This window comes from Lactuca saligna, chromosome 5 (genome assembly GCF_052625555.1).
Source record: "Lactuca saligna cultivar CGN05327 chromosome 5, ASM5262555v1, whole genome shotgun sequence".
NCBI lineage: Eukaryota > Viridiplantae > Streptophyta > Magnoliopsida > Asterales > Asteraceae > Lactuca > Lactuca saligna.
This window is the reverse complement of record NC_136421.1, coordinates 265,114,259-265,186,347: the sequence shown is the minus strand read 5'-3', so window position 1 is coordinate 265,186,347 and position 72,089 is coordinate 265,114,259. Positions and strand designations below refer to the sequence as shown.

At 33.1% G+C, this 72,089-nt stretch overlaps 5 protein-coding genes across 6 annotated transcripts; 2 read left to right on the top strand and 3 right to left on the bottom strand.

The window, feature by feature from the left end:
- Positions 1 to 19,629: 19,629 nt before the first annotated feature.
- Positions 19,630 to 20,414, bottom strand: LOC145046626 (uncharacterized). Its single transcript, XM_078994909.1, has 3 exons — positions 20,298 to 20,414; positions 20,165 to 20,252; positions 19,630 to 20,096 (listed from the first exon to the last, which is right to left on the bottom strand). The coding sequence occupies exons 1-3, from the start codon at positions 20,412 to 20,414 to the stop codon at positions 19,630 to 19,632; spliced, it is 672 nt and encodes a 223-aa protein (XP_078851035.1).
- Positions 20,415 to 20,491: 77 nt separating this feature from the next.
- Positions 20,492 to 22,740, bottom strand: LOC145046625 (L10-interacting MYB domain-containing protein-like). The gene is made up of 3 exons (XM_078994908.1): positions 22,731 to 22,740; positions 21,759 to 22,078; positions 20,492 to 20,584 (listed from the first exon to the last, which is right to left on the bottom strand). Exons 1-3 carry the CDS (start codon positions 22,738 to 22,740, stop codon positions 20,492 to 20,494), a joined length of 423 nt encoding a protein of 140 aa, XP_078851034.1.
- A 1,831-nt stretch (positions 22,741 to 24,571) lies between these two features.
- Positions 24,572 to 25,340, top strand: LOC145046624 (uncharacterized). Its single transcript, XM_078994907.1, has 4 exons — positions 24,572 to 24,642; positions 24,742 to 24,853; positions 24,899 to 24,986; positions 25,057 to 25,340. The coding sequence occupies exons 1-4, from the start codon at positions 24,572 to 24,574 to the stop codon at positions 25,338 to 25,340; spliced, it is 555 nt and encodes a 184-aa protein (XP_078851033.1).
- A 2,929-nt stretch (positions 25,341 to 28,269) lies between these two features.
- On the bottom strand, positions 28,270 to 31,691 carry LOC145047686 (Metallopeptidase M24 family protein). 2 transcript variants are annotated; one of them, XM_078996022.1, is made up of 14 exons: positions 31,405 to 31,689; positions 30,933 to 31,007; positions 30,547 to 30,810; positions 30,355 to 30,447; positions 30,069 to 30,275; positions 29,884 to 29,987; positions 29,712 to 29,778; positions 29,509 to 29,616; positions 29,329 to 29,421; positions 29,154 to 29,244; positions 29,002 to 29,072; positions 28,821 to 28,876; positions 28,653 to 28,713; positions 28,270 to 28,555 (listed from the first exon to the last, which is right to left on the bottom strand). In XM_078996022.1, exons 1-14 carry the CDS (start codon positions 31,462 to 31,464, stop codon positions 28,454 to 28,456), a joined length of 1,452 nt encoding a protein of 483 aa, XP_078852148.1. In that variant the 5' UTR covers positions 31,465 to 31,689; the 3' UTR covers positions 28,270 to 28,453. The 2 variants fall into 2 exon arrangements, 1 of the variants encoding a protein (XP_078852148.1); XR_013682332.1 differs by having other exon boundaries at positions 28,478 to 28,555; positions 29,007 to 29,072; positions 31,405 to 31,691.
- Positions 31,692 to 49,063: 17,372 nt separating this feature from the next.
- Positions 49,064 to 53,360, top strand: LOC145046623 (uncharacterized). The gene is made up of 3 exons (XM_078994906.1): positions 49,064 to 49,946; positions 50,064 to 50,297; positions 52,936 to 53,360. Exons 1-3 carry the CDS (start codon positions 49,064 to 49,066, stop codon positions 53,358 to 53,360), a joined length of 1,542 nt encoding a protein of 513 aa, XP_078851032.1.
- Positions 53,361 to 72,089: the final 18,729 nt, after the last annotated feature.

Below are 72,089 nucleotides of genomic sequence, written 5' to 3'. Positions count from 1 at the left end.
CTTTACAAAAACCATCCTGGAAATTACACTTTAACCCCGAATTCCAAAATTATGACGTTTAATTCCCCGAAGCCAACACCTTACTAAATTATTATTGATTTTAGCTACAATAATATAAAATAATATATAATTTACATCTCGGGGTTTTATAATTTATTATTTGTTTACTTATTTTATTTATTTTCAAACAGAATGTTACACGGAGAGGCAACAATTAGGTTTTGGATTCCTTTTTTACTTATTTGAGATTTAATTAATTTACTCTAATTAATATAATAACAAATAACTTAACCAATTAAAATTTTCTATAAGGGCAAAAACATCATTCTAAGTCAGCTAAGGACCAAAACGAAACAAAAACAAACTATAGAGATGGTTCGAGTGCAAAAATATAAGTTAAGGACGAAACACGTAATTTTGACCAAACAATAGTGACGATTTTAGTAATTTACTCTTTATATAGATATGCACATCTTTCATTACAGGCAAAACTTATGATTTCCATGTATTTATTTGTTGATACTTATATAAGAACATACAATTTACCATGAAAAAAATTCTATTATCATGTGCATATGGTCACCTGTGTAAGAAAGTGGCATGTGCATATGCCCATTTTCTCTTATACACTACTAAATATATATGTAACATTATTGTAATATTTTAATAATCAGATTTATTAATGCATCATGTGATGTATCATTATCATGAAAAAACCTATATAAAAGTTCAAATAAAAGTTCTAAATATTTTCACTCTTTGTTTTCTTTATGCTCTTGTCTTAGTGGGCAGTTTCTACGATCATGCTTTATATTCAACGGTATCTTCTTGTTGCAATAAGTACAATGCCTGTGACATTTGTTGATGACAATCATCTCTCTTATACTTTTAAGTATTTTATTCGATCCCGATCCTTTTGTCCTTGTTTTTTCAGGGTTATGTATCAACAGATTAATCCAACTTTGGAACACCAATTAAAGCATCAAATTGTTCACATCTTGTACGTTCATCATCCTTTGGTGGGTTTTCCTTTATTATTTTTGTCCTTTTCTCTTTTAGAAACTCCAAGAGCTTATCCAATGCATCATCATCATGTGCAACACTATGAATACAATAAGAAACAACTGAATGTATATCTTGCACCTTCGTCTCACAACCACGTGTCACCTATCAAGCAATTCTTTTTTTACGTCCTTATACAACATTCAATCCATCAATCCTAGTAGAGCTCAGAATTAATTATCAAGGCTAGAGAGGTCCGGAACCACGTGACTGTTAGAGCCTCGACCTTGCTTTCCTCCACTGTTGTTTCCATAGTTGTGATTGTTTCTTGAGTTGATGTTGCTATTACTGCGACCTCGGCTATGAAGAGCCTCGACCATGACTGTTATGAAAACAGGAGTTTTGCAAAAGCCATATGAAACCGTCGAGCCAGAAGTGTCGACTTTGTCCCGTTGTATTCATCATGAAGACCAGATATTACAAGTATGGCCAAGTCTTTTTCCCTAACAAGTTCACCTATATTTGAAAGAGCATCAACATACTCTTGTGCCCTTGTGAGATAGGCATAAGATGTTTCATCAGCAAACATTTGTAATTTTAGTAACCGGATCTTTAGGGCGTACTTCTTAGAAGACGTGTGAGAGACATAAGCTCATTCCAAAGACAACCACATGGCACGAGAGGCGAACATGTTTGAAGGAGGCTTCTGAAATAATGGAGAGCATTAATAACATGCGGATATAGGCATTGTGAGCCATATTGAGAAATTAGGATTTGGCTATGATCCAGATGGAGCATCCTTGTTAGAGGGGGTCGTTGATGATGGGTAAGGAGTAGACTCATCAGTGTAACCAAACAGGTTGTTAGTAATGAGAAAGGGTTGTATCATTATCTTCTTCTAGTACCCATAATTAGTTGGAAACAGGGTAAAACCAAACTTGTTTGAGTTATGGTTTGTCTTCTCAATTGTGGAGAAGGCAACGATCAAAGCCATTAAAGAAATGCTTGAAAGGAGAAGAGAGAAGAAGCAAAGGAAGAGCAGCAATCCCAAATTGGCGGTGCTAGGTTGTAACCTAGGTGATGGCGGCAGTATAATAAGTTGAACGTGATGATTGCACTTGGTAATCCCTGTCCCTGTATACTAATAAAACAATAGTAGTTTTAATTTTTTTTTTTTTTTTTTTTTTTTTTTTTTTTTTTTTTTTGTCACGAATCACTTTAATATAACTTTACATTAATATTATATTATGTGTCAGTAATTCTAATACGATTTTATATTAATATTATGTCATGTGTAAATGAAATATATTAGGCAAATCAATATCACAATTAATGAGGTTAAAGTTTTAAATAATAAGTTTTAAACTTTTTATAGAAGCATTTAATTTTTAATTATATGTTAAATTTTAAGTTATAACTAATTTTAAAATTTTAGTATACATTTTAATTAATAATTTATTTAAAACAATTAATTAATAATTATAATTTTTTGCTATAAAAATTAAATTAATTTTATAACCGTAATATAAGTTAGTTGCAGCATATAAATAACCGATAAATACATTGGATATAAATATGGTACATATTTACACATTAGTCTATCTAGAACACTTCTATTCATTATTTATTCTATCATCTAATCTATGATGGTTTTTCGATTCCAACCAATGATAACTCTATACCTTCAATCCGATTAATTTTTAACAAATTAATTAGTATTTGCAATCTGTGAAGGTACAAGAAATCTATGATTAATAATAAGATAAATAACTTATTTCATTTCGAAACCTTCATAGATTTATCGAATCCGTTAAACGAATACAACCTTAAAAATTGTTTTTTTTTCAAAAAATAAAAATCATTCATAAAATCTCACTTTAGTCAAAGCAATCTTATTATAAAGAGTTCTAATCGTAAGAACAAATAAGTCATTCCTAAAAAATATATAAAATAACAAAAAAATTCAAATACTTTTAATAATTTTAATGAATAGTTTTAAAATATGATATTTTTATTTCTACAAATCATTCTAGCCAATTAAATGATAATATGCTTCATTTTAGTATACTAAAATATCTTTAAATGAACATTAATTCGACACATATTATCATTTAATTGGTATGAAAATTTATAAAACAATATATATATATATATATATATATATATATATATATATATATATATTTAATTTCTCTTAAAATATATACCCTGTTTGTTAATGTAAACAAGGAAATTATAAAAGCTTAAAAACCATGAAAAAGTCGATAGACGGAATAAGGAAATAAAAAATGTTACCGTTAGCCACATAAACCGCCTCAGAAACATACACATACCACCGATCATCACATCAGTCTGCTTCCTTCTTCTCCAAACACCAAGCATTGAAACGTATCTTCAACCTATGTATGTCTGTGTTTTGAATATTTTGTTTATGGTTGTCTTGTTCTTGATTTTTCTTTGATAGATTTTTCCGAAGGGTTTTCATTTTTGAAAGGCAACGGTTCCTTATACCAAATTTTCCTACTTGAAAATTAGGGTTTTCGAGTTTCTTGGTTACGGTTTCTTGTTTTTCATACTATTGTTTCATTTAGAACAGAGATAATCTTAGAATCTCTTGGTTTTATCAAATTGCAATTATTTTGGCTAGTCGATTGATCACGTTCTGGGAAAAGTGTAAGAAAGCTGAAGATGGAGACTTCATCTTAGGGTTTGTTTAATTGGTATTTTATTGAATCAACCGTTTTTTCTGGTATCCGTAGAAAGGTCTCTTGATTTTTTTTTTTTTGACCTTTTAATCTTAGGGTTTATCTCCTCATCTGTATGTGCAATTTAACTTCTATATCCTGATTAATTGGACCTATTTTCTTTATACTCAATTCAAAATTAAGTTTAAATACTGGAACGCTATTGTCACCCATCATCACTCCCTCGCAATGAACCCTAAACCCAAGTTCGATGAAGAAATATATAAGGTTTGTGTTTGCTTTTTCTTTTCCTCTCTTGCGATGTATAAAAAAACCCAGTTGGTGTTGTTTTTGGGAAGAACTTGGTGAATTATGATGTGAAAGTTGATTATGAGATGTGAATGGATTTGTGTGTGTTTTATAACTTACGTACATATTCTGTATCCAAATCAGATGTTTGTTTTGGTTTTGTTTATAATGTCAGTAGTTCCTGATGAAACAATTTGGATTATCTGTTATTTTTGTTACATCATTGTAGCTTTACTTTTGATTATTTTTTTTTCTTATCAAGGTATTTTACTTTAAAAAATATACCTAATATTGCAGTGTACTTTCAATTGTCTCCCATTCAAAAATCAACCTCTTTATAGCATTACACTTTTAAGGTTTATTTATGTAACAATATCTACTTTGAAAATTTTTCTTATTAAGGCATTTTACTTTGAAAAGTCTATCAATTTTTTTCTTGTTAGAGCATTTTACTTTGAACAGTTTTTCAATTATAGCATTGTATATACTTTTAGATTTCTTATTATATACATTACCTTTTTTAAGATCAACCAAATTATAGCATTGCATTTTAAGTTTTCTTTTTGTTACATTATTGTAAGTTTCAAATTTCTGTATTATTAAGGCATGTTATGTTGATTAGTGAGCTAAATGTGTTAAGGGGTTCTTTTTTTCATTTGTTTAAAAACCTTTTGGATTTATTCATTAGGAAGCAAGCTTAAAAAATGTCTATGTTTGGTATTTTCATATTTTATTTTTTCATCTGTCAATTGTCTTGCTCTTGATTCTTCTTTGGTGGATTTTTTTCCAAGGGTTTTGATTTTTAAATGACATAGGTAGGTAGGTTCTTTATATAATGCTTTCCTATTTGAAAATTGAAAATTAGGGTCTTAATTTGAGTTTCTTGTTTTTCATTATATATTATGGTCTTCATTTTGTACACACGGAAGAACTAAGTTGCTTTGTTTATAAGTAAATGATGGTTCTTGATTTAGGTTCATGTTCATCATATTTTGTTTTTTTTTTTTTCTTTTTGCTCCCCTCAAGTTAAAAATTGATAAATACTGATACAATGTTTGTTGAATATGTATTATTTTATTTGGAAATTATGGGTAAAATGGTCATTTTAGTCTCAGTCTCATTTAGACGGTTATTCAGTCCAAAAAAACATCCATAAAAGATTTTATCCATAAAATAATGTTGTACCCATTCAGCCGCTTTAGAAATTCCATGAGTCGGATGTTTCTTTGTTTCTATACAGTCTTTGAACAATGCATAAAATAGTCTTTGAACAATGCGATCTTTCTTTTGATGGAATTCACTAACATGTGACTTCACTTCCATAATTAACCTTTCTATTATGAATCTTCGTTTCTATTAATAAATTTTGGATTATTCACTATTTCATTAGGAAAATTTGAGAACACAAACATGCGACTCCTCTTCCATTTTCATGAGATGTTTGCTCTCATTATTTATTGTTCCCTCTTTTTGGGTTTCTCATTGTGTCAATTCTCTCTTTTGCACTTAATGGTGGGAATTCTTCATGTTTGCTCATAAATGTTTGTTGACTATCTCTATTCTTTGATTATATGAGCTTTTGAAGCTAATGTTGTCTAAAATGACTCGATTATTGGTCTGATTTCTCTCATAGACTAGACTAATTCATTAAGAAATTGCTATGCTGCAACATTTAGATATTACTTTTCTTTTTATTTTGGTTTCATGTATTTTCTTCTAGGGTAACAAATAAACAATATTGTTGTCACTTATATAAGCTTCGGGTTGTCTCTTTTTGACTTAATGAGCTTAATGGGTTAAACACTTAATCTAGACATCTATATATGATCTTTTTGTTTTTAACTTAATCTGGATATCTATATATTACTTCCTTTTTCAATTTCAAAGTGATCATCTTTATAGAATAAACATGACTCTTATATAGAGAGATCTTATAGAAGAAAATAAATCAACAGTAATCCCAACTCACTCCTAAAGATAAGCCAAAGATTTGGTCAATCAAGGATCGATTTATTCTAGCCATTTATTCAACTGGTCAAGACTATTTAAGTAGGATTTGCCACTTTTTTAAATGAGATATATCCAAAAAATATGAAAGAGTATAAAATATATGAAAGAGTATAAACAGAGATCATATAAACATTTTGTATGTAAATGAAAAAGAAAAGAAAAAAGGAGTGAGAACATTTGATATACTAGAAGGGTTTGTCTTTTTTGTTTTTGTTCTTTTTTTGTTTTTTTAATAACAGAGATATCTTAAATTTTAAAAACTTTATATTTGTGGATTATTCAATAATTTAAGAAAATGCTTAAGTACAAAAACACAAATAATAATGTGTAGTTTTTTATGAGTTATCTAGTTTTATTATATCATTTCAATGATCAAATAACATGAATGTACTATACATTCATGTTTTTAGTAAAATTTAAACAAAGAGAAAAATGTTTGATTGTTTTGCCAAATCATTTGGGTGGTGTAGTTACATAATAATATTGATATGTATTTTAAGACGCAAAACTATATATATATATATATATATATATATATATATATATATATATATATATATATATATATATATATATATATATATATATATATATATATATATATATATATATATAGGGAAAGGATCAAATGAGAACATGCGAGAACACTTTTAGACCAATCATTTTACAAGGGTATATTAGTAATTGCGTATTTAATTCAAAATATAACAAATCTTAATCTCCTAAATTTTAGCAATATTAATTACAGTTACTTAAAATTAGAGATTAACCGATTTTCATTTTGTTTTTTATTAATATATGATAAAAATAATTTTAATTGATTTTTGTTAAAAAAATTCATTTTTTTATAATTTATCTTTCATCAAATATTATTATTTATAAATGAGTAAAACACATTTGTAATTATAACTATAAAGTAGTAATCGTAAATGAATAAAACACAATTTAAACGATGTTATATTCAAAAATAAAATTTTCAAAGATTGGGTTTATATATTTATATACTTATATTCATAAATGAATATGTCAATACTAGTTTCATACATTTATACATGATTATATTCAACAATGATTACACCACTCCAAATGGAAAAAAAATTTGAAAAATTCATCCATATGTCGGTCATTTTCTTGAATCGGTTGCAACCTCATTCTTCTATTTGGATCAATTGATTGCTTGTGTAACGAGAACCAGTGATATCTAAAAAGTGATAGCATTCCTTTCTCTTTGATAATTACCTACAAAATGCCAAAAACATGTAAATACACTAAAAATATCAACAAAGTATTAAAATGAATGATTAGTAGCAAAATCATGTAGTGTTATAATCATAAATGACATGAGTATAATTGATTTTCTAATCATTTATATTGTTGATAGTTATAATTAAAAATGATTGCTACCAGTATCTTCTAATCAGATGTACAACCATGTTTATAATCATAAAAGATTATAACTTTATAATTGTAATGAAATCATTCAAACATTCTTTTTAACAAAGAAATGGGTCACAAATTACAAATACCTTGATTATGTATGATATCCTTGCTTGCTTCTGCTTTCAGACTTCGAACCCACACAAAACCACAAGAAGTTTCCACTTTAACTCTCCTTCTCCCTCTGCTTGAACTTGGTTGCACATACAGATGATCAAAAGAAACCAAAACAAATTTATTTTTGATCTTTGTTTTGATGATAATCAAAAAAATATCAGAAAATCAAAACACAGACAAACAGAAAAAGAACAGTACATATTAGTATAATAATCACAACTTTCAGCAACTAGGGTCACCCAATACCATGCGACATCAACATGATACTAACAATAGTGTAAACATAAGAACCATGATACTAACAATATATAGTTTAAACATACAATTGATATGTGATGAAACATTATACATTCATAGATGATTACCATGATTATGTGTCATATGTCCCTTTTCTAATAGATCACATATATACTCTACCCCAATAATCATTCGTTGTTTATTCAATCGAAGCTGCAGTAACTCTAACCCATTAAAACAATGACCTAAATCTTGCGGAACAAATGAATATCTTTGGTCCTATTACAACATAAAATCCAATAATCAGCTAGTCGCTTTGCTGGTTTCCCAACCCAAAAGACAAATAAAAACCTTCTTCAAACACATGGCATTTAATGAAGTTATGAGGTTCAAAAAAAAATGAATAAAGAAATAACTACTATACCTGTAGGTTGATGGTGGATCCGAAATCGATTGAAGATCAGAAGGCGGCAATTGGCGGTGGTGACAGAAGATCGGTTGGCGGTGTTTTAGTGTCGTTTGAAGATCCGTCGGCAGCGAGTGGCGGTGACTATTGTAGACTAGGTAGATTGAAGATGTCGATTGAAATGGATGCCGACTGAAGTTGATGAGAAGAAGGGCTAAGAAACAAATCGACTGAAGAGGATGTCAACTTAAGTTAATGAGAAAGAAGGGCAAAGACACGAACGAGGATTGAAGATAATGATGGTGGCTGCAACATGAGATGCGATGATGAATAGAATCGGGTGGTGTATGGACGATGGAGGCGGAACTATTGTTGAAGCCCTAGGCATCCAAGGGAGAAAGAAAGAGATGAGAATATGAAAGGAAATAGACGAGAGTTGAGGAATTTTAGGAGTTATCTAAAGTGCTAATTACTGTTATACCCTTATCTCAATTTTAAAGTTACACTTTAATTCTTTTAATTTTAAAAATTTACATAAATGGCCCATTCAATAATAGCCTTAGATTTAGTTTTTTAAATGGTCTAGAAGTGTTCTCGCGTTCTCAACCTTTTAGGTGTTCTCATTTGATCTTACTCCTATATATATATATATATATATATATATATATATATATATATATATATATATATATATATATATATATATATATACACTAGCCGTTTACCCGCGCCAAGCGACGGGTGAAAATAATTTTTTGAGATAATAATTTCTAGAAAAATTTGGGTTTTCTGCGCAAATCGTTAGGTGCTTTACATTGTTGATAGTAGGGCCACAAATATGTAATAAAAATAGGTGAACTTAGTATCACTATCTGTTAGTGGGATTAGAAAAAACCAAACAACCTCACATTAATTAGTGTCAATTAAAAATAAATGTACATTGTCGTTTTTATATAAATGTACATTTTATATTGAAACCCGATTAAATATTCATTTTCCAATATAATTATGATTTATGTTATTTTGTCACAACAAACGCGTAACTAAAAAATCGACGTCAAGATGATGTTCATTCAGCAGAAACCTTTTGCTGGATTGGTTCCGGTCCGGTTCCAATGCCCATCTTTTAAAAAAAATAGTTTCACTTATAGTTTAGTATTTTAGGTTTAGAGTTTATGTCTAAACGGTTTGGTGTCTAGAGTTTCACTTGCAGATAATAATTTATTTTTACAATTAATTTCTCTTTGGTGGACGTTAGAAAATATATTGCTAATATACATTTAAGAAATGATATATATATATATATATATATATATATATATATATATATATATATGTAAAAAAATCAGTTACACATTATTTATGTTTTTTTTGTCAAACTATAATTTTTAAGAAATAATTTTTAGAAGGGATCCCTTTAGGCTTGTGATATTTCACAATTAAGTATATTTTTAGTTATTAAAGCAATATCAACAAATTGTAATATTTGGTTTTTAATACATAAAAATCAAAGAGTAAAGTTTTCATACATTATACAACGTTGTTAAATGATGTACATTGGTGATAAGCAGGGGAGTAATGGTATTTAACATACATTAGACTAATGTTGAACAAATGTAATTAAACAAAAATAAACAAAATACATAGGGTATTACTGGTAAGTGGTAACACCTTATGTACACAAATAGTAACATCATATAAATGAATCAACAAATCCTACTTGTAATTCCATTACCCAATAAACTAACAATGACTTTCTTATTTAGTTCCATAAAAAATCAGATATATAACCAATATGGGGAAAATATTTGATTTTTTTTTTACGGAGATCAAATAGAAATAAATCAAAATAATTTAACAGGGAGCTAGCATAATATAAAGTGAGTACAAAATAACGGAAAAGACCTGCATGCAAAAGAAACATACAAAAAGAGTAAACCAAACCTAACAAGGCAATGTACTTATGCAACAATCACCTGAGAGAAAACAAACTATTCTAGATGCACCAATGAAAAGCAGCCAAACCAAATATAACAAAAAAGCAAAACCATCATAAAAGATTTATGTAAGATTTATATAACAGGAGAGCAAACCACCATAGAAACAAAGAGAAGTATGGGTAAAAATGACCAAACCAACAAAAAGGAGAAGAGACCACCATAGGATGAAAATAGTAGCAACCATTAGGGGCAAAAATGTCCATTCCAGTAATAAAAAACAAACAAACCAACTTTTGATGCAACAACTTTGCCAAAAAAAAGAAGAAGCTCCAGCCGTGTAAACTTTGAACCATAGAACTGCACCGCGAGCACTTGAAAGAGTAGACCAATCAAGAAATAGCATCATCAACAATCAGGCGAAACCAAAACATAAGAAACCAAAGCAGGGGATAAATGGACTATCTTCGAATAGACCCTAATGCTTAGAGCAACAAAAGCACCTAAAATCCTCAAAATCAATTGATGTTTACAAAGTTAAAAGAATTCTACAAAAATCTACTACTATCTTTAAAATATTTACAAGAAATACATATAAGAACATGCACCATTATCCATAAATTATATAAAAATTTTGAGCCTAAGAATGCATTCGTTCAAAACAGAGATAGTAGAAGCCTTGAATACATGAGCGTTTTGAAACATCAAGTTATGCATTCAACAGCAACATAGAAAAAATGAGAAATATCCAATTGAAAACTTAATAAAGTTAAAAACGGATCTCACCTTACCAAGGGAATGGACATCAAAATGTAACAGGTATGCACAAATTCTTATAATCGTTTGAAAGTACTAAAATATAATAATGGTAAATTACCACACTGGGAAATGATAAAAAGACATGTATAACCTCTTGTAACAATCAATAGCCGACTCCATCTCCATGATTTTTATAGATGACCCCTATGTTACAATATGCTTCAACAAACATTGACCTCTAAAGTAGACTTTTGATAACATCATTTCAAAATACACAGTCTTCACACATATAAACATGCCTACACACATACATGCAAAGATACACATATACACGCATAATTTTAGCTATATACTTGAATCTTTTAACTGAATCACAGATACAGACACAAACAAACAAATAACCACTCAGATCACACATACACATCAACCTACCAAAAACACATGCACATATCCAATTGTGACATGCCACAAACACATACATACATACATACACATATACACACACAAAGAGAGAGAGAGAGAGAGAGAGAGAGATGAACCAAGACCTGTAAGATTGTTTTATTCAATTAATTTCTTGAAAGACTCCATTGATTAGCAGGTAGCATGTATCAAAAACAAAATTTGGATAACAGGCTATATTAGAACGAAAATGAAACTCAAATCAGTTAATATGAATAAAAAATAAGAAGCCAGATGCCTTCATTTTTATATCTTCGTTTCTGGTAAGCATCGTTGATGCAGAGAGGGAGAAAGAGATACATAGTAATCTTATCAGAGAGTTCGAGAGAAGAGATGGCGAAGGGTTCTTATCAGACTCAGAAAATAAACACAGGTAGGCAAAACTTCCATCACATATTTTATCATCATCACCACAATTCACAGAGTAGAGTTAGAGTCTAGTCCAAACTCTAAAACATATGAGGACATGTGGCATAACTCTAGTCTATTTGGCAGAGTATCAGCTCTGGGAAAATTTAGCATCAACTAATAGCTCAACTTTAAGAATGTTCTTCCCATCAAAAGGCTTTGACATGCAATCCACCACTATCTTCTTCAGAATGTCTGCCGACTATGTTAGCCCTTCCAATATCACTTCATCATGAACCTGTGTATGTGTGTTCCAAATCTGATTTATCTGTTTATTTTAGATCTTTCTTTAAATATAAAAAACAAAAGCGAACTTGTAGAAGCATCTTCCACCCAAGTTCTCTCAAATGAGTGTTCTTAGATATTTCCAACATGGCACACATAGCAACATCAGCAGCACTTCCCTGTTCATAATATATATTTTCTTATATCAGAGATACTTTAGGCTGTTATGTTAGAAAATAAACCTGGATCGGGGGGGGGGGGGGGGGGGGGCATTTTGGTAGATGGAAAAGTGCGTGCACGTCTTCTCTACCTCCATACCATTGCGCAACCGTTTATCTTGCTTCATTAACCGAAACCTTCCAATCATGTGATAGCCCAACAATAGTTTTCCCATACCTAATGGAAAAATTAAGCATCTTTTCTTTTCTCCTTTCAGAAGCAAACATATCCTAATCATAAACAAAACACTATTAATACAGAAAAATACCTAGTGATAATGACAAAATATAACTCTTAGCATACCTTTAGAAGAGGATGAGGAACAGGTGGAGTTTCTTGACCAGGTTGAGGATGCCATTCTAGAAGAACTTGTTTACTTTCAATGGCTTCACGAATGTAAGGATAAATATTCATTGCAGTTCTTGAATGAAAATCTCCACCAACTTCAAACACATCCAACATTGAAATAGAAGGATATGGATTAAGGTTCTTATCAGAGAGTTTGAGAGAAGAGATGGCGATGGGTTCTTCCACAAGCAATGCATATTAATCGACTGAGATAAGAGATCATATATAAAAAGATAGAAGAGAGTAATTAGAGAAAGAAAAGATCGAAGTGAGCAATTAGAGAGACAGAGAGATTTAGGAGAAACGATGACAGATGGTATGCAAATGAAATTAGGGTTTTCCACATTTAGGTTTAGATATAGGGAGAAGGTACCGTCAGTTACGATCAAAGGAGTATGTGGACACGCTTTCGTTATGCTTAATAGGATTGTACGTGATGTTATAAAAGGTATACCTCTTAATTTTCAAGAAATAGGCAATATGCTTAATAATATAGTAAAGATAAAGATAAAGATATATATATATATATATATATATATATATATATATATATATATATATATATATATATATATAGGGAAAAGTGAATATACCCTTAAGGGTATATAAGCTTACGTACCCAAACTCATTATAATATGTCATTTTGTTTGATATATTCATTATAATGTTTTTAAACTTCAACCCTTGACTTGATTTACTTTCAAAATTTTCGAAATTTCATTATTATCTTCCTCTTACATCACATCTTTTTGTCGAACACCAACTAGGCTATGTATATTATAGTTGAAAATGAAAATTATGTAAAAGGAATATAAATGTGAAATTGATAAAAATCTTGGAAGTAAATCAAGTTAGAAGTTGAATCATAAGAACATTGGACAATTACAATGTATATATATGATACAAAACGATGTAATATAGTGAGTTTGGGTACCTAAGCTTATATACCCTTAAGGGTATATTCACTTTTCCCATATATATATATATATATATATATATATATATATATATATATATCCTCCTTAATAAATGAAGGTTTTTTGCCACATGTCAACCTCTCATTAATTTTGACACTTGTCATTTTGTGGTATTTTTGAAATAAATATTATCCACTTGTCAATTTTTGGTTTATTTCAATTTTTAAAATTAAAGTCATATACTTATATATGTAAAGTATTAAATATGATATATATGATATTAAATTGCAATAAATATATATCTTCTTTATTTTAAAGTTATACATTAAAAATTATTTTATGTTTACATTTTAATATTTAATCTTTTTTTTTTAAATTAACCCGTGTAATACACGGGTTTCACACCTAATATATATATATATATATATATATATATATATATATATATATATATATATATATAATTAAGTTATCACTTATCGTAATTCATTGATATAAAATTAGAAAAAACTAGCCTATATGATAGCAAATAAGCTTTTTTTGGCATATTTTCTGGGTTTTTGATTTGTACAATTGATGTTCCTCGTGGTAAAAATCTTGTTGGAAAGGAAAAGCTACCCTTTTCATTGGGTGTGGATACAAGTAATATTTATTGATTGTTCCATAGGAGACATGACATGAAAAGGAGGACATGAGTATAATACAAAAAAATCTCTCACGGAAAATATCGGAGGAAAGTTTAGGGGAGGTATTATAATAAGACAGTAACACCAAAGTTGCAATTCCTGTCTCTTTAGGCCTTTCATTCATGAACAATGAAAGGTCCAGTTTACATCTATTATCCTTTGTTTGTTTCCTTTAGCCTATCATCAAGTAATGCTTTTTGTCCTATTTTATGTATTTTTATTAATGAAATGTATGAAAAGTTCATGTTTTGTGATGTTATATAGATATGTTTGAATCTGATTCATTTAGATTAATTAAGACCAACAAGGTAGAAACACCAGCTGACAGGTAGCTACATGACTTGATGCACCTTTCATTAGAAAATCTTGAAAGACTACATTACTGTTGTTGTATATTTGCATTAGGTGGACAGAAAAGTGTCAACATGTATGACATTAGGTGGCATTTTGGTAGATGGAAAAGTGCGTGCACGTCTTCTCTACCTCCATACCATTGCGCAACCGTTTATCTTGCTTCTTTAACCGAAACCTTCCAATCATGTGATAGCCCAACAACAGTTTTCCCATACCTAATGGAAAAATTAAGCATCTTTTCTTTTCTCCTTTCAGAAGCAAACATATCCTAATCATAAACAAAACACTATTAATACAGAAAAATACCCACTAATACTGACAAAATATAACTCTTAGCATACCTTTAGAAGAGGATGAGGAACAGGTGGAGTTTCTTGACCAGGTTGAGGATGCCATTCTAGAAGAACTTGTTTACTTTCAATGGCTTCACGAATGTAAGGATAAATATTCATTGCAGTTCTTGAATGAAAATCTCCACCAACTTCAAACACATCCAACATTGAAATAGAAGGATATGGATTAGGGTTCTTATCAGAGAGATTGAGAGAAGAGATGGCGATGGGTTCTTCCACAAGCAATGCATATTAATCGACTGAGATAAGAGATCATATATAAAGAGATAAAAGAGAGTAATTAGAGAAAGAAAAGATCGAAGTGAGCAATTAGAGAGACAGAGAGATTTAGGAGAAACGATGACAGATGGTATGCAAATGAAATTAGGGTTTTCCACATTTAGGTTTAGATATAGGGAGAAGGTACCGTCAGCTACGATCAAAGGAGTATGTGGACACGCTTTCATTATGCTTAATAGGATTGTACATGATGTTATAAAAGGTATACCTCTTAATTTTCAAGAAATAGGCAATATGCTTAATAATATAGTAAAGATAAAGATAAAGATATATATATATATATATATATATATATATATATATATATATATATATATATATATATATATATATATATAGGGAAAAGTAAATATACCCTTAAGGGTATATAAGCTTACGTACCCAAACCCATTATAATACATCATTTTGTTTGATATATTCATTATAATGTTTTTAAACTTCAACCCTTGACTTGATTTACTTTCAAAATTTTCGAAATTTCATTATTATCTTCCTCTTACATCACATTTTTTTGTCGAACACCAACTAGGCTATATATATTATAGTTGAAAATGAAAATTATGTAAAAGGAATATAAATGTGAAATTGATAAAAATCTTGGAAGTAAATCAAGTTAGAAGTTGAATTATAAGAACATTGGACAATTACAATGTATATATATGATACAAAACGATGTAATATAGTGAGTTTGGGTACTTAAGCTTATATACCCTTAAGGGTATATTCACTTTTCCCATATATATATATATATATATATATATATATATATATATATATATATATATATATATATATATATATATATATATATATCCTCCTTAATAAATGAAGGTTTTTTGCCACATGTCAACCTCTCATTAATTTTGACACTTGCCATTTTGTGGTATTTTTGAAATAAATATTATCCACTTGTCAATTTTTGGTTTATTTCAATTTTTAAAATTAAAGTCATATACTTATATATGTAAAGTATTAAATATGATATATATGATATTAAATTGCAATAAATATATATCTTCTTTATTTTAAAGTTATACATTAAAAATTATTTTATGTTTACATTTTAATATTTAATCTTTTTTTTTTTTAAATTAACCCGTGTAATACACGGGTTTCACACCTAGTATATATATATATATATATATATATATATATATATATATATATATATATATATATATATATATAATTAAGTTATCACTTATCGTAATTCATTGATATAAAATTAGAAAAAACTAGCCTATATGATAGCAAATAAGCTTTTTTTGGCATATTTTTTGGGTTTTTGATTTGTACAATTGATGTTCCTCGTGGTAAAAATCTTGTTGGAAAGGAAAAGCTACCCTTTTCATTGGGTGTGGATACAAGTAATATTTATTGATTGTTCCATAGGAGACATGACATGCAAAGGAGGACATGAGTATAATACAAAAAAATCTCTCAAGGAAAATATCGGAGGAAAGTTTAGGGGAGGTATTATAATAAGACAGTAACACCAAAGTTGTAATTCCTGTCTCTTTAGGCCTTTCATTCATGAACAATGAAAGGTCCAGTTTACATCTATTATCATTTGTTTGTTTCCTTTAGCCTATCATCAAGTAATGCTTTTTGTCCTATTTTATGTATTTTTATTAATGAAATGTATGAAAAGTTCATGTTTTGTGATGTTATATAGATATGTTTGAATCTAATTCATTTAGATTAATTAAGACCAACAAGGTAGAAACACCGGCTGACAGGTAGCTACATGACTTGATGCACCTTTCATTAGAAAATCTTAAAAGACTACATTACTGTTGTTGTATATTTGCATTAGGTGGACAGAAAAGTGTCAACATGTATGACATGTTCATGAAAGGGTGTCATACAAGATGAATTAGATGAAATCTCAATTCCAACAGGTATTTATTTGTGTTCCTCATTCACACTCTCCTATTTTTCTTCAACCAAGTTTTACTTACTTTATTATGGGAAAATTGTTCTTACTGCAGCAAAGCTACAACGGTTGGTCTATCTCTTCTTTTCGAATTATATTACATTGTTGATTTTTTTGTATGTGTATTTGTAACACATTGTGTATGTTCTTCTGTGTTACATGTTCATTAAATCCATTCTAATTGTGATTTCACGAATCATTAATTTTTTACTTTTATGTTATTATTCAGTTGTGGTAGGTTCTCTGAATCTCCGTTTATATTAAATGGTTAATATTAAATGATAGTACAAAACTTATATCTTATTAATTTAATAAAATTTTATAAAAATTTTGCACGTGGTTTTCACGGGTTGTAACTATTCTACTTATATATTATATATTTCATGAAATATATAATAGTCATATGTCATGTCCATGTCCATGTGTGTACTCTTTATAATACTTAAAACTATAGCTTTAGATCATAACTGACAAGGCATAAAAATTTTTGACCCTTAAAATTATTTTTCTAAACAATATCAATAATCCCCATAAATTTCTAATGAATGATTGATCATTTATAATTAACCATCACCTTGGTGGCTTCCATGGTAAAGTGTGGGTACCCGAGAGGGAGGTCTCAAATTCAAAATATGGGGGTTTAGTCGACGAATGGCCATGAGAAAGGTGTGTGTCACAGTTCTCTGCCTCAAACCTCACATTATATTCACAATATCTGAGAGCCATAGTGAGCAAATGGGGAACCTATTTATAGATTCTTTATAATTCAAATGTTCAATTAGATCATGACTCAATGTTATTTAAAGAACATATAATAAGTAAAAAATGGTATTAGAGAAAGTTCCATCTAGTGGTAGGTTCCTGTAGTATTTTAATTTCCTATAAGTTCCCCTCTGTTGTTTTTACTACTTGAGGACAAGGTTGTTATGATCTATGGAGAGTTTATTGTAGAAAAACAAGACCAATCATCAATACTAAAAGATGATTACTATAACTAAATTAAACATTCTTTATAACATCTACTATTTTTTATATTGAAATGAATAACAAGATTGGAATTACATGGTACAATACAAAGGGTTATTAGCCCATAAACAAGAATCTACTAATTTCTGTATGGCTTGGAAAGCATGACAAAATCTCCTAATCGTTAGCTTTATAAATTTATTGATCTCTTTTAAAATCGAGACTTTTTTATTCCTTTAGATAGGTTAACCCTATATTGTTTCCTTATTTATAGTTGCCTCTTCCCTTCGTTGTAATATATTTTTTCTCAATAATGAAACCCTAGCAATAGTTTCCTTTACCATTTTATTAGTTCACAACTCAACATGGTATTCGCTCTATTCAATCTTTCTATTAGAATTTTTTAGCACTTTTTGGTATGATTTTTTTTTATCTCCTTAGTTTGTTGATTTGAGCTGTATGTATCGTTCTTTTGTTTGTTGATGAATTTTTTTTCTTTGTATATTTTGTTAGTATTGGGTTGTTTATTTGGCTGTTATTGGCAATATGCATGCAGGAGATGTTTCCCTTAGTCCATTAGTACTCACTCGATGTCAAAAATTTTGTTTATTAGAGTTATGTGATGAAGAATTTTTTGCATGAAAAAAATGTATATGATATTTTTATTTATTATGTGAAACGCAAACCAACTGATGAAAAGGTTGAGAAATATTCAACTTTATAGGATTTATGGGCAACTGTTAATTCTAAGATTATCAATAAGATAAACAATTATGTTATTAAATAAAATGAGACTTAATTGGAGTATGAAACAACAAAAGAAGTTTAGGATCATTTGGATAGATTGTACAATCAAACTCATTTTGCAAAACATGATCAGCTGGAACTGACATTCAATCTTTTCAAATGGGTGAGTTTCAAAATAGCATCTTAATTTAATTAAAGCACAGAAGAGAGATACGATTAGCTTTTCAAGATGTGAGTACCTGGTCTCAAAATCTCAGAAACTTTTACTTACATAGTACATTGGATGTTGAACGCCATCTTGTTCTTTTACCAAGACTACACTTGCTGCATTCTTAGACATTGCCAGGTATAAGAACAATGGTTCTCCCTCATATTAGCATGATGAAATTTTACCACTCTACAAAATATAAAACGAATCTTAAGAAAATCTTAGGGCCTGTTTGATTTCAACTTACCGGGTCCAGTCAGTGTTGACTGCTGACCCGGTCAGGAGTCAGATGTTTGATAATATCATATATTAGCTGATTCGGTCAGCCCATTCCAATCAATTCTACTTAGAGGTCGTTTGATAGTTGCTGACTGGGTTAGAAATGCTGATTGAATCCATATCTAACTGATTTTATGTTGTTTGATTATTTATCTGAATGGTTGTGCTGAATGAAAAATGACCATATTACCCTTGTGTTGTCTCTTGTGCTGAATAAAAAAAATTATAAAAACACAAATTATCATATAAAATCCAAATTATACATACATCAATTAAAATCCAAATACAAAATGTAATACAAAATCCAAATACAATTTGTCACACATAATAAAAAAAAAGTACACAATTTAACGTGAGCCATTTGAAAGTATCTGATTAACAATCTGGTCACGCAAAATAGTCATATAGTTAACGGCTTCTGAACCCCATTCTATGTCTTCTATGTTTTGACCCTCATTTCCTCCACCACCCACATTAGGAGTAACCATAGTGTTTTGTTCAAAGTTCGTAAATAATTCATCTTTAATATCGTATTTCCTTATAAAATTATGGACTGCAACACAAGCAATGACTATGTCTCTTTGCACTGGAAAAGGATAAGGATCCATTTGTTTTAAAATTGGAAATCTCGCCTTCAATACACCATAAGCACGTTCAATGTAATTTTTAAGTTGTGCATGAACATGATTGAACCTTTCTTCCTTAGTTAAAGCTCTATTTCTTCGAAAATCGGCTAACCAATACCTAGTATTGCGGTAGGAAGCCATAAATCCACGGGTGTTGGTGTATACGACATCACAAAGGTAATAGTTATCTGTAGATGTATGACAAATTTATCATATAAATAAAAAAAGATAAAAAACGTATAGTAAAGTTACAAACCTGGTGGAGGGAATGGAAATCCGGAAGTCAGGTTAAATGCAACTTCTTTCAAAACTTTAGAATCATGTGCTATGCCCTCCCATCCAGCCTATACAAAGGTGAATATCATATCAAAATTACAAATTCCAATTACATTTTGATAACATTCACCTTTTCCTCTTCCCCTATAACGAGTTTGTTGATCAAGAGGCACAACTGCATGTACAAGTGTTCCATCGAGTGCACCTATTGCTCCGGGAAATATCTGCATTAGCCGTCTATGTCGTTCTGATGTATTTCTTGTTGCATTAGACGAGGTTGGTACTATAATTTCTCGTGCAAAACACATCATTGCATGTAAAACCTCATGAAAACATTGATGAATTGTTTATGTGGAGTGATGAAATCTTTCTTTAACAGCTCGAAAACGTTCATTATGTCCTATAACATGTAAAAACATAGCCATATTCTCTTCAACGCTTATCTTCCTACTAGATTGCAACCAATTTCTCTCTGTAAAGTGATTGCATAATAGCAAAAATGCATCTTGTGAAAGACGTATCATATCGAAACATTGTATAATACATTCGTGTATCAAATCCTGCGTATACACATACCCTTTTGCTACCTGTTCACTAGCTCTTATTCTTTTAATTATTCTTTGCCTTTGCCGGACCAACATCAACCAATACCACGAGAATATAAGAAAATATAAAAAGTCACCTTCTTTATCCATGTGTCCCGTTAGATGTCAAATACAAATTACATTTTAATCAATAACATAGCAAACCGTAACATGTAAATACTAAAAGCATAACATTCCATAACAAACAAATTCATATAACATAATTGCATCTAAGAAAACAATCCATAACATAAGTAAACTATAACATACTAAAGTCAAACAACAAACCATAACATACTAATGTCAAACAATGAACCAGAACATACTAAAGTCAAACAATAAACCATGACATACTAAAGTCAACCAACTAATCCAAACTTTCTTCCCGCATTTGTTACCCACGACTCATAAGTTGACAAGTTAAGGTTCAACCAAATTTTCCTATTGCAAACACTTTCAGCAAATAACATAAGAGCAGTGGTGTATTTCGGATCATATTCTCCCCACTCCGAGCTTGTCAACCTTGCCATACAAGCATCCATCTCCTTGTCAAGATTATTTGCTTCCGTGAATGCTTGTGCAGCCTTGATAATTTATTTCCCAACTTCTTTCAACTCATCATCAAGTGTGGTTTCTTTAGGACCATTTCGCTTGCCCCCCTTGTTTTTTGTCCGCCCAGATGATTCCTCATTAGTAGGTTGAGGTACGGTTGAGCTTGTGGTATCTGATGAGGTGCTGGCTCTTCCATCTCTATATCCTCAAAATCATGTGTACTGAAGGTTTCATTGGGATGAGGTAGTGTCGAAGATGACCCCCAACTGTGAACATCGGTCGAGGTCGCCCCATCAAATAGTTGGGTACAAAGATTAGGGCAAGGGAGGGTGCATTTCTCAACTTATCTACATACTTGTTCAGTTGTTTGAAAATTTAATAAATATTGTTAAAGTACTAAAAAAAATAATCTAATTTAAAAAATATGTATATATATACCTTTGCTTCCGCTTCCCATTTTTCATTAGTCATGTTAAAAGAATTTGTTACGGGATTGTAAATATTTCCTGTTTTGTTTTTAAGTTTTAACCACATTTCATACTTTGCTTTTAAATAGTCGTATCGGTTTTTCATTTGTTTTTTGTCGACAACAAAATTATGATCTGTTTTCAATTTCTCCGCGACCAGAGCCCATGAGCTTGCTTTTAGGACACGACCCTCCCGGCCATTACTTGTTAATTCTTGTATACACGCTTCCAAAAAAGTTTTGTCCACCAATTCCGACTTCCAACTAACCCTAGTTCTTTTATCTGTCATGTCTATTGTAAAAAAGAAAAAAAAAAAGTAACTAAAAATCATTCACATAACACACATTCACAAATAAATCATCCACATAACACATGTTTACAAATAAATCAAGCAAAATTGTGATTTCATCATATTTTCAACAACATAAAACAATCTTTTATAAACAAAAAAAACATAAATGTGATTTCCTCATACAAAATAAATTTTGTTCTCATAAGCATATAACAATCTTTTATAAACAAAAACACATTATGAATTGATTTTATAAGCATACAACAATCTTTAACAATCTTTTATAAACAAAAACACATAAATGTGATTTCATCATATTTTCAACAACATAAAACACTCTTTTATAAACAAGAACACATAAATGTGATTTCATCGTACAAAATAAATTTTGATCTCATAAGTATATAACAAGCTTTAATTTATGATTTCACACAAGAATGTACAAGCATATTCAAACATTAGTTCATCTCATGAGTTCATGTCAATTTATTTTATGATAATCCTTCAATCTAACTGAATCCAAGAATAATGAAATAAGTAATTTCAAACTTTGATTTCAGAATGTAATCAGTAATTTGACAACAAACATCAAAGGATTTTTGATTTCAAGAACCAAAAGCCAAAACAGGAAAAAAAAACGCAGAAACTTACCTGTCCTCATTGGCGCTGTGTGCTTGTCGTCGGTGTTGTGTGGTCTTTGCCGGAGAAGGTGGCGCCAAAGGGTTGTAGTCGACGTACGATGGAAGGCGAAGATTTGTTGGGTATCGATTTTTGTCTTCAATTTTGGCGAGAGAAGGGTGAGGCGAGAAAGGGCACAAATCGATGGAAGCGATGATCTAGTCAGGAGGGTATTTTGGATGGACCGAATAAGTAGAATGGAATGGAATGGGTTGACCGAATCAGCTAATATATGATATTATCAAAGATCTGACTGCTGACCGGGTCAGCAGTCAGCAGTCAGTAGGGTATTTAGTTACTTTTTTTGTTCTTTTTTACAATAGACATGATGGATAAAAGAACTAGGGTTAGTTGGAAGTCGGAATTGGTGGACAAAACTTTTTTGGTAGCGTGTATACAAGAATTAACAACTAATGGTCGGGAGGGTAGTGGCCTAAAAGCAAGCTCATGGGCTGTGGTCGCGGAGAAATTGAAAACAGATCATAATTTTGTCGTCGACAAAAAACAAATGAAAAACCGATATGACTATTTAAAACCAAAGTATGCAGTGTGGTTAAAACTTAAAAACAAAACAGGAAATATTTACAATCCCGTAACAAATTCTTTTAACATGACTAATGAAGAATGGGAAGCGAAAGCGAAGGTATATATATACATATTTTTTAAATTAGATTATTTTTTTTACTACTTTAACAATATTTATTAAATTTTCAAACAGCTGAACAAGTATGTAGATATGTTGAGAAATGCACCCCTCCCTTGCCCTAATCTTTGTACCCAACTATTTGATGGGGCGACCTCGACCGATGTTCACAGTTGGGGGTCATCTTCGACACTACCTCATCCCAATGAAACCTTCAGTACACATGATTTTGAGGATACAGAGATGGAAGAGCCAGCACCTCATCCAGATACCACAAGCTCAACCGTACCTCAACCTACTAATGAGGAATCATCTGGGCGGACAAAAAACAAGGGGGGCAAGCGAAATGGTCCTAAAGAAACCACACTTGATGATGAGTTGAAAGAAGTTGGGAAATAAATTATCAAGGTTGCACAAGCATTCACGGAAGCAAATAATCTTGACAAGGAGATGGATACTTGTATGGCAAGGTTGACAAGCTCGGAGTGGGGATAATATGATCCGAAATACACCACTGCTCTTATGTTATTTGCTGAAAGTGCTGGCAATAGGAAAATTTAGTTGCGCCTTAACTTGTCAACTTGTGAGTCGTGGGTAACAAATGCGGGAAGAAAGTTTGGATTAGTTGGTTGACTTTAGTATGTCATGGTTTATTGTTTGACTTTAGTATGTTCTGGTTCATTGTTTGACATTAGTATGTTATGGTTTGTTGTTTGACTTTAGTATGTTACAGTTTAGTTATGTTATGGATTGTTTTCTTAAATGCAATTATGTTATATGAATTTATATGTTATGGAGTGTTATGCTTTTAGTATTTACATGTTACGGTTTGTTATGTTATTGATTAAAATGTAATTTCTATTTGACATCGAACAGGACACATGGATAAAGAAGGTGACTTTTATATTTTCTTATATTCTCGTGGTATTGGTTGATGTTGGTCCGACAAAGGCAAAGAATAATTTGGATTAGTTGGTTGACTTTAGTATGTCGTGGTATACGCAAGATTTGATACATGGATGTCCTATACAATGTTTCGATATGATACGTCTTTCACAAGATGCATTTGTACTATTATGCAATCATTTTACAGAGAGAAATTGGTTGCAATCTAGTAGGAAGATAAGCGTTAAAGAGAATATGGCTATGTTTTTACATGTTATAGGACATAATGAACGTTTTCGAGTCGTTAAAGAAAGATTTCATCACTCCACACAAACAATTCATCAATGTTTTCATGAGGTATTACATGAAATGATGTGTTTTGCACGAGAAATTATCGTACCAACCTCGTCTAATGCAACAAGAAATGCATCAGAACGACATAGACGGCTAATGCAGATATTTCCCCGGAGCAATAGGTGCACTAGATGGAACACTTGTACATGCAGTTGTGCCTCTTGATCAACAAACTCGTTATAGGGGAAGAGGAAAAGGTGAATGTTATCAAAATGTAATTGGAATTTGTAATTTTGATATGATATTCTCCTTTGTATAGGTTGGATGGGAGGGCATAGCACATGATTCTAAAGTTTTGAAAGAAGTTGCATTTAACCTGACTTCCGAATTTCCATTCCCTCCACCAGGTTTGTAACTTTACTATACGTTTTTTTTATCTTTTTTTATTTATATGATAAATTTGTCATACATCTATAGATAAATATTACCTTTGTGATGCCGCATACACCAACACCCGTGGATTTATGGCTCCCTACCGCAATACTAGGTATTGGTTAGCCGATTTTCGAAGAAACAGAGTTTTAACTAAGGAAGAAAGGTTCAATCATGCTCATGCACAACTTAGAAATTACATTGAACGTGCTTATGGTGTATTGAATGCGAGATTTCCAATTTTAAAACAAATGGCTCCTTATCCTTTTCCAGTGCAAAGAGACATAGTCATTGCTTGTGTTGCAGTCCATGATTTTATAAGGAAATGATATTGAAGATGAATTATTTACGAACTTTGAACAAAACACTATGGTTACTCCTAATGTGGGTGGTGGAGGAAATGAAGGTCAAAACATAGAAGGCATAGAATGGAGTTCAGAAGCCGTTGACTATATGACTACTTTGCGTGACTAGATTGCTAATCAGTTATTTTCAAATGGTTCACGTTAAATTGTGTACTTTTTTTTATTATGTATGACAATTTGTATTTGGATTTTGTATTACATTTTGTATTTGGATTTTAATTGATGTATGTTTAATTTGGATTTTATATGATAATTTGTGTTTTTATAATTTTTTTATCCAGCACAAGAGACAACACAAGGGTAATATGGTCATTTTTCATTCAGCACAACCATTCAAATAATTAATCAAACAACATAAACTCAGTCAGATATGGACTCAATCAACATTTCTAACCCAGTAAGCTTCTAACCCAGTCAGCTTTAAGTCAGCTAGCAACTATCAAACGACCCCTAACATAACCGAAATATATCCAAAAAAACATAACCCAACTACATATATAGCGTGTATATAGAGATGCCCAAAATAACATAATAAATACATAGTATTCATAATAAAATAAGCACATTAATAAATATATTATATTATTAATTGTGAGACCCGTATATTATACGAGTTGATTAAAACAAAAATGATATATATAAAGGTCTAAACATGGTTTATGATTTAGTATTACAACTTAACGTTGTAATTGTTTATTTACAAATTGCTTATCTATTGATTTTTATAAAAAAAATTATTATGATGGTTAATTGATATATAAATCATTGTTTATATGTTAATGCAATGTAATTTTTCCTATTAATTAATGAAAAAAAAAAAAAAGACAAAACTTCAAAAATGGTCCCTGTGGTTTTCAAGAATATCAAGTTTAGTCCCTAAGTTCATAAAACCTCACAGATGGTCCCTGTGGTTTCAAAACTTTTAAAAAATGGTCATTTTCGCTAACTCCATTAACTTTTGACCGTTAAGTGAAGGGTATTTCAGTCATTTCACAACCACATGACCATTTATGAAGTTTTACCTTAATTTTTAAAAAAAAAAAGAAAAATAAATATAATTATTTAATATTAAAGGTCCTCTCTCTTCCATTTTCTTCTTCAATTGACTGCAACACACTCGTGTTTGAGAAGCTCCATCCGAACGCCCCTGTTGCTACTACTTTTCTGTTGAGAATTATTGTCGGAGACGAGACAAAAGGATCGAGGAAGGCTCACTGGAAAAAGAATTCATCCCCACCACTTTACCTCCTTAGCTTCGTTGGAGCTCAACCCCAAACACCCCACCTCAATCGTTGTTGCTGCAGCTGCTCCGATTCCCTTCCGAATCATTGCTATCGGTGACAAAGAAGAAACCACAATGAGGCTCGTCGGGGAGTAGCCTCGCCACCTCCTCCGATCGTTCATCGCATCTCCCCCCCCCCCCCCCCCCCCCCCTTCTCATCTTTCCTCACCGGAGTTGCAGGCGCGGCTTACCCGTTTCCTTCCTTCCTTCTCCTTCGCAGGTCAATGCTTAAGCAACCCTTGCTGCTTCGCATCTTATTCCTCCTTCATCAGTCCGATTGAGCACCTGTGACACTCCCTTTGATTGGTGATTGCAACTGCCTCCCTCCCATGTGTGTTTTGATGTCGGATCGAGAAAAGTAACAGTGAAAGAGGGCTCGTCGGAGATCGACGCCACCGCTCCTCACGATTATCAGCCAGTGTCGGAGACTCCAATTGTCCGCCTCACTCGTTTCTTTCCTTCCTGATCACATGAAGGAGAAGACTAAGAATCAAAGATCCTTTTTCCCCCATTTATAGTTATTGATAATCAGCCTCTTGTTTTGCTCTTTGTGATCTATTACCACCACCGAACCACCAATTCCCTGCCATCGAACTATCGTCCGTTCTCTTACCTATCTGATGAAGAAGACGACCCTTGTTTCACTTATCAGAATTGTCAAAATGGTCCTTGTGGTTGTGAAATGATTGAAATACCCTTCACTTAACGGTCAAAAGTTAACGAAGTTAGCGAAAAGGACCATTTCTTAAAAGTTTTGAAACCACAGGGACCATCTGTAAGGTTTTTTGAACTTAGGGACTAAACTTGATATTTTTGAAAACCACAGGGATCATTTTTGAAGTTTTATCGAAAAAAAATTATAATAAAATCAATTTTTTGATATTTTTTATTTAAATTGACTTGTCATTCTATATTTATAAAATTTTAATATTTTTAACTATTTTAAAAAATAGCATTTGAATATATTTTTTATAAGTTAATTTAATAATGTGATTTATGTTTTGAATTTAAAATAACAAATAAGTGTATTATAATAAATATTTTAAAAATCTATCAATATTAAGATAATGTTTTTCATTAATAATATATTTTAAATTAATAGATTAATTATATTAAGATGTAAATTTAATATGAAAATTTTTGAATTTTGAATAAAATAAGTCAATTGTTGTATTCCTAAAATTGAAATCAATGTATAAGATCAAGAAAGGAAAGTTTATTTGACCTATAAATAGTATGTAAAATTACTAAAATAGAAAAAACCAAAAAATTATCAGGTGGAATAAAATTAATTGAATATAATCACAATAGGATATGTGATTAAAATCAATAATAAGAACGTGACATGTTGTAAAAAAAAACTATTTATCAGAATAAATTTAATAAATAAAAAAATATTGCTTATGGTAGTAATGATTAAAGAAAAGAGAAAAAATGATTAAATGAGAAATGACGATGATAGAAAATAGCAAGGGGTTATATTCATTAAACAACATTTTCTGTTTCTCTTAATTTATACAGCAAAACTATATTCCAAATGAAATACTCAACCAAGTTTCAATTTCAGCTTCACATGTTTAAAAACTATTTGCACAATACAATTTATATCAGTTGCATAAATTAATAAATAAATTCAAATGAAGCCCACAAAACAATAAATATAGTATTTATACCTAATTTACTAAACCAGTTGTTCGTGGACTATCCTATTTAATTGAACATTACAATAAAAAAATGTCTTCTCATTCAACTTGTAATTGCTAGACACAAAATGCAAAAATTGACTTGTTTGAAGTCAAAAGCCGAAAGCAGAAATATCACGACTCTCTCCATAGCTGTGGTTATTCAACAAGGTTTCAATGTGATTTATTTCTTTTGGTAATGATCCTGTAAGAACCTGTTTAACAAAAACAATCAGTTGACTAAAAAAACTTGGCTAAATTTTTATATATATATATACATATATTATATATATATACTTATATAATATATACCTCATAACCTGATTCGGTAATTAGCACTTCATCCTCGATCCTGATCCCAATGCCTTGGTATCTGAGTATTGGTAACCGATTGACTAAGTCAGTTGTGCTGACGTGGCAATGACACATCATTATTTTTCTTTTTATGCCACGTGGATTTAAGATTAGTAGTTTAGTTACCTTTGTGCACAGTCGAAGTTTGATGGGATGTATACTCCAGGTTCAATTGTTATCACCTAAAAGAAAAGGAATTATGCAAAGTGGCTAAAACAATTTCGATTAAAAATAAAAATAAAAATAATAACAATATTTTTAGCATTTGAAGATCTAAAAAGATAATGAGATTAGGAAAAGAACTTACAACACCTGGCTTTAATGTACGTTCATACCCGATTTTAGAACAATCATGCACATCCATTCCCAGATAATGACCTGTATTATTTATAAAAAATTTAAGGTTTCTTTTTGAAGTAATAAAAAAAAAAAAAAAAAAAATGACATATCACATATCACCTATACTAGTTGGATTCACTTGGTGATAGCTTTGAAGCCTATCATTTTTCAAAATTCCCATTGCCTTTAATCCTCTACAAAGCTTCTCAACCTACACAACATCAAGTAATTATAAATAAAAAAAACTCAACATATTATAATCATATATATATATTATATTATAATTTAAATATACCGAGTAGTTGTGTATACGCTGGATGCTCATACCAGGTTTGCAAAGTTGAATACATTCTTTATTGGTCTCTACAACCAGATCATACAATTCTCTCTGAAATCATAAGACTTCATGAAATTAATTCCAAAAAATTATATAAATAATAGGATACATGAAATATATAAAATAACTAGAACATACATGAACATCTGAAAATGTGCCACATGGAGGCCAAGTACGTGTGAGGTCACTAACATACCCATGCAACTCACATCCAATATCCATCAAAACAAGCTCCCCATCTTTCACCTAACAATCAATAATATCAATTTTTTAAATAATGTTTTAAACATTAAATAACTCAGCTAAAAAAAGAAGAAGAAGAAGAAGAAGAAGAAGTTCACATTCTGGTCATTTCGTGAATAATGAATAACACTACCATTGGGCCCACCACCAACCACAGGGTTAAACCTGGGAAAACAGTAATTACTATTTGTTAGACAAAAACAATATTACATGTAAAAAAAATGTGTATATGAATAAAAATAAGTTTATATAAAAAAAAATAAAACATACGCCATTCTCTGGGCACCTCTGATTCTACACTCGTATTCAACTTTGGCTGATAAGATATTCTCATAAGGAGATACCTTGGATTGCAGCATAGTTTGTAAAAGAGCCTATTTGAATTTTAAAAGGGGATGAATAAGTTTAGTGGTGAATAAAAAAATAAATAATAATTGTGGGAGTTTTTGAGATACCTGGCAACCTATAGAAGCAGATTGTCTCATGAGATTAAGCTCAGCTGATGATTTGATCCATCTTGCTTCATGGGTGTAAATGGAGAGATCATGGAGTCCACCATTATAAGCAGCTTTCTTGAATGCCTCTAACTCTGTATAAGTTGAGACAGCTGTCTTCACATTATGATATAACTTTGAGCAGTTTTTTATCATGTTTGGAAGGACCTTCAGTGACATAAAACAGAAGTTTATCAATACACAAATCAAATTGTAAAAACTTTGTCAAGTCAACACAATTACTAACCTTATGTAATTTGTTGATAGGATATGATTGATCAGCTTTGAAAAATTCAATAGCAGCATCAACTCCAGCAATCTGTCCTTGCCAAGTAATGTCCTGGAATTCATTGTGGATAAGATTAATCCACTGGAGTTTCATGTTTTTTAATCTTAAATTGTTATTCAGTGTCATATTATCACAAGAATATATGCATACTTGAGGGGTAGGTTCAGGCATAAACATGCACAAACCAAAGTCATGACTCAACACAGCTATTCCACCAGGCTGTTGGCATCCAGTGATGTAAAGATAATCAGAATCTTGGCGAAAAGTGTAAGGTACAACATCTGTCATCATCTTCACAGGAGCAGCTGCAACAACAGCTACACTTTGTTCTGGAAGAAGCTCCAATATTCTCTTCCGCCTTGATATGTATTCATCACAGCTGATTCCTGGTGTAATCTCACCTTCTTTTAGTAGCTATCAGTATCATCATACAGAAATGAAAGTTTTAATATGGAATTAGATGTGAGAGGTAATAAGAAATTAAGAACAACAGATTAGTATAACATTACAGATGATGAAGTATTTAGTCGAGATACCTGAGGATGAGTACTTGGAATTGGTTGCCCAGCATCAAAACACTTGTCTGTAGAGTAAAATTGTCGAAGTAGGATCTACAAGCAAAAGCTATGTATAATATAGAGTTTAAAACCATCGATACAAAAAAGAAGTTATTTAAAACAAGAGGTTTCTGTATATCTATAATAACTCGAATATAATCAGTGTATAGAAATCCTTGAAATGGCGAATATCCTAAAACAGTTCCAACAAGAATTAGAAATTGAATTGAATGCGAAGTGGAAAGCGTTACAGATACTAGAAATTAAGGAAGAGACGTGAATCTCGTTAACAGGTACTGGGGTACAATATCAAAACCCATAAACAGATCATCTATAGATAAAACTAAAAAGCATTAGACAAAAAATCCAAGCAGCAGCAGAGGATGAAATCTATAAACAATCATGAAATACTAGAAGCATTCAAAATTGAGGTTGTTAAACAGTTACGAACCTGATTGACCAATTTGAATGATGGCCTATTACTCGTTAGCTTTCTGTGAAGATGTTGCATTCTGCTACTTACTGGTCTAAACGAATGTAAAAATATAAATAAAGTGTAATAATCCGTAAACAGATGGTCGGCAAATGGAGAAAATAACTCGCCGATCGTCGGCACCTGAGGAATTTTAGATTTCAATTTAGGGTTTTAGGCCATAAACGTGGAAGGGGAAAAACCTCAGTTCATGTTTCATCGGGTAAATTTTACTACAGACCCTCGAAGGTTTCCTTTACTTCAAATATGCCCAAATGATTATTCAAATGGGTTAACGAACTTTAGCTTATTCTTTATATATTATTTTTAAACATATGTGATGACTAATTCTTTTTGTATATTTAGTAATTTATATTTTTTACAGATAACATGTGTACTAAAATCAGTTTAATGGTTATATATATAGAAAAATAAACAAGTTTAATGGTCATGACTAAATATACAAAAAATAATCAACTAAATATATACACATGATAAAGTTTATTACTCTTATAAATCATTAACCTTATTCAAATTGCATATTAGTGATGATATTATATTAAAGCAAAATAAAAAAAATATTACAATTTTAAACTTATTTGGATTACTAATTGAATTTTTTTTTATTAAGCCAATGAGATAATGATTTTTAATATATATATATATATATATATATATATATATATATATATATATATATATATATATATATATAATCATGGGGTATACATGCTGCATTGAATGGTGATGATGTGGCACCGTGGAACCTCAGTAAACAGTAGATGCTTAGCCACGAGGGAGTGGGATGACATTTAGCTCAGCAAGGTGGCATGGCAAAGAAAAAGTAGTCCATATCAAAAGGTTAGAGAGAGAGAGAGAGAAAAAAAAAAAAAAAAAAAAAAAAGTATATGTTTCATAGTGGTGAGCATGAGTCGAGTTGGGTGGGTTTTGGGGTAAAACAGAACCCAACCTGCGTATTTCGATTTTTCGGTTTTAGAACCCAATTGGTTTGGTTTCTGACTGGACTCGGTTTCTCAGTTTCTAAGATCGGTTTTTTTGGTTTATGTGTTCAACCCATGGGTCCACAAGTTTTGAATTTACACCCATTTTTCAGAAAATAGACATAAAGAAAAAAAAATTCAAGTCATTTAAAATAACCAAAAACAACAAACTCAATTATATAGGTCAAAGAAATATTAAGACTACCAGGTTTTTAAGCTCATAACCAAAAAAATTTGATTTTTAAAATTTTAAACCCTAATCTAACGTTTTGGGTTTGATTTTGGTTTTACCGGCTTTTATCAGTTTGGGGTTTCGGTTTCGAATTTGCTCACCCTTAATGTTTCTATTAGTGCTAACCTTATTCAATGTCATTTTTGACCCGATCCTCCATGGTGGCATGTTGAGTTTGTAGTGTGGCAGTTCATGGCTGCTAAAAAGCTAAGGTGACATGGTGGCAAATATGATACCACTCCCTCAAGCATTAGGGTGACCCCGCTGCATGGAGACTCTCCCATGGTGATATCCCCCCCCCCCCCCCCCCCCCGGCGACATGTCCCTTATTTATTTATATTTTCCTCATTTTATATTATTGTTGGCTTTTTTTCAATATATATATATATATATATATATATATATATATATATATATATATATATATATATATATATATATATTACAATTTAACATAATTGAAACAAGATTAACAATACTAAACTAAATTTTTATGAAAAATGAAATAAAGATTTGAAGAGAATTTGATCACTTGTAAAGTGTATTTAAATTGGTGTGTCTCATTCTTTACAATAGATGGGTATTTATAGTGTAAATCTTACTCTTCACATGTCTACGTAACTAGCTATAAGTATTGACTTTTACAAATGCACCAATTATTTGAGTCATTCATCAATGATTTACAACACTCCCCCTCGAATGACACAATTTCAGATTTAGAGTTCCACTTTGAAGTACTGCCTCATTGAAAACCCTGTTAAAGAATACCCAGTGGGAAAAAGCTTTAGCGAAGGGAAAAAAAACTGCAGTGTATAGTTGACTCCCTCTTATTTAGACATCTGTTACATTATATTCTATGCGTATGTCGCATTCCGATGTCATGTACATGTTTCCTGAAGATTACAGTAGGAAGTGCCTTCGTAAAAATGTTTGTTGCATTGTTGCTCGATTGAATATATTTTATTTCAACCTGATGGTTCTTTGTAAGCTCTTGAGTGTACTAAAAAAAAAAACTTGTGAGGTATATGTGTTGTCTTATCGCTCTTGATATAACCTTCTTTCATTTTAGTGAAACATATTGAGTTATTGTAACGCCCGCAGATCCGGGCTAGTCAATTTATAGATAATAGGGATCAAAAACGACTTTTTGACAAAATATTATTTAGAATAAATAATGTTAACCAAGTTGGAGAATATGTCTCAAGGGTTTTGTACATATAACGAAAAGTTATGGCCCGTCGAAGTTTTACGGCAAAACCGGCACGGCACTGGGAGACGTAAATAGTGAATTTTTGATAAAGTACTTTTTAGCCTTAGTGATCTAACCAAAAGTTGTAGTATACGTTAAACCGAGAACATACAAAAAAAAAAAACGCCCAAATCTGACTTCGTATGAGGAAGTTATGAATTTTATAAGATTTGGCATAGCAATGCACAACCCGAAACTCGAATTTCAGTTCGAGCGGTTTTTAGCCTACTTTTAAATTCAAGATCGGTCGAGAATTAGCCGACAGAGCCTAAATGAAAGTTGTAGATCTTGTTTTACCTACGCGTCAATATAAAGAACATTGAAAACGAAGCTCGTATGCGAGAGTTATGATTTTTCTAAGTCGGGAGGGTGATGTGCGAGTTTGGGTGACGTGGCGCGATCACAACCGTTGCTTCCTCCCCAAGACTAGCCACCAGATGGTGACACCTGGCCTGGAACTCGACGAGTTTTGGTGATTTCCAGCCTATAAAAAGGGTGTTGGGACATCCTCATTTCTCACACCTTCCAACTTCACTTTCTCTTTCTACTTTCTCTCTCTAGCCTCCCTTAAGCCCCTTAAAGTCTTGGTAAACCCCCTATCACAAGAAGAAAGCCCCGAGGCTCACGAATCCCCGAGAAAAAAGCCTTTCGGCTCGGGAACGCTGCTCCAGCGAAGCTCGGTTTTCGAGAAAACCCATTGTAAGTGAGCTACGCTAACCTATCTTTAGTATAGCTTATCTTTCAATATGGTAATGTTATTAGGACCTTATAAGGAGTATTTGGGCTATTATTATGGGTTATATAAGTGTTTTTTTTTACGCTTATGTAATAGTAATAATATCTAGACTATTAATTAGTCTCGTCAAACGTTAGACTAAACTCTAGTGGTAATGATACTAGGTTTCATCAATGGATAATTGTTTTAAGAGTAACGAAGTGTTGTCCGAGTGCCGACTCACCACCTTACCAGGTGAGTGCATAGTCCCTTTCATGAACATGATTTTAATACAAATATTGATTGAAGTATTAATTATATGTTTATGTGCGACTTAATTGACGTTGCCTGAAATACGTGTTAAAGAACATACCTGATTATATATGATGATTTAGGATAAAGAGTAAACCTAAATTAATTATGAGGAATGTTGGGTAGTATTTTCTTACGAGTACAAGTGAGTTATACTCATAGAATATAACTTTAGTATATGTTATTGATCCGGGAGTATGGATTAAGACATAGTCAGTTGTCCTTAGTCCAGGAGTATGGATTAAGACATAGTCAGTCGTCCTCAGTCCGGGAGTATGGATAGGACATAGTTATTCGTCGTTAATCCAGGAGTATGGATTTACACATAGACACTTGTCCCTAATCCGAGAGTATGGAATGGGCACAATTATTAATCTGAGAGCATGAATTAGATCCGAGAGTATGGGGTAAAATTTAAGGTATGGGAGTATGAATAGTCTTGTTGTAAGGATTAACGGGGTAGGGTAAGAGTTGCTTATACATATATGGTGAAATTGTATATTTTATGAGTTCTAAATTATATATATGATATAACATTGTGGGATTGAAATCCCTATGTACTCACCAGGTTTTCCAACTTGACCCACTCAGTTTATTTATATCACAGATGTTGATATGAAGTCACATTACACTGAGAGATTAAGGAAATATAGATCGCTAGTGATAATGAATGTAAGTTCTGTTTATGCTTATGTTTCTGTATTGACGATGACATCCCAAATGTTTTAAAATGAATACAAATACTTTTCTTCATAAATGCTTTGATAATGTATATATCATGTTTTACTAGGAACAAATTCCGCAACATTTTTATTAAAAGAGGTACTCTGATTTTTAAAAGCATAAACAAAATCAGTCTTTTCTGACCGTGAAAAATGGAGATGTCACAGTTATCTTCATAGATTATAATTGGACCAATATCCTTTTCAATTCCACATGAAGTTGAAACCAGTTGTGTCATCGATCTTAACCATGTAGATTCTCTACTAGCTTAATTTAATGCAATTATTTCTGCATGATTTGAGGATATGGCAACAAGTGTTTGCTTTTGAGAACGCCAGGAAATTACAATACCTACATCTGCATAACCAATCAAGCCTTGTTTTGAATTGGTAGGATAAAATAACCCTAGTACCTAAATCCCTAGTTCCTCGAAGGTATCGAAAAATATGCTTAATCCCATTCCAATGTCTTTTTGTTGGGGATGAACTGAACCTTGCTAGCAAGTTTACAGTGAAAGAAATGTCAAGTCTAGTACAACTGGTAAGATACATAAGACCTCCAATTGCATTAAGATATGGTACTTCTGGACCAACAACTTCCTCATTTTCTTCGCATTGACTAAATGAATCATTATTAATATTTAATGCTCTAACATCCATTGGAGTGCTTGAAGGGTTGGCATTTTCCATATTGAAATGTCTCAAGTCACTTTTTGTGTAATTTGATTGATGAACAAGTATTCCGTTAGGCATATGCTTAATTTGTAAACGAAGACAATATTTGGTTTTTCCAAGGTCTTTTATTTCAAATTCTTTCTTCAAAAGTTCAATCACTTCAAGGATTTCTTTATTTGTTCCAATAATGTTTAGATCATCAACATAGACAACCATGATCACATATCCAGATGTTGTTTTCTTAATAAATATGCATGGACAAATAGCGTTATTTTTATAACCTTTACTTGTCAAATAATCGCCTAAATGATTGTATCACATGCACATGTATTGCTTTAACTCATACAAAGATCTTTTTAGTTTTATAGAATACATTTCTTTGGGTGTTGCACTTAATGCTTCAGACATTTTAAATCCTTCAGGGATTTTCATATAGATATCACTATCAAGTGATCCATACAAGTAAGTTGTAACAACATCCATAAGACACATCTCTAAAATTTAGAGATTGTCAAGCTTATTAAATATCTAAAAGTGGTTGCATCCATTACCGGTGAATAAGACTCATCGTAATCAACAAACATGGCCTTGTATCTTACAATTTCATCTTTCTTATTTCTCTTTCATACAAATATCCATCTATACCATAATGGTTTCACAATTCCACGTGTGAGGATAATGGTCCCAAAGACCTTTCTCTTGTTAAGAGAATTTAACTCAAATTGCGTAGTCTCCTTCCATTTCATCCAATCGTTTCTTCTTTGACATTTAATGACAGATTGTGGTTCGGGATCATCATTCATAATATCACATGCAACTGAATAAGAAAATATTGCACTTATATTGTCAGTTTCATTTTAGTCGCATATTCTATTCGTTTGACCATAATTTAGTGCATCATCCTCCTTTCCTGGGGGAATTTTGATAATTTGTGTTTCTCTAGTAAATGCATTAGGTAATTGATTTGCCATTTCTTGGATATGCATTGTCTTTTGAACTTCCATTTTACATTGCTATGTGCGAGGGTCAAGATATGATAAAGAAGATTCATGTCATCAAACATCCTTTTCTTTAATCTTCTTTTCTCCCCTAATGATGAGAAATTTGCCTCATCAAATTGGCAATCAGCTAAACGTGCTGTAAAAACATCACGTGTTAATGGTTAAAGATATCTTATAATAGAGACTGACTCATAATCAACATATATTCCCAACCTTCTTTGAGGACTCATTCTTTTCCGTTGTGGTGGTGCAATGGGGACATATACTGCACACCCGAAAATTCTCAAATGGTATATATTTGGCTCTTAACCAAAGCAAGTTTTTTAAGGGAGAATATACATGATATGAACATGGTCTCATGCGTATCAATGATCCAGTATGTAAGATTGCATGGCCCCAAATAGCAACATGAAGTTTGGTCCTCGTTATCAATGATCTAGTTATTAGCTGGAGACGTTTAATCAATGATTCAATTAAACCATTTTGTGTGTGTATATGAGCAAATGGATGCTCAACAATAATTCCTACAGACATAGAATAATCATTAAATGCTTGTGAAGTAAAATCACCAGCATTATCAAGTCTCACTCTTTTGATAGTATGATCATGGAAATGTGTCCTAAATTTAATAATTTGAGCAAAAACATTGCAAATTCCATATTATGAGTTGATAATAGGCAAACATGAGACCATTTGTTGGATGCATCTATTAATACCATAAAGTATCTAAATGGTCTAGATGGTGGATGAACCAGTCCACATATATCACTTTAGGTGACTCTCTTTAAACTTTCATTGGAAAATGTTTTATAATTAACTTTCCAAGGGAACAAGATGTACATTTATAGTGCAGACCAAAATTAAGTGCTGGTAGTTTTTCAAGCACATGGTTTTTGTCTAAAATATACATATATTTCTTATTTTCAATGGTCACAGTTTTTGTGTCATATTCTTTGAAATATATGTCACTGAAACTTAGTAATTTTCTATTAGACTTTGGAGAAAATAAGACATTTTCTATACAAAATCTTGTGCTATTTGGTAATATAAAATGAGCTTTTCCAGTTCCCTCTATCAAGCCTGCAAGACCTGATATTGTATGTATGATTGGTTTTGTTGGTACTAATTTTGAAAAATATTTCTTTGGGTCCAAAAATAGTATGCATACTACAACTATCTACTATGCAAATATCTCTAACCTTTTATTGGTATTGTGCTCCATTTGGACTCATATTAAACATGATTAAGATAGATGTAATGTCCACTTGTTTAATAACCTGGATTAAGTTTTTCATGCTAATAACGTGTTATAAATTTAATGTAATTGAAACAAGATTAACAATACTAAACAAAACTTTAAGAAAGAAGAAAGAAAGATTTGGAGAGAATTTGATCACTTGTAAAGTGTTTTCAAATAGTGTGTCACATTCTTTACAATAGAATGATATTTATAGTGCAAATCTTAATTTTCATATCTCTATGTAACTAGTTATAGGTATTCACTTTTACAAATGAACAAATTATTTGTGTCATTCATTCATATATATATATATATATATATATATATATATATATATATATATATATATATATTTGTGATTAAAAATGAGAATTCGACCGGACCATAGGAACCATTATATATATATATATATATATATATATATATATATATATATATATATATATATATATATATATATATATATATAAATGGTTCCTATGGTCCGGTCGAATTCTCATTTTTAATCACAAAGTTTAAAATTTGATAGGTTACATCCATGTGGTTTGTGAATATTGCAATATATGTCCTTGCTCTATTTAGAAAGACCAAATTACTTTCTTTTTTTTCTTTTGTCTTCTTCTTTTAACAAATTATTATTATTATTATTATTATTATTATATATATATTATTTTATTTGATCTTTATGTTAATAGAATTAATAAAGATTATTTAAATTATTTTACTTTTTTAAATCAATTGTCTAAGTTATATAAAATCAAATTATTATTTATTTTTAGATTTATTTATTTATCTTTCTTTTGTTGATTTAAAAATATTTTAATATTTTTAATGATTTTTTAATATATTATTTGATGTTGTTTTTTTAACGCTTGTTTGTTTACATTACAAAATAAGTTTTTCAGTTTTTGTTCGAATAGACAAATTAAAATAATAACCTTGAAATTCTTGAAATATTATTTGAATATATTATTTAATGTTGTTTTTTAACGTTTTGCTTATTTACATTATATAAAAATATTTTTTTTTACATTTTGTTTAAATAAACAAATTAAAATAATAAACTGATAACTATAAATCGTCTAATATAATTATTTAATTTTGATTTTAGGTATTTTTTTATATCATCCACTTATATGTTGGTGTTTGTTTTTTTATTTAGATTTAAGAGGTTTTATGTATTTTTTTAATGACATCATTCATTTATATGTTAGTGATTATTCATGTATTGCCTAAATAATTTTTTATTATCGTATAAAAATTTATGAAAGAAAAACAAAGTCAAACTATTCAATCTAATATATATATATATATATATATATATATATATATATATATATATATATATATATATATATATATATATATATAAATAAATTGCTAAAAGACAAAGAAAAAAGAAATAAAAGGTAATTTGGTCTTTTTATTTGGAGCAAAGATCTGAAGTGCAATATTCACAAACAATAGATATGTAACCTATCAAATTTGAAACTTAGGGACCAAAACTACGAATTATACCAAACCATAGTGACCATTTATTTAATTTACTCGTGTGTGTGTGTATATATATATATATATATGATCTTAAGAATTTTTTATACAACGACTTCACTTTCTATTTCTAAAAATTTGTTCGTATATGTATAAAGATGTATGAGACAAACTTCAAGGGAAAATATTTATAAGGGAAAATGATTTGATAGGGTAATATATTTTCTGAAATGTACACATTTAGTTCTTATTCTTTTTTTTTTTTCGTAAAATAAACCCTTTTACGAAATTTTTTGTAACAATGCAATCCTTGTGACCGGTTATATCCAGTATACCGGTCTTTTACGAATTTTCTTTTAAGGAAAATGACTTGATAGGGTAAAATAATTTTTGAATTGTACAAATTTAGTCTTTATTCTTTTTTTTTTTTTGTAAAATAAACCCTTATATTTTATTAATATGTACACATTGGGTCCTTTTCACCGGATTTTATAGGTTTTGCTGATGTGGAAGCACAAGTGGCACTAAATATCAATTAATTAGCTTAGTCACCAGATTCTACCTGTTTTGTCATGTACTTCTTCAATCTTTCACAAATCATATTGTACAAAAGATCAAACCAAAAGTCTTCACAAGATCATATATTTGTTGCATTCAGTTATTCTTTCTTCTGTGTTTGATTGCTGCCAAGAACACACCTTAGCTGTGTTGCTTTTTTTAGTGAGCAAAGGGGCAAAACACCCCATGTCTTCTTCTCTAGTCGTGATACACCATCCACAACATCCCTAAAAATCATTGTTGATGCTATCCTCATTCCTTCTCCATTTTCTATCTGGAAGCACCTCCCATCGGAGGTGAGTGATCCTCTAGCAGTAAGAAAAGGGCGGCGACCTTTCTCTTTCTCGTCTCTCTTCCTTCCGGGTCGAATAGCAACAGCCAAACACCCTTTACCTGTTGTGTTTCTTCGATCTATCTCTCTTTGCCTCCATCTTTGAGATATGTTGCTAGAAAAAGAAGAAAGAACCAACGAGGGTGCTACTAGAGCAGCTCCTCGCCGCCAACTACCGTCACTACTTCCTCTTGCCTCCCCCTTCGACCTTGTTGTTTTTGTCATCATTCCTCCTTGCTACCAGTGACGTGTAGGAACATAAAAAGAAGTCACTGGAGATCGAGGTTCTCCTTCTTTTTTTTTCATGATGAATAAAAGTTGGAAAAATCTCGTTGTGGATATGTGGATGCGACCTGGGTATTTCATTTCAACAAAATAAAAGAAAGGGAAAATGACTTGATAGGGTAAGATACTTTTTGAAATGTACACATTTAGTCCTTATTTATTTATTTACTTTTGTAAAATAAATCCTTCCACGTCAGCAAAACTTGTAGAATCCGGTGAAAAGGACCTAATGTGTACATATTAATAAAATATAAGGGTTTATTTTACAAAAAAAAAAGAACAAGGACTAAATGTGTACATTTCAAAAACCATATTGTGTACATTTCAAAAAGTATATTGTTCTATCAAGTCATTTTCGTTATTTATAACTTACCTAAATGTGTCGTTAACCTTTACAACAAACAATATTTGTGTAAACTTACGGGGAATGACATTTAAAAATTGTATGACATACATACATGTAAAAAATTGGAGAGAGGGAGGAGCTGAAGTGAGAGAGGGAAGAAATAAGATCTCGAATCAAGGTTGGATTGGGGGTTATTTGAGGGATGTTGGAGGAGCTGCAAAAACTTTCTTTGTCGCCAACATTCCGGAAAAATGGAATGCAGTGAGATTCTAGAAAGTTTTTTTAGAACTATGGATGTCTTGTGGATGTTTATCTCGCTCAGAAAAGAGATCGTCATGGTCTTTGTTTTGCCTTTGTGAGATTTATCAAAGTGGAGAATGAGGAGAGGTTAGAAAGAGAGATGAACGGGATTCGGTTAGGTGGAAAGAAGTTGATGGCCAATGTTTCAAAGTTCAAAAGAAGAAAGCTTTTGGCAGTTGAGAATAAGCAAGGACTTAGACGAGTTAAACCTGTTTTTTTCAATACAAATTTTGTACCGGTGGTCAGAGGCTCTAGATATTATACTGATGTGCTTTCTGGTATGCATTTAGGTAAATTTGGAAGAGGAAACGAAGATGAATGCATATAATGAGCCCAATATGCACAAGCTTACGATTCTAGATTCTTTGATTCCGCATTCCTATTCTTGGCTCGCAGTTTGCTTGCTGGGTGAAGCAAAGGACATTGAAATGTTGTCTAAGTTCTTCAGTAATTTTAGAGCCTCGGGGGCTTTTGGATTACTCGTTAAAATACTTAGGCTGTTTAAATGTCCTTTTAGATTTTGGAAGGAAGAGTGTAGCTGAAGTGTTTCTAAAAGATCATGATGAAGGTTGAAAGAAGTGGTTTGCATGGATGATTCTTTTTTCAGCTACACAGAATCGTTTGGATAAAAATCAGTGGTATGCCAATTCATCTATGGGATTCTACTTTCTTTGACTGTATCGCTCAGAGATTTGGTAGAATTCTTATTCCGGTTAATTGTTCAAAAGATGTGAAGAATATCTCTTATGGCAGAATGTGTATTCCGTCACGACAAGACTGTATTATTAATTAATGTTTGAATGTTTGTTGGAAGGGATACTCATTCTATGTTAGAATTCAGGAAGATTGTGATGAATGGAGACCTCCTAGAATGTAAGAAAGACTCAGAGGATGACTCAGATTATTATGATGACGAAAAAAATGGTTTAACCGGTGAGAATAAGGATCATAGAGATGATAATGAGAAAGGAGATGGGTTTCAATCGCCGGTGATCAGCGATCAGATGAAGGAGGTGTCTTTAGTGAATAACCTAGGGAATGAGAAAGGGGAATTTAATGCTAGAGACGCTTCGTTACCTGAATTCGCATTTTCCTTGGAGAATAACTTATGTGAAGAAGATGTGGGGTCCATGGAGGTAAATGGTAATATGGACGGTATGTCTAATTTGGGCCATGTGGTAAAAATTGGACTGATTATTGAAAAGGTTTTTTGGGGCCTCTCATATCAATGATCCGTTTGAAAATAGGATGGAGGACTTTAGTGGTTCGCATCATAATTATAACACAATACCTGATCTAGACAAGAGTATGGAGACGTCTGTTTTAGGGATTTTAAAGTCAGGGCATTCCAATTCAATTCAATAGGATACTCTAAAGAGGAGTAAAAGCCATTCCAAAAAAATATTTCCATCAATAAAGTTGAAAGATTTTATTATATCTTCCAACATCAAAAGATGTCGTTTAAGTAGAATGGAAAGTAGAGGACCGAGTAGTAGTAGCAAAAAAGGTTAGTTAAGTCCGGTTAATTCTTTAAATTCAACGCCTTTAGAAGCTGATATGACAAGGAAATTAGGAAATGATGTGGGTTTTGACATGGAAGGAACGAGACAACTCTTATTGTCAATTATTGAAGAAGGAGAGAAAGTTATGTTACAATGAATTGTCTCTCAATTAATCTAAGGGGAGTTGGAGGTCTGCACAAAGCAGACTGGATTAAGGGGTTGAAGACGTTGCATCAGGTTAATTTCCTTAGTACTCAAGAGACACGACTTAAAAACGTGGCAGATATTTCATTTGACTTTTATTGGGATAATTCAGATTTTGAAAGTGCTACAGTTGAATCACAGGGCAGGTCGGGTGTTTTTTTTTGTATATGGAAGCCCAACATTTTCAAGAATTTTAATATTATTAAAGATTCCAATTTAATTCTTGTTTTTGGGAACTGGAATGGAATGAATGGTATTACCAATATTGTAAATGTATACGCCCCTGTAGATGAGAATGAGTGTTCCATTTTGTGGGATAAATTAAAAAACTTGACAGGCTCTTTGAATGGTTGCTAGTTACTGATAGGGGAAAATAATTTAAAACACCAATTAAGTTTCAAAAGTGTCCATATTACACTAATTATCTTTTTTTTTTTTTTTTGTTCAAGAAACACCAATGAATAAATGTTTTTTTTTATTAAAAAGCTAAATAAAGTTAATAGTAAAATTAAGGTTTTTAAAAATTGATCGGCATCTGTGGGTTACGTTCTCTGTTTACCGTTGATCAAAGGGTAAATATGACATGGATTATTAAAAAAAATTAGGTGGAAACATAAATGCCACAAGGGATTTCATTTCACCATCTAGGGTTTTCAGTGAAGGGTGAAATCGATATCTAGGGTTCTTACACAACGGTGAAATCTACAGAAGTGATGGTGAAATTGATTTTTACAGAAGGTGAAGGAGAGTTCGTCAATTGTGCAGCAAGCATGTCTCATTACTCACTCGACATTGATGTCTACCATAAAGGTGTTTTTTATCCTAATCCCTTTGTTTACTTCCATCCTGATAAATTACATGTTATGGGCTAGATGTACGTAATATGGATTTCAAGGAGTTCAAGATCTATCTCCAAAAATTGTTCAAAAATAGATGTTAGGATATGTATTATTGTCTTAAAAATCGGTCCCTTGTAGATGGGTTAAGGGAGCTCAGAGATGAAGATGATTATGGTAGGTTCCTTGATGATGGATTTGATGATGATAATCAAATCATTGTCTACATTGATGACTATCATGAACCCTTACTAGATTGGATTGAAGAAGAGAAAGCTGAAGAATGGGACAGTGGTACTGAAACATATGAAGACGATTGAACTCAATATTGTCGGATGATCTATTGATGGACCATGAAGCTGATGATGAGGACATTCAGTGGCCTGAAGTTGTTGATCCTTTTTTGTCTCGTAAGAATCTTATTCTAAAAAGAGGCATAGAGGACGAAGCTGGTGATAAGGTAAAAAACATCCTATTCACGATCCTAACCAAAAATGGGATAATATGATGCCTGAGTTAGGTATGAGATTCTCTGATTGAGATGAACTGAAACACATGTTAACAAATTATGTTGTGTCAAAGGGTTATGCTTTGTGGTATGAAAAAAATGAGGCAACAACATTGTTAGTAAGGTGCAATAAAAATGAAAAAGGGAAGCCATCTTGCCCTTTTAGACTAAGGGCTAGTCCCATGAACAAGGAAAAATCATTCCATATCAAGTCACTAATTGATAATATAATTGTGTTAGACAAAAAAATTGGGGTGTCTTGTTATGTATAAGTGGATTGGAAAAATGTTAATACCTGACATTTTGGAAAGGCCTCAGTTTAGCTATAGGAAAATGGTAGAAGTGGTTAGGAAAGACTTTGGTCTCAAGGTAAGTCTTGGGCAGTGTAGAAATGCCAAGTACTTTGCACTAGATGAGATTTCAAGCAATTTGGTAAGCCATTATGAGAAACTGTGGAATTATGGTGTTGAGTTATTGAGGGTTAATCCTGGGTTAACAGTCTTCATCGAGACAAATCATATGCCTGATGCTACATACTACTTCAAAAGGATGTATGTTTGCCTGAAGTCTGCCAAGGAGGGCTGGATTGAAGGATGTAGAAGGGTTATCGGTGTTGATGGTTGTTTTTTGAAGGGTAATTGCAGAGGTAAGTTGTTAACAGCCGTTTGTAGGGACGCAAACAACTAAATGTGCCCTCTAGCATGGGCTGTTGTGCTAGTTGAAAACCAGGAAACTTGGATGTGGTTCATTGATCTTATACTTGAGGACATTGAGATGGGAGATACTTGGGGTCTTACAATTATTTCGGACCAACACAAGGTGTGTTTTCGTTTTCTTTTTACTTACTACATTATGTATTATTTTGTACTTTACAGATGAAACTTTTTATCACTTTGTAGGGTTTGATGGAGGCTGTTAAGGAATGGGCACCATCATGTGAGCATAGGAATTGTGGCCGACACATCTTTGCGAACTTTAAGAAGAAGGGGTTCACGGGTGTTGAGTTTACGAGGTTATTTTGGAGGGATGCAAAGGCTACAACCGAATCCACTTTCCGCTCATACATTAGGGAAATTCATACAATGTCCATAGAAGCTTATGAGCACCTGGTAGAAAGAGACCCAAACACATGGTGTAGGGCATTCTTTGAACCTGAGAGCTGTTGTGATGCCGTGGAAAATGGTATATTTGAATCTTTCAATGCATCAATTGTAGAGGCCCGGAAGAAACCAATAATAACAATGCTGGAAGAAATCAGGTTGTACGTGATGAAGATGATGTACAATCAAAAGCTTAAGGGGCATAAGTGGGACATGGAAATCTACCCCTCTATTAGAAAGAGGATTGAGAAGATGAAAGAACAACAAATGTATATTCTTTAATTCTAAGTGATTTAATATGAAATAACTTACCTTCTTAATATGAATTCATAACAGGTATTGGGATGTTGTTCCAAGTGGTGAGTAGGAATTTGAAGTGAAATTAGCCCATGAAGTTTATGCAATTCACATTGAAAGCAAAACTTGTGGTTGCAGAGCCTGGAAAATCAATGGTATCCCTTGTGTGCATGTCATTACTGCAATATTATACCTGAATGGAAATGTAGAGGACTATGTAGCCGTATGGTTCAAAACAAGCATGTTTGGAAGTTGTTATAGGTATCCAATCAAACCAATTAATGGAGCTAACATGTGGCCCGATGTTCTATGTGATCCCATATTACCACCTAGGCGTAGGATAATGCCAAGGAAGGCCTAAAGTAAACAAAAGGAAATGTCCTACAGAGAATGAAGGAAGGCATGCAATTAACAAGACATGGATGTCCATCTCAAGATGTAGTAACTGTCATCAAGAAGGACACAACAAGAGGCGATGTCCATTGCTCACAGAAGGTTGATTTTTATTTTGATTATTAATTCATTTACATTTGTATAATAATAAATTTATTTGTTTTAACAATGCCGCAAATAAAGAAACTGTTGGTAAAGAACCAGTTGGTGAAGAAGGTGATGTTGAAGAAGGGGTTGATGAAGAACCAGTTGTTGAAGAAGGGGTTAATGAAGATGCGGTTGGTGATGAAGGTGCTATTAAAGAAGGTGATATTGAAGACTACCAGGAGGATGATATTGACCACCAAGAGGATGAGATTGACCATCAAGAAGATGAAATTGACCATCAAGAAGATCATGTTGAAGACCACCAAGAAAATCATGTTGAAGACCATCAAGAGGGTGTTGTTCAAGATGAATTTCACCACATTGAAGTTGTTCAAGATGAAGTTTACCACCATGAAGCTGTTGTTGAAGTTGACCACCATGAACATGTTTTTGATAAAGTTGACCACCATCAGTATCGACCTGTTTTTTTTTCCAGCATTTTGTTGCCAACAAAAGGCGATTACCTTCTGAGAGGATCATGAAACTGAAGTTAAGGAAGAAGGTGGTAACAAAAGATGGAAGTGGGGAAAGTCATGAAAATCCAGTCACCTTAAACTAGGATAGGTGTTTTGTATTAGGATTATGTCAAATACTATGAAATGGTACATCTTTTGGTGCTTAGTGCACATATTTTGGTGCTTAGGCTTATCTATTGATGCTTAGGCTTGTCTTTTGGTGCTGTACACATTTACCAACATTTAGTGCCATGTGCACATGCTTGATTATGTGGTTTAATTATGCTTAATAAGTAGTTTATTACTTTTTATGCATATTATAACGGTTTACCATTTTGCCCCTGTTTGTTAAAACTATGTTTAAATTGGTAAAAACAGTTTTGTGGGGCTTGTTGTGTGGACCATTTTGCCCATGAAAACCTGTTAAAACAGTCTCATGGACAATTATGTGTATTGCACTACTGTTATTACTCAAAACTGTTTGAAACAGTTTTATGGACAATTTTGCCCCTGCTGTGATCACTCAAAACTGTTGGACAATTATGTGTATTGCACTGCTGTTATCACTCAAAACTGTTTGAAACAATTTTATGGACAATTTTGCCCCTACTGTGATCACTCAAAACTGTTAAAATAGTTTGAAAGAGTTTTATGAACAATTTTGCCCCTTATGTTGAAATACCATTTGAAACACAAATTACATGCATAATGTCAAACAGTTTTATGGACTATTTTGCCCCTGCTATTATTATTTGATAAAAGTGCAATGCTATTATGTGTATCGGTCTTCATAAACACCTTTTTTTCATTCCCACTTCATAACCACATTACATGAGTTCAATGAAACTACTTTGAAGATACATATCCCGATAATTTCAAAGTACATTTCCCTTACATAATCACATTAACACTGCATCATTTACTTCACTACAAATAAAAAAACAAACATCAACAAGAAACATTTCATTTTATCCAATTCCTTTCTAATACTCTTACATTCCTTATCAGTCTTCACCTTGTATTCACTGAAATCATGTTCCAATATTGCAATCTTCACTTCACTATTGAAATCATGTTCTTCATCTTTCTTATTCTTGTTCTTGGTTATAATTTCTTCATCTTCATCAACCCATTCCCAGAAATCACATTTATCTTGTGGATCCTTCATCTTCAATTATAACATAAACAAACAATATTGTAGCATGAAAAACAAGAGGGTACCCAAACAAGAACAAGCTTTTAGATACACTTACCAAAGAGTTAGGACAAACCCTAAATTTTTTACTAGGATTTGCCTCTGTTGTTGATATCCAGATACGAGAAGGAAACCCACAATCACAAGGATTTTCCTTATCAATTGTGCTCTTTGACTTGTAAATTTTTTACCTTGAGCATAAGCTGGAGGATCGAGATGAAGAAGCCATGTTGAAGAAGTCGATTGATTAAGGAGCCGTATCCCCCATTATGCCTTATATCTACTTATAATATGTAACTTTTAGACTAATGCCACATAGATATGCCAATGCACCACATATATATGCCAACTCATTTACCCCCAATCGTTTACCTGCAAGATGTCGGTCACTATTATAAAACCTTAATTTTACTGTTAACTTTATTTGGCTTTTTAATAAAAAAAACATTTCTCCGTTGGTGTTTCTTGAACAAGAAAAACATAATTGGGGTAATATGGACACTTTTGAAACTTAATTTGTCTTTTAAGTCATTTTCCCTACCGATGGGAGACTTTAATGCAATAAGGCGTCGAAGTGAAAGATTTTCTAATGGTGGAAGAGACTCTAGTATGAATGAATTCAATAATTTCATCATGGAATCAAATCTCTTTGATTTTAGCATGGGTGGGCTTAAATTCACATGGATGAGTGAAGATGGAAAAAGTCTTAGTAAATTGGACAGGTTTCTTGCATGTGGCAATTTTATGAACAAATGGGGGTTAGCTTCGGTCACAATTCTGCTAAGAAGGTTTTCGGATCATTGTCCCATTATTTTAGTTAATGATTTTATTGATTTTGGGCCCTATCCTTTTAGATTTTTCAACTCATGGTTCAAGTTAGATGAGCTGGACTTTGTGGTTCTCAAAGCTTGGATGAATTCGACACCTTCGGGAACTGTTGATAGAAGGTTATTAGAAAAACTCAAAGCTGTCAAGAATGAATTGAAATTATGGAGGGCTGATTTGAGAAAGAAGGAGAAAGAAGAATATATTCAACTTCTTACAAATACTGATATGCTAGAGTTAGAAGCTGAAAACATGTCCCTTTTGTTTGAGGAAATAAGAAAACGACAGGATTGGAAAAAACGGGTGATGGAGATTGATGAGATCCATAGATTAAATTTGAAGCAAAAATCTAGATTAAAGTGGGATGTGGATGGTGATGAAAACACATCTTTTTTTTTTCATGGGATTGTGAATAATAATAAAAGAAAGAACCGAATTCATGGTCTCAACATTGATGGTACTTGGACGACCGACCGGAAAGACTATAGAAAAAGATGTGGGATTTTTTTAAAGAAGTTTAAAGAGTCATTTTATAATCGACCGAAGCTTATAAGTGATAAATTCAATAAGATTTCGGATGGAAATAGGGATTTTCTCATGGGTTCTTTCTCCAAAATTGAAATTAAAGACACTATTTAGTGTAGTGGAAATGATAAGGCGCTTGGACCCAATGGTTTTACATATAATTTTTTAAAGAATTATTGGGACTTGATAAAAGGTGATGTGATTATGTTTGTGAAAGACTTTGAGTCATTCGGTATCTTGGAAAAAGGATGCAACTACACTTTTATCTCTTTAATTCTGAAGTCTAATGATCCACTTTCTTTAAAGGATTATAAGTTGATTAAGCTTGTTGGGTGTTTATACAAGGTGCTCTCGAAGATTCTTACTAATCAGCTTAAAAGAGATTTGGATAAAATTACTTGTCCTGAACAAACCGCTTATGTGGAAGGTAGAAGTATTTTGGATGGTCCCATTTTACTTAATGAAATCATTACATAGACCAAAAAGTGTAAGAGAAAAACCTTGAATTTCAAAGTGGACTTTGACAAGGATTTTAACTCCTTGAGTTGGGAGTTCTTAGACTCGATTTTGGATTAAATGGATTTTGGTTGGAAATAGAGAATGTGGATTAGGGGTTGTCTTTCTTCGAGTAGGGCCTCGGTGTAGTGCTTGGTTCCTAGTACGTAATTTAAATATGAATTCTTGCACTATTACTTTGGGACTCTACAAGTTGGAGGCCCTAACTCGTCGAGTCAAGGCAAAGTTTGGACACGGGTGGAAGAATCTACTCGCCGAGTTAGAGGCCCCGACTCGATGAGTAGGCCTGTCTGGATGAAACCCTAAGTTGAAGGTTTGCATCCTATTTAAACAACTTATAGGGCCTCCACTCCAGCCTCCATCATCCTCAGACTCTATTCATGAAACCCTAATCAATTATTGAGTGTTCTTGAGCTTTGTATGATTTGTGTGTCTTTGAAGCTTGAGAAGAAAGAGGAGGCTTGGGAGATCAAGAGAAAGCAAGTAGATATAGAGGTTTTATCACATTTCTAGCTTGTTTGAGGTAAAAAGTTTAAACCTTGACCATTTATCTCTTAGATCTCTAGTTAGGGCTAGTTTCTACCTTTTCTAGATCACAGTAAAGCCATTTCAGGATTGTGTGCTTCTTTGGGGTTGTATATTTAGATCTTGAAACTTGAAGGGTTCCCATGGCATAAAGGTGCCAACTTTATGGCCATGGGAGTCCCATGCACCTTGTGGACTTCATTTTTGGGTCTTTTGAGCTTGAAGACCCATACATAGACGTAAAGTTCATGACTTTACGTGTAATATGGACCCTAGGAGGTCAAATCTGTGTTCTGGATACATTAAGCCTGACTGAAATCAACTATATGGACATGGACTTTGGGGGACTCGACGAGTTGTTCATGGGACTCGGCGAGTCGGGTTAAGGTTCCCAAACCTTTTCAGTTTCTGATTGATCTCGTTGAGTTTAGAAGAGGACTCAACAAGATGGACATGAATATGGACTTGAATATCGAAGAATTCGACGAGTTCAGGGATGAACTCGGTGAGTTCAAGGAAATGTCCCAACTATATGAAGAAGAAATCGACGAGTTCAAGGAATAACTCAGCGAGTCATGAGCAAAAGGTCCTGATTCTGTATGAAGGAGAACTCGACGAGTTCTTGAAAGACTCGACGAGTACGATCGAAATACCATCACTTTGAGGATTATGGAACTCGACGAGTTGGAGGGGGGACCAAATCAACGAGTTGGGTCAACCAGATGTTGACCTTGACCAAAAAGTTGACTTTGACCAGGGTGTTGACCTTGACTTTGACTTTGACCTGATTTGACCCTTGAAAGGGTTAAGAGTATAAAATGGTAATTACAGAAGGTTGTATTGTGTAGGAGTTGAGATGTGTTGATCCCGACATCAAGGACAGTTCAGACACTTCACGACATTGAGGTGAGTTACCTTCCAGTAGAAGTAGGTCGAAGGCACCAAGGTTGGCCCACTAGTAAGAGCTATAGTAGAGATAATTGTCTTCGTGATAATTATCTGGTATATTGTTATCTGTTATGTCTATGTGCTTGTATGCTAAGATGATTATGTGATATGTGATAGTAGGGGTAAGATAGACCACAATACTGGTCGATATGGCCGAAGGGGTGTGACAGTACCCAAATAAGTCAGGCAGTAGATGAGTTGTATGTTTATGCACTAGTATGTTATGTGGTAGAGTAGGGGTGAAATAGTCCTTAGTACCGGTTGAAAGGAACAAAGGGGTAGGTCAGAACCCAAATATGCCAAACAAGGTTACCGGTCGACAGGACCGAAGGGGTTGGCCAGCACCCTGATATGCTAGACAAGGTACCGGTCAACAGGACCGAAGGGGAGGCTAGCACCCGGATATGCTAGGTAAGGTACCAGTCGACAGGACCGAAGGGGTAGTTAGTACCCAATTATGTTATGAAGTATGTGTTATGTATGGTATGTGGTATGATGGGGGAACTCACTAAGCTTTGTGCTTACAATTTTCAGTTTTGTTTTTCGGTACCTCTTCATCGAAGAAGAAGGAGCCGACACGGTAGCAACGCATCACACACACGAGAATTCCGCATAATGAGATTCTTGGGATTGTACTCTAACATTATTACTATTTTTATGATATGGTTTTGAGGCATGTGATTATGTTTTTATGAAATGATGTGACTCGATGATGTTTTCTTATAAATGTTTTTCTAAATCGTTATATCAAAAATGAAATTTTTGCCCCTGAAAATTGGGACGTTACACTCAGTTTTGGTCAACGACTTGCCTACAAAAGTGTTTGACGTCACTAGAGGAGTTAGGCAAAGGGATCCTACAGCGCCATTTCTTTTTATTATTGCTATGGAAGGACTTCATGTTTGTATGGAAAGAGCTTGTGAACTTCACTCCTTTCATGGGTTGTCTCTTCCATTAAATAACATTTCTATCTCGCATCTTATGTATTCCGATGTTGTAACTTTCACTGGATATTGGTCGGAAAACAACTTTGTTAATCTTCATAGCTTACTTCAATTCTTTTTTTCTTGCCTCAGGTTTGAAGGTAAACTTGCACAAAAGCAAAGTTTATGGCATTAATGTTAACTCTTTGGAGATTGATAGGCTTGCTAGCATCTTGAAGTGTAAGTCCTCTGTTCTCCTTTTCACTTACTTGGGCCTATCGTTTGGATCCAATATGAAGCTAGCAAAGCATTGGAGTCCAGTGATTGAGATAGTAAAGAGGAAATTATCAAACTGGAAGGCGAAATGCCTTTCTTTTGGTGGACGTCTCACTCTTGTTAACTCGGTGCTTAGTAGTCTTCCACTTTACTGCTTTTCTATTTTTAGAGCTCCAAAGAAAGTGATTAATATTCTACATGGTTTGAGAAGGCGGTTTTTATGGGGTGGAGATGAAGCTAATAAAAAAGCTATTGGGTTTCTTGGGATGTTGTTACGAAATCGAAAGAAAATGCGGGTCTAGGAGTGAGTTGCTTCGACTCAAGAAACTTGGCGCTTCTTGAAAAGTGGTGGTGGAGGTTAAGAGCTGGGTATGATGATTTGTGGTGCTCTTATGTCAAATCCATTAATAATATTATGCTTATTGATGGCAAACCCTTGGCGAAAAATTCTTTAAAAGGTGTTTGGCTTGATATCTCAAATTTAGATAAGGATCTTTGTGATAAAGGAATTGAGTTGAATAGTCATTCAAAAGAGTAATAGGTAAATGGGATAAAACTCACTTTTGGAAGGATGTTTGGTGTGGTGACTTGAAGCTTATCGATATCTCTATGCAATTGAAACTGTTAAATATTGCTTAATTAGTGATAGAGTGGGTGGGGGGGGGGGGGGGGGATGGAACGGAGAAACATTTCTTTTGGGAATGGTCTAGACAAACAAGGAGGGGGCATGAAATGAGGCAATTATCAGACTTGAATGATATGTTGAATAATTTTCAGTTTCATCTTTATAATGACATGTGGACTTGGAATGCTGATAACAAAGGAGATTTCTTGATCAGATATTTAAAGCTTCTTATGGAGAATCATGTTACACATATGGCAACTTCTTTCAAATGGGTTTGTTCGATCCCGCTGAAGATCAATTGTTTTGTCTGGAGAATGATAAAAAAATAGGATTCTTTTGGTTCCTAACCTGATGACGTGTGGTATAGTGATATCATCCAACTTATGCACTTTCTGTCATGATTTTGATGAAGGGCTAAATCACGTTTTCTTTTCCTATGGGTATGTCTTATTACTGTGGAAGTGGCTTGTGGAGTAGTCTAGAATTCTTCCGGAACAACCATTTTCATCTCTTGATTTGGAAACGATGCTCAATTAGGTTAATAGTGAGGAAACGACTCAAAATTTGAAGTTGTCATTAATCTATTGCACCATTTGGATGATCTGAAAAGCTAGAAACACAATTGTTTTCAGTAATGAGAGGCGATCTACAATGGCGATTGCTGATGATATTAGCATGCTTACATTTAATTGGCTTAAGAATAGATCTAAATTTAATGCTCTTAGCTGGCATATGTGGTGTAATTCTCCTTTATCTTGTTTTTCATGAACTTTATCTTGAGCGCCTTGCTTAAGCTTTTGTTTTTTTCTTTAATGAGATGTTTTGCTGTTAAAAAAAAACATGAATCCAAACATGGCTTTCCTATAATGATTGGAAGCATTAGGTCCATAGATGTGACGTGATCATTCATGCTTGATGATAACTCTAAAATCAATGGAGTCATAAGTTCTATAGATTTTGCATGTATACTTTGGTGTTTTCAATTCCAATAATGACATCAATATTCTTAATCAATTGGCAATATTCAACAACATGTTAAATATAATAGCATTCGAGTGTCCGTTTGAAGTTAATAGAGTACAATACAAGCATATGTGTTATCATACTGATTTGATATATCTTGAAGATGCTATATTTTTCAAATCCTTTACTTGTTTACAAGATGAAAAATAAAGAACGTTTAAGGCAATGCACGAAGCAACAAGTAAGGATGTGGAATGAGTATTCTATGTCCTTAAGCAGCCTTAACATGTATTGAAAAACCTGACATGGTCATTGTCTCCGGAAAAAAGAAATAAAAAAATATAATATACATATATGCATCATATTACATAAAATGATTTTATGATTAGAATGTCATGTTATTTGTAGTTATGATAAAACCGATATTTTACTGTCTTATAAAAAAAAACGATGTCTAAAAAATACCTAGCTAATATCAGGGAGATACGCATCGGAAACGCATCGGAAAAACATAATAATATTCGTTCTAGTTTGGCAGAACATATATACACAACTCTGCAATCTAACAAAGATGAAGACTATATATTCATATTTTTCATTATTATTTTAGGTTAATGTTATTTCAAGTGGTAGAGATGTTATTTATTATTATTATTATTATGTAAACTTTTATTTTTTTTAGTTTAAATTCATGAAAGTTCTAATTATTGGTAATCTTATATGTGTTTATTTAGTAAGTTAGGCGCTTTAAAGTAATATCTTATATGTGTTTATTTAGCAAGTTAGGCGCTTTAAAGTAATAAATGTTAATTGTATTAAAGAATAAAAAATAAGAGAAAAATGAAATATGTATATATAACATACTTCGAAGGATAAAGTGAATAAAACAATAGCGATGCTCTGATGATGTGATAACGAAATATGAAAGTACACACATGACTTAAGGCCATGCTTATCCGGTTGTGTACGTTGATTAATCACTTTTAAAAACAATTAAAAATGAAGATGTTACATACGAGGGACAATCGATCAAGAGAAAATATCACCTGCCAACTTATAGTCACGGGTCACGACCATGACCTATCTTTATGGTATTGTTTATATTTTTTTTTTCTTTTCAATTTTAACAATTATATAATGATAATATATTATGAAAAGATATAAAATTATATCGATTTTTAATTCCCTATGAATAAAATATAATACTATACAAAGTATCATATAAAATATATTTTGATTGTATTAAGTTGTTGTAACGCCCTGTTCCGAATTGTTTCCTATTTTGGGGCTCTGATCCGAAGATGAATTATCATCACAAGGCTTAATGCCTTTAGGGAAAAGGAGATTTAGACCTATTTGGGGTGTGGGTAATGTAGGTTAGATGATATGGGAGTTTGGTTTGTGATTTTGAACCCAAATGTATAACAGTAAAGTGGTAGTTCGAGCTTTTTATGAATTTTGGATCTTTGTTCGGAAAGTTTTAAGGCGAGGATGAGTTGGTAGAAGTAAGTATCATCGAAAACGGACTTAGAATGAAGAAGTTATGACCTTCGCAGTTTGGTGGTTTTAGGGTTAGACCTAGTAGGCGGGTCGTACACAAGTGTATGTTATGTGTACTAGTTTTAAGCCTAGTATACGGGGCGTACATAGGCGTACGACGGGTATATTAGTCAGATACGTTGCGGGTGCCTTATGGAGTACACATGGCATACCAGAAGTATGCATGGCGTACTCCAGTCAGATCCAAACCCTAATTTAGGATCTTGGACCCTATTTAAGCTTCTTAACTCACCACCAAACCCTATTATGTTCAGCCTCCATCCCTTTAAACCCTAGAAACGAAACCATAGTCCCCATTTGAGTGTTTTTGAGATTTTGGTGGTATTTCATGTTTTTTGGTGTTCTTAGAAGAAAAAGGAACTTCTTGGAGAAGTATGGGATTGCTTGAAGCTTTTGGATCCATGTTTGTTGCATCATGATCTACCTTTTGGAGGTATAAACTTTCTACCTTGATGATCATTATGTTAGATCTAGTATATGGAGTATTTTGGAGCTTTTGAGTCTTTTAGTGTTAAATGTGAGCTTTTGATTTACTCTAGAAGTAATGGATGCTAGATCTTAGCTCCATCCAGTCCCCATGTTCATAAAAATGTTAACTTTATGGAGTATTTTGACCCATGCATGTATTAAGACCTTTGTTAAGTTCTTTTGTGAGCTCTTGAGTCCCAAAAAGCCATGCATGAGTGAAAAGGTGACAACTTTACGTGATAAGTGACCTTATAGAATTAGATCTGATAGTTTAGTATGCTAGCTTAACCAATTAAGTGCTTATTGGAGTGAAAATGCGACATGAGGAGTACGCTAGGTACTTGTACATTGTGCTTCGAGGGTAAGTATGTCACAACTAGGAAATTCTATATTTTGGTAAGCATTGACAAAAATCAACAATTGTAATCAAAACTTGAAAGCATGCATGATGTTTATTTAGTGACAAAAAAATTTCATCAAAAACACTATTCAAACACTTTCAATAGTCAAGTAAAGACTGGAAACCCTACAAATCCCGATTTAAGTCCATTATGGACTAGGATTTCCTTATTAGGCCTAATGGACCAATAAGCATCTAATTTGACTATTTTGGGCTTAGAACCCTTAAATGGGTTCTAACTAAACCCACTTTCATGAAACTTAACATTTTGGGCCATAGTAGGCCTAAAATAAATTGGTTTGCCCTAATGGACCAAATAGGGCCATAATTGATCCAATTAACCTTAATGGATCATAGAACCCATTCTTTTATGGCATTTGGTCCGTGAACTACCCTAAAGGCCCAATGGGCTAAAAACCTCCCTAATGGGCTGTTGGATTAGTGTCTAAGGCTGTAACTATATTTGGTAAGTACTTGACCCGGTTGTGCATGGTCCTTTTGGGTTGCCTTCACCATAGCAACTTGACAGGATGATTTGTTAAGAGAGAAGAATATTATTGTTAATATATTATGAGAATAATATATTAAAGGATTGATAATGTTATTTGATTAATATAAGTCATATATTAATTAAGAATTAATTTGGTGACTTAAAGAGGTTAATTGAATAAAGGGGCATAAACTATCAAATGTGTGATAGTTGTGTTTTGGGCTATGTATTCTTATAGATAATGGGGTGGACGAAATTTAGGGTTTGGGAAACTTAAATTCGTCCAAGCCTAATATCTAGGAGGATCTTGGATTGCTTAGGGCCTAAGTTATTCAATTAGGGTTAAAGGTGAAACCCTAGTATCCCATAGTATAAATAGACCCCTAGGGTGAGGGAAATCGACACTCATGCAAGGCAAGAAACCCTAGGGCCGATTTCTCACCCTCCTTCCTCTCTCTCAAATCATCTTCTTGCTAGGTTGTGTTTGTGAGCCATTAGAGGAGTGACAATTGTGACTCTAAGCTCCAAGAAGAAGAAGTATCAAACAAGCAACTCAAGGTATTCTTCTAGATATGTTTTTCATATGCTATGAATTGTTTTTTTACACTAGATCTATGAATGAAAGTCTTGGATACATGCATGTTCAATTAGAGAAACCTAGATCCAAGCAATTAGGGTTTGCATGTACACATAGGAAAGTTCTTATGGCTCAAACCCATCAGTGGTATCAGATCTTTGATTGATTTCTATTGAATTGATGCATTGGTTAATTGCTTGTTGCTTAAAAATTCGATTTTTGGTCTTCTGCCTGATGAACTCAGCGAGTAGCTCCAACTCGGCAAGTCCATAGTGGGAACTCAGCAAGTTCGAGCGTCAGAAAGAGGGAGTTTCGAGATTTCTTGCTGTTTTACTTGAGGAAACTTGCCTTAACTGTTTTGGGTCATTAAAATCCGATTTTAACCATATATATGAGTATATTCTTGACCAAACAAAATATAATTACCAATTAGTTAAATAATAATTTCCTTATGTGATAATAATTGATTATTTAAATTGAATTGATAAATTGTTTAGCAAGTAATATTGAATAAGATCAAATTGAGATAATCTAATTAGTTTATTTATATTATTTTCTATTTGATCCTTATGTTTTGAAAAAGTTTAAAACTTGTCCTCAAGTTTTGAAATTTAAGTTTTGTGATTAAAAGTTTAATTTGAATAATTTAAATTTCAAGCCCTAGAATTTTACAAGTTTAAAATTCAACTCTATACTAATATATTATTACAAGCTTAATATATATATATATATATATATATATATATATATATATATATATATATATATATATATATATATATATATATATATATATATATGATTAAAAATGCTAGTCTTACCGTTAGTAGGCCTCATTCATTAAGTCGGTCTATAAGGTGGGTATAAGGTTGCTGCTTATAAAATGACGCTTAATGGGTGTACACTCATATCTACCGCTTGCTTGACTGGTGGAGGGTTGTTAGACGAACGGGTAGGATAGGGCAAACATCTTCTCATTAATAAGTATAATGAATCTATGTAAAGTAACTTAACTAATTTATAAAATTCCCAATCTTAGTTACTTTAGGAAAAGTGAATTGATGCAATCCCATGAAATTACACTTTCCACCCATGATTGTAGCAATGAAGGCACCATGTAGATTTGCATCGTTATTCACATCTGCTTTGTGATCCTCGGCATCCCAGTCACAAACTAGAGGGGCATATCGAGATTTAAACATGTCATTGAAAAGTTCAATGAATCTCAAAATCTAGGAATTCTCTATACATTTAAAACTTAAAGCTTATTTTTTTCTTGGTGAAGAATTAGTGAATCGTCGTTCACTTACCTCCAAATTATTTGCATGTTGGATTACAGTATCCCTTTTCTAATGTGTAAATAATGTTGTTGGGTCCTAGCCCTAAATTTTCATTTTGGGTGATAATTAGGGAATTAATTCTAATCAACTTTGTTCCTTTCTATTTGTAGATGTCTAATGCAAACAAAGCTGCTACTAGCTCATTCACGCTAATGAACCTTTGTCAAAAAGTGACTTTCGATGGATCGAACTTTAGCGAATGGATAAGATACATTCGCACGATTACACGTTACAAGGAAAAAGAGTATGTTCTCGATGAGAAGCTCGAGAATATCAATCCAGAAACTGCTACTCCCGAAGAGATGGCTGTCTTTGAGACACATGAACGTGATGCAACGAAAGTCCATTGCATCATGATAGCCACAATGAACTCAAAATTCCAAAAGTCCTATGAGGACATGTATCCTTATGAGATGCATCTAGACTTGATGGAGCGATACCACCAAAGCGCGAGGCAAGAGCGCTATGAGATCATAACGAATATGATCACTGCTAAATGGGAAGTGGAGAATCTCTTACCGTGCACTTGCAAAAGATGCAAAGGTATGTCGATCGTCTTCGCAAGTTGAAAGTCAACTTTGGGGAAGATTTGGCTATCGACATTGTTCTCCACTCCTTTCCCTCATGCTACAACCAATTTAGGATGACCTACCACATGAACAAGGAAGAGGTCACCCTAATCAAACCCCAAGGGCTCCTAAGGACTTCTAAGAGCAACCTTAAGGACATGTCTGTTGCACCATCTCCTAATCCGTCTGCTGCTCCTGTTTTGGCTATTGGGCAGGGAAGGGGCAAGAAGAGGAAGGCTTCTTCGAAGAACCACCGCAAGGGAAAGTCCCAAGATGGTTCCTCTTCTAGTGGGACCAAGGTTGATCATGCTAAGCCCAACCCTAACCCAAAAGAGGCGGAGTGCCATCATTGCCACAAAATAGGGAATTGGAAGAGAAGTTGCCCAGAATATCTGCAAGCCATCAAGGATGGAAAGATCAAGCCGTCTTTCGCAGGTATTTACACAATTAAATCTAATGATTCATCCCATGCTATTTCTTGGGTTCTTGATACAGGGTGTGGTTACCACATTTGTTCTGATTTGCAGGGACTAGGAAGAAATAGGGATGTGGAGCTTGGAAGAATAAATCTAATCATGGGGAACAGAAGATCGTCAAATATTACCAAGATGGAGTGTATTCTTTAGTGCTTAGTAATGGATTGAATTTAGATTTAATTAATTGTTGCTATGCCAGATATGGCAAGAAACATCATTTCTTTTCATGGTTTATTTAGAAAAGGATTTAGATATTCGTTTAATAATGAGAATGGTTCGATTTATGCTTATCTAAATGGTGTTTTATATTTTGAAGTATTGCCTTGTAATGGAATTTATGAAACTGTTATGGTTGTAGATAACCTAGGAAATGATGTGTTGTGTATGGATTTTTCCAATAGTATGGATAGAGCATCCTTGTGGCATTGTCGTCTTGGACATGTCAACAAGAAGCGCATAGCCCAACTCCAAAAGGATGGAATGTTGGAGTCATTCAACCATAGGGAAGATGACACGTGCGAATATTGTTTACTTGGAAAGATAACCAAGTCACCCTTCACTGGCACTTGTGAGAAGGGTGAGGGTTTATTGGATCTCATACATACCGATGTGTGTGGGCCCTTTAGATCTACCACAAAGAATGGTAACCGCTTCTATGTGACTTTTACCGATGATTATAGTAGATATGGGTATATCTACTTAATCAAGCACAAGTTAGAAACGTTTGAAAAGTTCAAAGAATTCAAACATGAAGTGGAGAATCAATTGGGCAGGAAAATCAAGATGCTTCGATCCGATCGATGAGGAGAGTACCTAAGTCTTGAATTCCATGACTATCTCAAGGAATGCAGAATAGTTTCACAATTGACGCCACCTAGGACACCGCAGTTGAATGGTGTGGCAGAAAGGCGTAATCGAACCTTGTTAGACATGGTTCGTTCTATGATGAGTCGTGCTTCATTACCTATCTCATTCTGGGGGTATGCCTTAGAGACTGCCGCCCATATCCTTAACCGAGTCCCTACAAAAAAGGGTGCCAAAACACCTCACGAGATGTGGACAGGGAAAGCTCCCTTGTTAGCACACATCAAGGTTTGGGGTTGTGAAGTTTTCTTAAGACGAGATACTCACAACAAGCTCGAACCTCATATTGAGCGATGTATTTTCATTGGCTACCCGCGGAAATCCTTTGGATATCTCTTCTATAGACCGAGTGACAATGTTGTCTTCGTTACGAGGAGAGGGGTTTTCCGAGAGCGAGAACTCATAAGCCAAGGAGACAGTGGGAGGCAAATCGATCTTGAAGAGATTCAAGAGTCGAGCACTGAAGGAACCTCTAACGCTGGCGCTCAACCCGAGGAGGAAACTCCGGTTGAACCGATTGACCAATCCTTACCTCTTAGACGTTCCGAAAGAGTTAGAGTTCAACCCCAGTTGTATGGCTTTCATATTACTACCGAAGGGGACACGTATATTAGTGACAGTACACTAGTAAATCTAGATGAACCTAACAGCTATAAGGAAGCCATGGCAGGCCCGAAATCTGCTAAATGGAAAGAGGCAATGGGCAGCGAGATTCAGTCCATGTATGACAACCAAGTTTGGAATTTGGCTGACAATGTGCCCGGACGTAAAAAGGTTGGGTGCAAATGGATCTTCAAGAAGAAGACTGATGTGGATGGGAATGTGCACACGTATAAGGCACGACTAGTGGCGAAGGGCTTTACTCAAACTCCCAGAGTTGACTATGATGAGACCTTCTCACCAATCGCTAAGATAAAATCTATTAGGGTGATGCTAGCCATTACTGCATTTCATGATTATGAGATATGGCATACGGATGTCAAGACCGCTTTCCTGAATGGGAAGTTGGCTGAGGATGTTTACATGGCTCAGCCAGAGGGTTTTGTCGATCCGAAGCATCCTAATAGAGTGTGCAAGCTTGAGAAGTCCATTTATGGACTTAAGCAAGCATCTCGCAAATGGAATCTTTGCTTTGATGAGAAAGTCAAAGAGTTTGGATTTGTACGAAGCGAAGATGAATCTTGTGTATATGTCAAAGCCAGTGGGAGTATAGTTACCTTCCTCGTTTTGTATGTCGATGACATACTGCTCATAGGAAACGACATCCCGACTTTACAGGAGGTTAAATCCTGGCTCGGGAAGTGCTTCGCTATGAAGGACCTCGGAGAGGCTTCCTATATTTTGGGAATAAGGATAGTGAGAGAAAGAAGTAAGAGACTAATAGGACTTAGTCAGAATACTTACTTAGATAAAGTACTAAAACGTTTTAGTATGGAAAACTCGAAGAAGGGAGAACTACCGATACAAAGTAATGCCAAGTTGAGTAAGACTCAAAGTCCGAGTACCGAAGCCGAGATAGCTGAGATGAGCCGAGTACCCTATGCTTCTGCAGTTGGCTCAATCATGTACGCTATGACTTGTACTCGCCCTGATGTGGCCTTTACTTTAAGCATGGTCAGTAGATATCAAGGGAACCTTGGCAGAGCTCATTGGATTGTAGTCCAGAATATACTTAAGTACCTTCGGAGGACCAAGGAATTGTTCTTAGTCCTTGGAGGGAGTGATGACTTAAAGGTGCGAGGGTATAGTGATGCCAGCTTCCAGACCGACAGGGACAATTACCGTTCGCAGTTGGGCTGGGTCTTTACCCTTAATGGAGGAGCAGTGACTTGGAAAAGTTCCAAACAAGAGACTGTAGCTGATTCAATGTGTGAATCAGAATACATTGCATCAAGCAAAGCGTCAAAGGAGGAGATTTGGTTGAAGAACTTCATTGGTGACCTTGGAGTTGTGTCTGCTATAAAAGAGCCTATGGAAATTTTCTATGATAATGAAGGAGCGGTTTCCTTAACCAAGGAACCGAGGGATCATGGTAGATCTCGACATATCGACAGAAAATATCACTTTATTAGACATCGAGTAGAAGAAAGACACCTCGTAGTGAAGAGGGTATCGTCAGAGGATAACCCAACAGATCCACTTACGAAGGGACTGAGTAAGGTTAAGCATTGTGCAGCACGCTAGGAGCATTGGGCTGAAAGACGATATTAGTTTAGATTAGATAGTTTTGAAACATGTAATAGATAAATGTAATTGACATTTGATGATTAAATAAAAGAGTATTATTTAGAAGTAAAGTTACTGTCTTATGTTAATTGTTTAACTATTGTTTCACTTTGCATGTTTTGACTTCCTGAATAATTAGGTTATTAAGAATAATCGAATTATTCGAATGGTCCACAATCGTTCATATGTTAGAAGTAGGTATGAATGAAGATTGTCATTAATTGGTGTGTAGATTGTCTAAAAGAGTATTAGACATAGCAAAGGTTTGCTACAACGTTCATGAGTGCTTACGAACAAGTTTTGAGCATTGGAATAAACCCACGCTTGCTGGAATCACCTTTTGGAATATGACACAAGTGATCGCAAGACGATAATATCATATGGTCTTAAAACCAAGATATATGGTTTATTGTTTATTAATTAATTGTGCATTGACAATGCGAAACAACATTAGTAAATTGATGTCATAAAACGCATTGTTATGTATAGTTGATTAGTAAATAGTAAATGAATATAAGTTGAAGTTTATCTGTTACTTTTATCCTAAGAGAATAAAAGCGATATCACGGCCGCTCGATGATTTGATTTGACTTATGTGCTGGGCCCGGTCAGGACTGAATTGATATGTTCAATTAAGTTCTATATCAAATGAATCTGAGATCGAGAAACCAAATGCTGGACAATAAGTTCCATAAGATTGTCTGCATAATATCTAAGCAGAGGACTGTACGATCCCTTATCTAATGGACATGAGGTTGATAAGACCAGAGTTGACAACATCTTTGAGAGCTACGATTACTAGTCAGTTTGTGTTTGCATATATAGTTACTAGACTTATCCAAGTGGGAGATTGTTGGATTAGTGTCTAAGGCTGTAACCATATTTGGTAAGTACTTGACCCGGTTGTGCATGGTCCTTTTGGGTTGCCTTCACCATAGCAACTTGACAGGATGATTTGTTAAGAGAGAAGAAATATTATTGTTAATATATTATAACAATAATATATTAAAGGATTGATAATGTTATTTGATTAATATAAGTCATATTAATTAAGAATTAATTTGGTGACTTAAAGTGGTTAATTGAATAAAGGGGCACAAACTGTCAAATGTGTGATAGTTGTGTTTTGGGCTATGTATCCTTATAGATAATAGGGTTTGGGAAACTTAAATTCGTCCAAGCCTAATATCTAGGAGGATCTCGGATTGCTTAGGGCCTAAGTTATTCAATTAGGGTTAAATGTGAAACCTTAGTATCCCATAGTATAAACAGACCCCTAGGATGAAGGAAATTGGCACTCATGCAAGGCAAGAAACCATAGGGCCGATTTCTCACCCTCCTTACTCTCTCTGAAATCATCTTCTTACTAGTTGGTGTTTGTAAGCCATTAGAGGAGTGACAATTGTGACTCTAAGCTCCAAGAAGAAGAAGTATCAAACAAGCAACTCAAGGTATTCTTCGAGATCTGTTTTTCATATGCTATGAATTGTTTGTTTACACTAGATCTATGAATGAAAGTCTTGGATACATGCATGTTCAATTAGAGAAACCTAGATCCAAGCAATTAGGGTTTGCATGTCCACATAGGAAAGTTCTTATGGCTCAAACCCATCATGGGCTACATGTCTTCGAGCATGACCAAGAATGGACCTAAATAAATTCACTTCTTCTTTCCTAGGCCCATTCTCGGCCAAGATAAAAAAATGAAAAATGAAGCATTATCCAACAAGAGACACATCACCATTACATGATAGACTTCCATGCAAATTAACCACTATGTGATCCCAAATCTCATGGACCTAGGTAACCATCACATATTCTCTTTCCCTCCTTTCTTATTCTCAGCCGAAGGAAAGAACACACACACAAACCATTTCAAACTCTCTCTAAGTATAACATTCAAGAACATCCATCCTCTTTCATTAAGAAGTTTCGAGACTTACTAGCATTTCAAGAAGGTTACTTCCAAAAATCACTCCAAGTTACATACTAGTAGGTAAGATCTAACAAAATCTATGCAACCTACTTTCTTTTGAAACTTATTCACTTCTCTCACTCCTTATTTTCGTGATTATACTTCTTAGAACTTCTTTAAGTTCGAAAATCCTCTCAAGGAGTTTGCAAGATCCAAAAGCACATCACCTTCTTCCATTTCTCTTCAAAACCGAAACCACAAACCCCAAGGTGAGTTCATACCCCCTTGTTTTCAGTTTTTACTTGTTTTTAGGGGGAGAATACAAGTGTTAGGTGTTGATCTATGTGTGTTTGCATGTTATATGTGATTTCTTTGGTTTATGTTGTGAAAATGTGTTAATACTTGTTATATTTTGAGATCTATAGCTAAAATGTGAAAGATTCATAAACAAAAACATAATAAATAACATACATAATAGATCTAAGAGTCCTTAAGTTTAAGAAGTGAAAAACAAAGCTAAAGATCTTCATAAGTGTCATATTTGAAATATGATAATTTTCGGTTTTATGAGGGTTATAAAGTATTTACTTATATAAAATCTGATTTTTATGAGAATAATACTTTTCAAGGGCCAAAAATGTAAATTTTAGCTTAATGGGCCAATATTTGGGCCTTACGGATTTTGGGCCCATATTTGCGAAAATTGAAGGTTTTAGGCTAGAAATGTGATATTACTCAAAGATCGAGCCATAACAGTAAATAAATAAAATAGGGGGCAGAAAATAACATTTATTTTAAATTTGGGATGAAAAATGTAAAGTTTTTGGATTTTAGGCCAAAATTGTAAAACTTGCGAAATTTGGATCAAAAGTGTAAACTTCTTACAAATAAGGGCCGGAAATATCAAATAATATATTTTTGGGCTGAAATGGTAATATAAATTATGTTTGGGCCGAAAATTCCAAGAAAAGTGATTTAAGGACCAAAAATGTTATTTTTCATCAAAAGGGACTAAAAATGTCATTTTTATTAAGAAAGGGCTGAAAATGTAACCTTATATGAAAAATTGGTTGAGATAGTCAAACAAATATTTTGGGGTTAAATATGTTAACATTTAAACCATTTGGGCCAAAGATGTAAAATTTTACAATACATGGAATTAATATTTTGTGTATTTCCATAAGACAATGTTACCGTTAAAACTCAACTGTTGGATATTTTCATAGAATAACTAAGTGCTCTGTGCAAAACAAACCGTATGCTACAATTATTATCTACAAATGAATAAACAGTACGATGTTTGGGCCTAGTATTCCCATTCGTGCTTATTGGGCCTATGAGACCCAATTACACGATTATTGGGCCCAATACAATCAAAACATGTTGTTGGGCTTTCGGCGACCCAATTTCATGCCTACAGGGCCCTCAATAGCTCTTACATGCTATTGGGCCTTAGTGGCCCATTTGTATTGTTAGTATGATCCAAATCAATCATATGCTTGATGGGCTAACATGTCTATAAGCATACTCGACAACCTATAAATGACATACATGATTAGTGGGCCACAATGTCCTTTTTCGTGTTTGTTAGGCTTTATTCATATTCATGTGAACATCAAACAGGTTGTAAACAATTTTATTCAAATTCATGGGGTAATAATTGAGATTTAGTGAGAAATTATCGCTCGACACCAATAAGTGTCGGCCGTAGCCTGTAAGTTGTAACCAGAGTCTCCTGAAGGGTGAGTGAGAGTTTGTGCATAGATCTATACGAGGATGACTCCCCCACACCTGAGCTGTTCGCTACAGTTAGACTCGGCCAGTCTAGGGTGACAAAATCTTGATCAAAACCGGCGTTGTAAAAATTCCAAGACATGTGAAATAGTTATTATCATGCATGGTTATAACGTCTCACATAGAGATCCATTACCATTTTATCAATCATGAGAAATCAACTTCATACATGGGGGCTATTCAATGTGTTTATGCGGTAATACAAAAACCATACTACTGTTTTGAATTGGAAAATATTGGATTTTCCGGGGAATTTATATTATCAAATACAATAAAATGAGTACTATTGGGTTAGTCATACAATTATACATGTTTTGAAATCGCGTATACATGTACATATATTGGATCATCACATCACGTCGTAAACAGATTTTATTTCAAAAAATATCGGATTTTCTGGGTTACACAATGATACAAATCATTTTTATATCAAACATGTTTATGAACTCACCAACATTATATATGTTGACCCGTTTTCAAATAACTTGTATTCTCAGGTAACAGATAAGCAGAAGATGATTATCATGCGTGTTAGGACTTCAAGTTTTGTAACTTTCAAACAATATACTTATAATTATGTAATATTTGTTCAATGTACTTGATGTGAGCTATGTAAGTTGTACTATGTAATGTTGGTGATGTATGTGTTTGTTTCAGGTATATTCATTGTTATGGTATTCAATTGTTAGTCACGCAAGCCCTCGAACGTTTTCTCCGTCCGGTTCGAGGGTGTGACAAAGTATACAGGGCGTACCATTCTAGTACGCGAGGCATACTCTCCAATATGTCATTTTGGGCCTTTTTAAGGTTTGGTCCTTGTTGGGCCATTGGACTTCTGACTTTGGGCTATGGATAGACTAAAAGTATTCTTGGAAGTAGGTCCATGATGGTTTTGAGGCCCAATTAGGATATTGGGCCATAATGGGCTTTTGTTGCTATTGTTTTGGGCCAAGTAAGGAAAATGGTAGAATGGTCTTTTACCCTTTAGGAAGCTGGATTATGGATTGGGCCTTGGATTTTGGGTTATTGGATTGATTATTAATTGTGTTTGTATTTATTGTTGGCTGGTGCAAGGTTATCCGATTCAGCAACCCAAGCAGTTATTTGGTTATCAGCGGATTGAGGTAAGTTTCCTCACTGTGCTTAGTGAGTCGAAGGAACCAATGTTGGACTATGGTTCATTATGTTAGGATGCTAGAAGTTTGCGTGACTCTTGCATGTGTTATGTGTTGGTATGCTTACCGGGCAAGGCCCGATGTTGGGTGGGGCCCGATGACTATACTATATGCTATTATCTTTGTGATTATCACAAGTGTTTGTATGGTTATATACTTATATGTTTATACTGGGCAGGGTCCGATGCCACACAAAGTCTAATGACTGAAATATCTGTATACTGAGCGGTGCTCGATGCCGGGTGGGGCCCAATGTTGGGCACTGCCCGATGACGGGCGAGGCCCACTTTATGTTGATATGTACGGTAGTGATAGGGGGTGAGATAGACCCAATATCTAGTTGAAATAGAACGAAGGGGATTGCAAGCACCCATATATGCTTGGCTGTGTGTATGTATGGTATGTGGTATTTTGGAGAACTCATTAAGTTTCGTGCTTATGATTTTCAATTTATGTTTCATGTACTTCTAGTTCAAAAGGGAAGAACTCGGGGTCATTGTATAGCACACACTATATGGTTCCGTATTTTCATGACTACGCTGATGTTCTTGATTTAGATGATACATTTTGATTTACCATGGTTTATGATGTTGTTTGGATAACAATTTTATTAATTTAAAAATCAAAAATTTTGGTTTATATTTTTGGGATGTTATATTTTTTTGTTAAATTGATTGGTTGTTTATATGGATGAGATTTTTTTTTAATATAAAGAATGCTATAAACATAGTCTAAAAGGTTTCTAGGTAACTATGACCCTTTTAAATTGTATAAAAAACATTGTTGTTTTGCGTTTAATGCTTCAACCACTCGATATATATATATTTTTGATTTGACAATAACACCTTAATCTTTTTCCAATTTAATGCTTCAACCACTCGATATTTTTTTTTCTGATTTGACAATAACACCTTAATTTTTTTTTCCAATTTAATGCTTCAACCACTCAATTTTTTTTTCTTTTCTGATTTGACAATAACACCTTATTTTTTTTTATTTAAACATCAAAATTATTTATTTATTTATTTATTTATTTTGAAAAACTCACCTTAAAAATGTATTAAGGGCTTTCGAGATATATTAATGTATAGAAAATCATTTTAAAATAAGAAAATTACTAAACATTAAATTAGGGGAAGTCAGGGTTGAACATAAACCGAACGGAATCATAAAAAATAAACAAAATCGGGAAGCCACCATTGCAACGTCCTTCTCACATCCATCTCTTAACCTTTCACCTTCCTATTCCCTGGCGACCATTGCAACATCTTTTTCACCGCCACCTTCATTGATTGCTTTTGTGACAAGACATGCTTATATTAGCACTGCACAGAAGTACTCTTTCATTAATTTCTTTGTTCATTTTTGCATCCCGCTTTCATACGACATTATTAATTTTAGTCATTATAACATCTTACTTTCATATTTCCTACTGCAACGTTGTACATTGAAATATTGCCCAATTATAGCATCCTACTTTCATTTTGACATAATACGACATTTTACTTTACAAAACTTTAGGTCATCCGTAGTACATAGAACGAACAAGAAACCACAAAGACCATCACAAACCACGAACGAGTGTTAGTGTACCGCTGACGACTATAAACAAAAGTAGAAGAGAAGAAGAAGGTTGGCCTGAGAGAGAAGGTGTTCGTGGTCCTCCGTTCTCCACACCACAAATCACCATGACCACGAGCAACCATAAACCATCGAGATGGTGTTCGTGTTCGTGGTTCGTGGCCACGTCAACCACAAAGGTGTTCATTGTATGTATTGCAGATGGCCTAATGTGCTTACAAAAATCTACCTTTCGTATTCGTGTTCTAATCGTAGGTTGATACATACATATGCATTAGGAGATATGAAGCAATGCATGCCATAACACAAAATATGAGAGAAACTGAGCATTTTGCTACATTATTCTTTGAAATTGAATGTAAATGCAAAACTTTTAATGATTTTGGTAACTGAATATTGAAATTTGAAACATATTCCAAATTTTGGTTTCTGGAATATAAAATTTAGGGTATCTTTTAGAGCTGGCAATTGGTCGATCTAAGTTGGGTTCAGATTCAACCCATTTATTAATTGGGTTGAAGATTTCAACCCAACCCAACTTTTTATTCAAATAAGTAGATATTTCCAACCCAATCAAATCTTTCAGATTAATGAGTTGTCACAGGGTTGACCATTTTATAAAATTCTTAACCCAACCTATTAAATAAATGGGTTAAACCTAGGCTAACTTATTTAAAATAAAAAAAGTAAATAAATTAACTAAACATTATACAACTTTCAAAGTATAATAAAAGCACAATCTCAATTCACAAATACAAAGAAATTAAGGTAAATTAGTTTAAAACTTAAATAAACTTTCAAAATATAATAAAAGCACAATCTCAATTCACAAATACAAAGAAATTAGGGTAAATTACACTAATCATCCCTCGTGCATATGCCAGAAAGCATGTTTAGTCCCTATTTTGGTAAATTAACTTGGACAGGCCCTCGTTTGTTTAAAACTTGCACACTTCATCCCTCTAGACATAAAAAATTTAGTTTGGCCTTAATAATTTATTTTTTATTTTTCTTTTATATGTTAATAATTTTTAGACTTAAAAAAAACAAGAAAAAAAAACAACTCTACCAACCCCCACCCCCTTTCCATTTCCCCAATTTCTTTTGTCTCCCTCATTCTTACCATTAGCGACAACCACCCAAAACCTAACTCTCCTACGATATCACATAAGTTCCTTCTCCTTTCATCAGCGATGGCAACAGAGAAGTCATCGTCTTCTGCCCCCACTTTCAAGCTCATTTCTTGTTCTCTCATCGTTTATAAATCTATTGTAAATCAAGGTCGATAAAGTGGTGGATGAAGTGGAAGAGAATACATTGGCAATGCTTTATGTTACAACCCATGTTCTTCTTCTCGCTCCAATCGGTCACTAGATGTATCTCCTCCTTCCTAATACTTCAATCAACGTGTTCATGGTATTTTTTTTAGAAAAAACTTTGAAATGGATTTGGAGGAGGCTACAAATGATCTTGTGCTTCGTGTCCAGCCTGATGAAGCAATTTATCTCAAGATCAATAATAAGATTCCTGGTCTTGGAATCAGACTTGATCGGAGTGATCTTAATTTTCTCTAAAGGATCAGATAAAAGATTGAATTGTTTTCATTAAAGCTAATATATTTAATGAGATTTTGGATTAGGGTTTGCGATTGGCGAGAATTTTGGGTTTTTTTTTTATGAAATTATAAAGTGGTAATTCCAAGTGTATGAGACAAAAGAAGAGAAACGAGGTGGAGATTTTCGATGGTTTTCCATTTTCTGGTGGTGGTGCAAGGTGGTGGTCTAATGGCCAAAAATCTACTTTAAGGGGAATGGGTTTGTGTGGGGCAAATGGAGATTTCGGAAGGGACAAATGGGGTGGGGGTAGGTATGCATGATATGTTTACCCTTTAAAAAATATTATTAAATTAAATGGAAAAGAAATACACAAAGGGTATTATGGTCATTTTAGATATGACATAGACTACATTCACAACAAAAATGCATATCAGGGACGAAGCGTGCAAGTT

What these genes read in the sequence shown, in the direction of transcription:
- LOC145046626 (XM_078994909.1), bottom strand. Translation starts at nt 20,414, where the DNA reads ATGCAGATATTTCCCGGAGCAATAGGTGCACTCGATGGAACACTTGTA. An exon ending in AAGGTGAATGTTATCAAAAT is followed by an intron (nt 20,253 to 20,297) that starts GTAATTGGAATT and finishes ACCTTTGTATAG; the next exon opens with GCTGGATGGGAGGGCATAGC. An exon ending in ATTTCCATTCCCTCCACCAG is followed by an intron (nt 20,097 to 20,164) that starts GTTTGTAACTTT and finishes ATACATCTACAG; the next exon opens with ATAACTATTACCTTTGTGAT.
- LOC145046625 (XM_078994908.1), bottom strand. An exon ending in AATGGGAAGCGGAAGCAAAG is followed by an intron (nt 20,585 to 21,758) that starts GTATATATATAC and finishes TACATGTTATAG; the next exon opens with GACATAATGAACGTTTTCGA.
- LOC145046624 (XM_078994907.1), top strand. Translation starts at nt 24,572, where the DNA reads ATGAACGTTTTCGAGTCGTTAAAGAAAGATTTCATCACTCCACACAAA. An exon ending in TTCATCAATGTTTTCATGAG is followed by an intron (nt 24,643 to 24,741) that starts GTATTACATGAA and finishes CGGCTAATGCAG; the next exon opens with ATATTTCCCCGGAGCAATAG. An exon ending in ATTTCCATTCCCTCCACCAG is followed by an intron (nt 24,987 to 25,056) that starts GTTTGTAACTTT and finishes ATACATCTATAG; the next exon opens with ATAAATATTACCTTTGTGAT.
- LOC145047686 (XM_078996022.1), bottom strand. Translation starts at nt 31,464, where the DNA reads ATGCAACATCTTCACAGAAAGCTAACGAGTAATAGGCCATCATTCAAA. An exon ending in TGCCTGAACCTACCCCTCAA is followed by an intron (nt 30,448 to 30,546) that starts GTATGCATATAT and finishes AATGAATTCCAG; the next exon opens with GACATTACTTGGCAAGGACA. An exon ending in GCACATTTTCAGATGTTCAT is followed by an intron (nt 29,422 to 29,508) that starts GTATGTTCTAGT and finishes TTATGATTTCAG; the next exon opens with AGAGAATTGTATGATCTGGT.
- LOC145046623 (XM_078994906.1), top strand. Translation starts at nt 49,064, where the DNA reads ATGGGAGACTTTAATGCAATAAGGCGTCGAAGTGAAAGATTTTCTAAT. An exon ending in AAATAGGGATTTTCTCATGG is followed by an intron (nt 49,947 to 50,063) that starts GTTCTTTCTCCA and finishes ACTTGATAAAAG; the next exon opens with GTGATGTGATTATGTTTGTG. An exon ending in ACAAACCGCTTATGTGGAAG is followed by an intron (nt 50,298 to 52,935) that starts GTAGAAGTATTT and finishes TTCTTGCCTCAG; the next exon opens with GTTTGAAGGTAAACTTGCAC.